This window comes from Zosterops lateralis (assembly GCF_965231275.1).
Source record: "Zosterops lateralis genome assembly, chromosome: Z".
Taxonomy (NCBI): domain Eukaryota; kingdom Metazoa; phylum Chordata; class Aves; order Passeriformes; family Zosteropidae; genus Zosterops; species Zosterops lateralis.
This window is the reverse complement of record NC_139800.1, coordinates 25,465,958-25,538,046: the sequence shown is the minus strand read 5'-3', so window position 1 is coordinate 25,538,046 and position 72,089 is coordinate 25,465,958. Positions and strand designations below refer to the sequence as shown.

The 72,089-nt window shown below is 37.1% G+C and overlaps 1 long non-coding RNA gene across 2 annotated transcripts; it reads left to right on the top strand.

The window, feature by feature from the left end:
- The first annotated feature begins 32,063 nt into the window (after positions 1-32,063).
- On the top strand, positions 32,064-39,656 carry LOC310922436. 2 transcript variants are annotated; one of them, XR_014592429.1, is made up of 5 exons: positions 32,064-32,228; positions 32,790-33,008; positions 34,844-34,924; positions 36,071-36,212; positions 37,873-39,656. It is a non-coding gene; the product is annotated as an uncharacterized lncRNA (long non-coding RNA). The 2 variants fall into 2 exon arrangements; XR_014592430.1 differs by having other exon boundaries at positions 36,071-36,227.
- Positions 39,657-72,089: the final 32,433 nt, after the last annotated feature.

Below are 72,089 nucleotides of genomic sequence, written 5' to 3'. Positions count from 1 at the left end.
ATCAGAACAAAAGAGAAAATAAAATAATAAAAAAGAAGACATAGAAGATATCATTCAGAGGAAAACTGAAGATAATAAAATAGTTCTGATTTACAAATATACCCCTTTAAAAGAAAACTAAAAAGATCTATGAAGAATTAAACCAGCAATGTTCTGAAGACTGAAATACTGGCAAGTTAGTAAGCAGTATAGAAGACTTTAATCTACCATTTCACCTATAGTGAGGATAAATTCAATAGTCAAAATTCTTTTTGTTTGTTTTAATTCCAAACACAAATGAAAGCTCTATGTTAATTTTTTCCCTTTTTCTCTCTGCTCTGGGCTGGATCTGAAGTGAGGACTTATGCCGAGCTGTCCTCCCACTGCCTGCCCCACAAGACCAGGTTCTGGGTGTCTGTTATCCTGCTTATTTGCATCCAGCAAAGTGGACTTATAGGACATCTGTGCAGGAGAAATCTACCTAGGCCCTCAGTACCCACTCTGTACATCTGACTCTGTTTTCAGATCATGTGCATAGTATGGCTTTTCACATCTGCCTACACAGCAAAACTCTTACCTCACCTCTCAACATTTTGTGTCTCAATTTCCATAATATCCCTTTTATCTGGGTGTGAATGCTGCAGACAACTTTTCTTTTGATGTACAACATGGAGTTGTCTCTCTTTTTCCTTCATGCCTTCACTCTCTCCCTGTTTTCAAGAAGTGCAAAAGACAGTCATAGCTCAGGATTGTTTCTGTACATAATTTCTCACTGCTATCAAGAGGCTAATTCTGACTGCCAGCCGGCACATGGTATTTAACCTGCATCATCAGCTTTTGAAATTTTTAATCATTCTGTGATTTCCACTGTACTTATCCCCATGGGGTTTCATTGACTTTTCCTTTAAAGGAGAGCCATAACATCTCTACAGTCTTCTTCAAATTCTTCCTTAAAGCTCTTTCTTGCTGCAACAGAAGCAGAAAGCCTGTCAATACATTTACAACAACAATAACCAGTAATGTTCTGTTGTTCCCAGTATTCCTGAGGGACTCTTCAGATTTTACCTTTGTCTTGCCCAGTATTTTGGGGGCAGGGGCCATTTTTATGTTCCATTCCTGTAAAGTACCTGGCACAATAACATGGCTCTGTACTTAAGGTGCTCAAGTCTTTCAGTAAAAGAAAAAAAATTAATATCTGAGCACTGTTGAACTTGTTCAAATGAGGCCTTTTCTTTCTATCAATATTGGATAAACTTGATATAGCTTGATACGAAGTTCACAGACATGAACACAGTGTCTGATCATGGAAATCATAAGGCTCTCCTAAAGGAATGAAGGCAAAAGTGACTGAGGTGTTGCACAACCGGAGTAATTGCTTGGACACCTTTGATTAGTGAGTAAACTAAGGGAAGCAGTGATCTTCATTAGAGTTTCAGTCCTGAGACTAGATAATCAGAGCAGATCCACCTGGGGGATACAGCTATAAATATTCAATTCACTCACCATTTTCTTTTTCTTCCTGAAAATCAGAGCATCGCAAATTACAACAGAGAAAATATTTTTTTCTGCACTGACTATAGCACTGGAAATTTTTATCATGCTAAGGAATGTGAAGATTATGCTTGTTAACTAAATTCTGCATCTAAATCAAGCTAAATTAAGCCTATATTTAAAGAAGAACAGGCTTCATTGCACTAGGTAGGAATTTCACTAACCTAGAACTACAGTTAAGCCATGAGTGGTGCAGAAAAGTGATGAAGTTATTCTTATCTGACTGACTGCTGAGTCAAACCCCAGGGCAGTGCTAGATAGCACTCTGACATGGGAATTAAAGTTTTTGGGATTAGACAAAGATTCAAGCTCTTGGTTTTAGACAGTTAATAGCCCTTTTCTCGCATGAATTGGAAGCATCAGCCCTTTTAATTTGACCACTTCAGGAAATATTCTTTCTGGGATGTGGTATAGGTGACGTTTCTGTAGACTCTGTTTTGGTCGAAGACAGGTTTTATACCGCTGCTCGCATTGCACCAGAACTGCTGGGGAAAGGAGAAATTCAGCATCATCAACTTTTAGAACTGACTGTTGGTGGTTGTCCCTTCTTGATGGAGAGGATTTACCCCATTCCCCAGCATATTCTTTTGGAAGGTAGAATAGAGTCACAGCTGGAAGTTTCAGCATAGGCAAAAAAGATCTGTCTTCAAAGGAAAGACTGGGCCAGGGATCCAGATATTCATTTTGAGTACAAGGTTTGTCCTGAGTTCCACTTCTCAAATCACAGAATTGGAAATCTCTGTATTTTCTTGAGAGTATGGAGACAATAAGAAAAAGAGATCATAATGGGTCTGTTTGTCTTCTGACCCACACCAAGAACATGTTTCTGACCCCCCAGCTGTCAGACACATAACCCAAAAGAGAGGAGATACCTCCTTTTGTTTCTTTCTTTAAAATTAGAAACATACAAAAGCCACTTGGTCACTTGGACATGGACCCTCAATGGTGACAGCCCTGTGACAGTATGTGTCCTTGTGAAACGATGCAGTGTCTGTGTTACTGCCAAAGATATTGCTGTTTTACTCTCAGAGCTATGCTGAGCTTGGCTCTTGAGTGAGCTGCAGTTGGTGTCAGATACAATATTGTGCAGGGGTTATATATACATATGTCCACCTATATATGCTAAAGTTATTGTTATTTCTGCATTACCATAATGAACAGTTACTCTCTGGGTTGTTTTTTCCCCCCTCTTCTTCCTCAACTGCAGAGATTTTTTAGCATATATGACACACAATTTGACAAAAGTCAAAGCAGGACAGCATTGCTGAGGCAAAGTGATAGCAGTATGTGCTGAGCCTAAGGCTACAGCCAGAAAGCAGCTGTCACTGGACAAGTAATAGATACCACTGGAAGACAGAAAGCCCACACAGTTACAAAAAGTAGCACATTCTTTGAATAGAGTAACAAATAAAAATGGCCAGGAACTGTGAAGCTTTGTTCCCTAATGCTCCTGGCTTTTAATTTGCAGATTTCATCTAGGTCTTTTTCAAACCCTAATTGCTTCTTATTAGTAAAATTGAATTTTTAACTCTCTTCATCAGGCTACTAACTACACTTTTAGGTTTCTATCTGAAAATAAGATGCAAGTTTGGATGGAATCTTCATATTCAAGGTCAAGTTTTGTGTCAAAATGGAACTTTTCAAAGTGACAAAAAGTTCTCACTCTTAACTATTTTTTTTAATATGTTTTGTTCATACCATTTGGTTGAGAGCTGAGGATAAACAATCTACGTAGCTAGGTAACCGTGAATTCTCATCTCTATGACAAGTTTATGGAAACGGTGAAGGGATGGCACTCTACAGCTCTGAGCTTCACCTCCTGCAAATGCTACAGTGCTTCCAATTTTGATATTGATCTAGCAGGTGGAAAGGTAGAAGCACTGTGAGAACACACAGTGTTTAATGAGCAGTCTTTGCTCCATGAGGGGGACATTAGCATTTCTAATTCTATGCAGTATCACTCCAGTTCCAAAGCTGGGTGTTCAGAGGATGGCACAAAGTCAACTTACTCAAGCCAGTTATTTAGTTCAATAAATTTCCTCCTGACCATGACTGGAGTTATGCTTGTGCTTTGAAGCATGTCCCTCTTCTTTTCAGTGTGAGAAAAGTAGGAACAGTCAGTTTCAGAGCTAGGGGCTGGGTATTCTGGAGACAGGCACAGAGAAGCCCAGAGGCTTCAGCTCAGTGTGTGCAGGAACAGCATCTGGCCCTGACTCATTGCTAAGTACCTGAAAACCCCATGACAGAGAGTGGAGCTGCTGTTGAGTGGGAGAAACCATCCTCCCTCCTCTGTGACAGTGTGGCTGGACCGTGTAAATATTTTTTCCAGGCTCTTGGAACATTCTCAAAGTATTAAACCCATAGTCCATCTGCCAGAGACCAATATTTGCCTGAAAATATGCTACAGGCCAAGATGATACAATCTTCCTGTAAGCCAGATCTATGCCCTCTATACCTTTCCCTTTTTACTGGCTAGTTTGCACTGAGTATCCTTTCAGACTGTTTAGAAAGGATGGAAAATGTCTTGAAATAGCTGCATAATTTGGAGGGCAGTAATAAATGAAGCTTGTTGTCTTCACACACAGTACCATAGTCAGCGTATTTCCTAAAAAAACTCTGCCTTCTGCAGTTGTTTTCAAGTGGAATGTGAGTTTTCTCAATTATGAGATAATTTTATTGAGATTCACGTTTCCTTTATTATGAATTCCTTTTCCCATCAGTAACCATTTATACGTACTTGCTTTTCCCCAGTGATGAAGAAGTTGTTGTTTGATTGCTTGAATTTCAACATTATGAGGTCAATGCCTTTGCTCTCCACTTATGAAAGCAGGTAGGAGAACACTTTCCTGTATATTATATCTAATGAGGTGAGCATGAAAAATATGCCTAGGGCTGCAAAAGGGCTCTCTATTAAAGCAGGTGTCATGAAATTCCTAGTAAAGAGAAAAATGAGAAGAGTTGCCTTCATCAGCAGATGCAAAAAAGATAACTTTTTCTTGTGACAGTGGAAAGGCCTCTCATTTTTTTAATCCCTCTAAACTAATGAGGAATCTCGCATAAAGTCAACAAAAAAAGTTGCATGGGTATTGCAGTGGGAAAAAATGGGTAAGTATTGCCTCATTGAACAAAGGTGATAACCTAGATGATATCAGCACAGAAGGACAGTTTCCCTTTCATCTGCAGCTCAGAAGAAGACACATGCCCTGAAATATTTAGTATGTTCAATCACTGTGGATGGAAATAAACGATACTTCTCATCTTTCTCTCTCTTCTGCCCCTAGTCATCTAGCAACTCTCATAACTGGCATATGCTATGGCTGAATGACCTGGCTTCATTCACAACTAAATCAGTACTAAAACAGTCAGAATGATAGATAGCAGCTTATCAATAATTTAGAAGAAAGGTTTAGAGATGTCCCATTATCTGAATAATTAATGCTGCACATGGGCTTTGTAATTCCTTAATAAAACTGACTGATTGATTTGCTTAATTAATTCCTTCTTTGACAGGCTTATTGCTTTTTTTGGAGGCAGGGCTGGACAAAAAAAAAAAAAAAAAAAAAAAAAAAAAAAAAAAAAAAAAAAAAATTGAAAGGAAGATTCAAAATTCAGAAAGAAAAGAAATATTTAAAATCTTTCATAAAGTTTAACCTCCACTGGAGAATAGAAGAGATGTTGGACAGTCAATTCTGTCTTACATCCCAGACTGCACCCAACCTCCTCTATCTCTTGTCAACCACAAAAATGGCTCTGCAAATGGAAATATCGACAACAGAAAAAACACCCAACAGATTTTTTCCACCTCCTTTGCATTTCTCCTCTTTTCATGTCCCTCTACAACTGATCAAACATTATGATAAACCATAAAGTGTCCCATGACCACACCAGCAGTAAACTTGGCTGAGCCTTAAACACTTTTGAATAAATCGATCTGAACGAAATGTTTAAAGCCCACTTCAGTTCAAGAGCAATAACTGCTTTGCATGTTGGCTGCTGCCACCAGTGCACTGCTCTGTCATAAATTCAATGTTTTCTCAAGTTGGAGGGTTTTTCTTGGGGGAAAAAAAGTAACTGCTGACTCAAAATCAGCAGGCTCTGTCAGCTTGTTGTCTTTACATTTTTATTTTGTTGTTTATTGTATTAAACTTGCTTAGACTGCTGTGGAACTCATGTGGTTATCTAGTGTGAGCCTCTCCAATTGCCACTGGGTTTACCCTTGCAGCATCTCCTAATCTGGGTAAAAAAAATGGTCAGCGAATATGTTGATAAGGGCAGTCACTGAATCCTGCCCATAAGGGTCATGTAAGCAATTCCTACATGGTGAACGCACACAGACCACGATTCAACACTAACCCAGACCTCAGTCAGCACCTGCTGCTAAAATGTTATTTTGCATTCAAATATCTTGCATGGAAAATCCATTTACTTAGAGTTGCATTAGGTAGACTATCCCATTATCTTCCTCTTTACTAGGCAGGAAAAAATGGCAAAGATTGGACTGAACCTGCTGAAAAGTGAGCAAAGTTAACAGGTTGTGTGTGCTGTGCAGACTTGGAAGGCCAGCATGCCATACTGCATGAAGGCAGTCTGCAGGGAAATTGTAGATTACTGTGCAGACATGGTTTCTGGTTTAATTTCTGTCATATGCTAATTCAGAGACCCTTACAGTATAGTGAAATCTGCAGTGCAGTCATTCTTGTAGGTTTTAACTGTGGAGAAGAGATCATTATCATGCTCTTGACAAGCGAGGGAAAAGGAATGTGTGGACAAGATGACTCAGATCAATATTCATCACTGTAACTGTGTTGAAAAAAAAAAAGACAAGCATTTGGCCAAAAAAAATTATCTTGAATTTTTCATATGATAACTAAATGAAAGATTTCTGGTGTCTCTAGAGGTTGGTTCCGGGCTTTGGTCAGTTGGGTTTTTTTGAGCTTTTAGTCAGAAAAAAAACTTTAGGACAACCTCAGCCTTTTCCTTGGAGCTTGTTCTCTTTTAGATGGAAGATAATAGAAGAATTAAAAACGTGAAAGTGGAGAAGGTTAATAAGATTTGTTGTTAAAAGTTAACACAAATTTTAATTACTTCAAGGTTAGTTTAGACAGACAGCTTTAGGTTAAATGTTGTACCTTTTTCTCAATCAAGCACAGATTAAGACTGAAGAAAAAAAATATTTATACGCTGTCTGAGATGGAAGGGTAGTTCTGACCAAAGCTTTCAGGTATACGGAGTTTCAGGTATGTCTCGTGTTGGCAGTGGTGAACCATTTTCTTTCATGATGATTTCACAAAAAGGCAAAAATTATTTTTTCATTAGGAGAGGTCTGTATGATCCGTGTTTACATTCAATGAGTTATTCAACTCCTGTGTATGTGTGGAGGATCTGAATCTCAAATGATACATTAAATTGGATGCACAGTTGAGGGAAATAATTAGAAAAAGAAATGGCTTTCTTGAGACTCATGATGAGGTTTCCAGGCTCATCATAGGGGAGATTTTGACACAACCAAGACAATTCATTTTCAGCAGTTCCTCAGCTACATAATCCACTATCCCTCTACTCAGCATTTCAAACCACAAAATCACCGAGACTTACAATTTCAGCATCTTTCAGAGCCGGTGTCTGACATCAGCATTACTCACTGCCTGACATGATCAAGCCAGTTATTTCCTTCTGCCTCATTTGTTCAGGATGGCAGCACCCGTAGAAAAAAGGATGGACTTTTTAAGCAAGACAGTCCTCATGCAGAAGGTGGAGTCTGAAAATTTAACACTCTGTTTAAATAAGATTACTTCTCTATCCTGTTAAGAATGCTGTGACAGGAGAATTGGTGCATTATTTAAGTCACACGGTTTGAAAACAGATACAATGTTCGTTATTTATAGTAGATTCTTTGCAAGTATCATTTTTTCCCTATGGATACAAGGGTGTGATTATAACAGGTCCAGGCAGTACCTAGATATTCTGCTTGCACTTCACTTCCTCATGTCCCTGTGTTAATCCTATATGGAAGCACAGGAAAGGTCTTTGTCTTCCCAGACTGAATTTCAAAGTCTAGACCTAACATACTGTAAAATCCAAGATAAGTATTTTCAAATAGTTTCCACTTAGTTTTCAAATGGAAAGCAGTGTTTAATACTCAGAAACAGTTTGTAAGTAGTGTAAGACAATATGCTACATTTGAAATGCCAATCTAAATGGAAAACGTAAGCTACTTGTACTGCATTCCTCCCATAGTGTTGCACCACAACAGCTTTTGTGTGTGTGCAAAATATTTTCCCTGTGGTCTAAGATATTTTCTCAGAGCATGGAGATGTTCCATATCTCTCTCCAAAAGCCTGGAGTTATTTGCTGTGGCCCCCAGCTCAGATGTGGCAATGGATTTCACATTCCCCCCTGACTTTGTCTTGTTTTTCTGGGTTATTTTTTGGCTCATGTAATTTGTTTACATGGGCACATGGAAAATTGGGCTCACTGCCAGTCTCATGGGAGGCTTTCATTGGAAATTATCTAGAACAATTGCTGTTTCCAAAAGAACTTCATGCTGGAAGCCCGACCACAGAGCAGAAAGAATTCTGAAGCCATTTCTGATGTCCATATTCAAAGACTCCCAAGGGACTGGCTTTGCTGGGTCAGGCAGATGGTCCATGACAAATGACAGAGCAAAAGCTACACTGTATTCTTCCCGTTTCAACTGAGCTGCCTAGTCTTGCTCTCTGCTTTCTCCTCTTCTGCTTGTAAGTTTGGGTCAAATGAGAATTTCTGCAGCATAACTCCTGTGCATTTTTTATTTGTTGGAGTAGACTATTATGCCCCATGGTGCTTTGCATTTTGCCTAAAAGGTACTACCTCTGCACAGGCTGAGAAAAAAAAATAAAAAAAAATTGGCAATGCTTGTCAAGGAAGCTGCTGTCTCAAAGACACAGCCCTCGGCACACTATTTTGGGAGAAACTAGTCATCCGTCTAGTCCACTAGTGTGATGCTGTTTTCACTGAGATGAATATGAATATGAAGCTGAATACCTGCCAGTGGAATAGCAATCATTAAGGGGGAGAAATAATGAACTCTAATTTTCAATTTACTGATTAGGATGTTTGTTTATATTCTGCCTCTAAGGCATCTTGTAACAGCAAACTATCATATTTTAGTTTTCACAAAGCTCTGCAGTACAAAACAAAGATGAAATGTTTACATTTTTTTCTTAATGAAAAAGAACATCATTACATTAACTTTCACTTTGATTGTATTGAAATCTCTATTTCAAATTTTAAAAAATCATTTTAGTATAGGCATGCATATGCATGTACATGTGTATATCAAAATTTCAGGATGACTTGTATATTTATATATATGTTTACTCATATTTTCATTATGAGATGTATGTATACATGTGATTACATATTTTTATACTCATTCTTCCTCATCTTTCTTTTTTCTTAGTATTTAATTTAATTTTTCTCAGTATTTAATAATATTTAATAATAACAAAAAAATAATTCATGCAATGTAGATTAGTGTTTCAAAAAATTTATCATGATAAGAGCTGAATTTTACTGTAAATGTGGCCTTTATACTTGCCAAAATAAATAAAATTAAATATTTTTAATTTTTTTAATGGTGGGAAAAAACATTGAAAATTAAACAAGTGCTGCATTTTTTCACACCCCCCATAAGGCAACTTATAGCTGTGAGTGACAAGAAATTGTTATTCATTTCTCTTTTACATAAATTAGATTTAGAGAAAAAAATTAGTTTCTGTTTTCCCATGTAACAGTATCTCCATTCTTTTTAGTACAAGGAAGTAATCCTTGATAACTTATAAATGATATAAATATATAGATTGTGGTTTTCATTTATATATATATATATATAAGAATATATATATATATAAAGAATATATATATTTATGTATATATATATTTATATTCTTCCATATAAATATAAGCTGAAAAATGCAAGGTCATAACAGCAGTAGAGAGGCTGATCCCAAGGAAATGGAACTGGGATTCTTGGGCTTTAGCTATGGGATAAGCCTTTGATCCCAAAGGAGCAGATGGCCATGTTCAAACATAGGGTAAAATTAACTTTATGCAACAGAAAGTAGTGTTGCATACAGTTACTTCAAAATTACTTGAAGAATCAAGAAATACGAGGTCTGCCTAAGTCTTCTGTGGATTTGAAGCAAGTTGGGACTTAAGGAACAAGTAGCTGTACAACAGAATAATAGACAACCCATGAGAAAGACTTTCCCTCTCATATCTAGAGACACTACCTATAAGTAGATCCAGGCATGCTTAATTTTACTTAGTTATTAAGGATATCACATAATCAAAATGTGATCTGGAAAATGGTCAAATGTAGCATTTAGGGATTTTTGATTTAATAGCTAAAGCAGGTGCCCAATAATGATGAGTCTGAATGTGTGCTTTGTGCATAGATTACATCCTCTTGCATCAATAACTTTTAATGGACACACATCAGAAGAAAACTGACATAAGCACAGTTCAAAATGCTCAGACATTTGTATATAAACAGTATTGAGAGAATGCCCATTGCTAAGGTTACAAAACCAGGGACACCAGGACCGGACTCTCTGATGGGCTTTGGACACATATGCAAACTTCTATATTTATCTGAACCCAATCTTTTTAGTTTTGACTATTGCCAAGAAGAGCATTGATCCATATCCTATTTCAAAGTGGAACCACAATAAACATTCAACTGAAAATTAATAAAGTTTGTTAAGCCATCAGTTGCTCTCCAGCAACACTGAAGAATTTCTGAACTGGCATTTATTGAAATGCAAATCACTGATCCTAAGTCCCACAGCCTTCATAACTATCATTTAAAAATTAATTGCACAGACCAAATCATTTCAGTGCTTGAATATCTGCCAGTTGAGAGTTCTTTAACTTCTCGTATTGATAAATTGTTCCAGTCCCTTCCTGTAACACGTTCCTTGCTGACTGCAGACAGTAAATAGGAATTAACCGGTTTCAAGGGAATAAGTTTCCTTGTCTTACTGCATATGTTCACTCATAATATAAGGCATGGAGCAACAGCAAACCAATAGGTTGCACTGACCATGCCTTTTCCAATACTGAACTGTTTATGTTACTGCAGCCTGAGGCAGTTACGGGTTTCCCTTGTGGTTTACTATGGAAAAAAAGAAGGTTCAGGACACCTCAAATAAATTTCTCACTCCCTGTGTCACTGCGGAGGGCAGAAAACAGCCATAACCCATTGTTGTGGCCAGCCCTCTTCTCGACTTCCAGTCATCTCCTCTTGTACAAACTCCTCTCATAAACTGAGACTGAGTTTAATCTCTTCATCTAGGTTTTCACTGATTGGAAAGGCCCCCAAAAGAAATGGGCCGATCCCTAGACTTTTTACCCTTTTTTTTTTTCCCTCTGTGAGTAGAACAAAGGCAGTTTTATATGAGTTAAATATGAACCAGGTTTATATGTATATTTTCCTACCTTAATCTGGCTGCTGACTGTATATTCTCCAAAATCTCAGTTTGCTGTATTGTTGGAATCCTCTCCTTGCACCTCTGAGTAATGCTTTTCATCTTAAATCCTCTAGTTTTATTCCATTTAATGTTTCTCCTCTTGATGGCAAACATCCTGGTGGCATATGACAGAAGGAACTATCTTGTTAAGCTAAACTATACTACTGCATCACTGAAAACAACACCAGCCATTCCAGGAGGGGCCAAAAGGCCCAAAGGGAATCCTGAGACTAGGAGTCCGTAGTGCCTGTGTATTGACTGCTTTCTCATAAACTATTGAACAAAGAATATATTGTATTATGACTCTGGCAAATAGAATGTCCAATAATGTTCAGGGACTCTGCATGGATTATGTTTTAAGGTCTCTTTAAAGACTGGAAATCTCTGAAAACATCACACATTTGTATTTGATTTGGAGTTGTAATTGTTTTTGTTTAGATTTGTTTGTTTTAGTTTTTTGCTTTCTTTTCAATAGTTTTCCACAAGAAGTAAAAGTTCTAATAAGACACATCATGCAGTGACTAATTATTTTGAGTAAACATATCATCAGAGTCTAATTATGATCCAAGTTGGTTAGGCTTCCATTTTATGTTTTCTTTTAGTTCATATATAAGTTGCTAGATAAAAGCAAATAAAATGTTATCACCCTTATCATTACCATCATTAGGAGTTTTGCTTATTGTTTACATCTATGGGCTCTATTCTCACATTGCAGTTCCACTACAGCAAAGGTATAATAGGGAAAAAAATAGGCAGTCCTGCCTTAAATAGTTTAGATAATTAATTTAATGGGTAGCAGCCTGACAGGCAAATGCAAGAAAATTACAAGATAACATTTATGGAACAAGAATGTCGTTATAGCCTCCAAGTAAAGATTCAATTCAGTTTTCAGTAAAAGCTGTAATGAAATGTATTCATTTCTTTCATTAAAGCATAATCAAACTTAAATCTAAATTTTCAAATGAGCGGCTAATTTTGACTGTTTTTATTTCCAGGTAAAGCCCATTTAAATAAGCTTGCTTTTTAGCACATGGGAATACAGGCTATGTATAAAATTGGATATTTTGAATTATTAATAATTTTTCAAATTTCAGGCCATACTTGCTAATGAAAATCAAATCACTTAATTTAAAAAGGAAGATTTAACTATCTGGAAAGTTTAAAGTGAGTCCACTTACAAGTTTGAATGAGTTCAAAATTATTCCTTTGGGAGATTTTATGGATAACTCAGTCTCTTTCCTGACTGAGTTTACCTTAACATTGGTCATTATGAGTATATATCAAATGCTTGACTTGTGGTATCTTGCAGCTTAATAAAACAATAGCAACAATAAAAATTAGACTTTAATCCAAGGTAGTTTAATATAATTTTCTTTATTGGTGATCTCATTTATACTAGAAATGTTAATGAAAACATGCTTATCTTTTGCAGCATGCAGACAGTTCTGTTTAAACTTTGATCCCTTAAATGGAGAATTTTCATTCCTGGTTTAAATGTGAAGTAAAGGGCTTGCCACTTCTCCACAGTAATAAATCACTCAAAATCCAGGTATAAGTCAGATCCCCTCCCCAGTTCACTCTTCATTTTGAGAATCTGATAGATTTCATCCAAATACGGAGCTCTTCTTTTTCCCCCCAACCTGCCCTGTGCTAATCTCAGTCTCCACATTCTCCTCTGAACCTTCAACTGCTCTGCACAGAACTGCTGTGCTGTTCTCTTGGTCTCTCCACTGAGTGCAGCCATTCCCCAAAATTTTATTTCCTAGTGATGCAAGATAGACATTTAAGCAGACATCTTACAACATGGAACCACAGAACCATTAAGGGATCATCAAGTGTAATTGTTAACCTTACACTGCCAGCTCCATCACAAAACCTTGCCCCTAACCATGAAGAAGGTCTTTGCCTTTATGTGTTCTTCTTTTTTTCTTTTTTTCTTCCTCAGAGAAACATAAAAAAACCCTAAAATAAAACAAAAGAAAGCAAAACTGTACAGACGTATGTTACTGAACAGGCAGTCTTTTAACACAAAACTAAAGAGTCAGCCACACATGTCTTGGAGAACTATGCTTGTCTTCTTCTAAAGTGGGTGAAGATTTTTTATTGAGAGTAGTTAGTGGTCTTGGTTCCTTGCTTCTTATGATAGATAAAGACTTCTCCTTGTGAAACACCCCATAAAGCCTTCAGTTGTATCCAAACAACATTGCACCTGGTTTCAGTTCAGCAAGGTGTTTCTGTCATTGGTTTTTCTTGCTTTGCAGTGTCATTGTGCTTGGCCTCAGCTCATGTGCAGAAAAGATGTAACAAAATGATGGCGGCTTTTTTATTTTTCTTTCCTGGTGTGTTGGTCAGTGGAGTACTAATGGACACTGGTGCAAGGAAAAGGATGACAAATCTTAGGATTGGTTGGCCACGCAGAATTGTGTCACTCATACAGGCAACTTGTGGCTTGATATAAGACATTTAATCTCTGTAGTTAAACTCTGTCTGTAAAATGGACGTTAGGACACTGCTGTGGCAGGTGCTGTTGTGAGAGGGAGAGGATGTAAAATTAATAGACGACTAAAGGCTGGATGGCAAAATTCATCTGATGATAGGGAGGTTCATAATGAATTTGTGACCTGAGGGACAAACATCAGTGGTACTTCATTACTTCAGTACTGGGATGAAGACAAGATCCTGTATCATTAAGCAGCTGGGAAAGAAGTGTAAATTGGGAGAAAAGAGAGAGGTAGAGAATAATCTTTTTAGCGCACTGAAGGGAAGAAGCCATACTTTGCATGTAAGGAGCCTCAAGCATTTAAAGACAAATTAAAACCACAGTTTAATCTATTTTCTTTACCTTTCAGGATTCTTAATACTACATATAGTAAAATCTGTTTTATCCATCTGCTTTTTTACCCTCTCTTTCTGGTCATCATTTGCATTAAAAACTTCACATGACTGCTCTTCAGAAAGCTCACTTAGGTGTCCCTAAACTCTGAGTTCAAAGAGACTCACCTGTCCAGTCTTATCCAATTCTCCTTTTGTAACTGTCTCTAGTTTAGAGGGACCTTAATAATGAATTTATTTATTTTCCTTTGCAAAGGTTGCTATCACCATTGTGTAACTGAATCTTTTTTAATCTGGGGACATACAGGTTAAGGCAGCTTTCTTAGCTCTCAGATTCTTATTCAGAACTAAAAAGATGTTGTTTCTAAGCATACCTAATGCTCTCTATTGTCCTGTAAACAATAAACTTTGAAAAATAAAATGGCAACTAGTGTAAAATTAATTTGGTAGCTACCATTTGATTATTAAAAAAATGTTAAAAAAATTCTTCTTTACTTTGAAAAAAAATTTAAAAAATAACAAACCCAAGAAAATTGCCCACCGCTATTTAATATGCAAGAATAAGTCAGTTGCAAGTAGCACTGACTTTTAGCACACATTTATTTGAAGTAGGCAATGTTTAATATACCTTATATTTACAACTCACATAGATGGTCTCTGTATTCTACCTCTTCAGTTTCCCTTTGGAAAATATGGAGGGTGCTTGTTTAAAACATAGAAATTCTGAAGTGGGTGTCAGATGAATTATGCACATTTTCAGCAAAGTTTCTGCATTTTCCAAATAGGGCTATCTACTAGATACCAGAAAATCCCATGAGGAAAAAAAAAAAAAAAAAAACACCAAAAAAAAAACCACCAAAAAAACCCCAAACCAAAACAAAACAAAAAAAAGCATTAGCAGGCTATCAGGTTAGAAGAACACAATATTTACCTCAGAGAAAACAAAGATTTTCAACCCCCACTCTTGCATAATTTCCTAAGTTCAATTTTTTTTTATAAAATGGGTCGTTTTTAGAGTGATATAATCCCGAGGGCTTGAGGAGGATGTACACCTAGGCCAGACACATGGGTGCAGCACTGGAACTATTTTTAAATAGTGAAAATGTCATCCCCCAGCATTTTTTTTCTTTAATCAACTTTTTAAAATCTTTTGTATATTTTTTAGTCACTCTCACAAACTGGATTGCACACAGAAGTGTATAGATATTTCTTCCTTGGAGTCATGGAAGAGACAGAATGGTGGATTTTCATCTGCAGGTCTCAAGTATATGAAGTTCTGGTTCATCCCCTGGCAGAACACAAACATTATAGAGGGGTTATATTAAGTAAAATCAATGGTTCTAACTAAATCAGCATTAGTTCTCAGAATGCAATAACACTCCAGCAATGCTTTTTTGGCTATTTTTCATGTTAACCTCTGTAGGAAGTAATTACCCACATCATTACTGGAACTAGGTTTAGGGCATCACTTCAGGAGGATAAAGCAACTTTTTCAAGTTATTCCTCTAATGAAATGAGAAAATGGAGTAGTTCCAGGCAAAAAAAAAAAAAAAAGTATTATAAGGTGAATGGGGAAGGATATCATCAAGATAATTTGGTAGATGGTATAATTGTAGTAATATTATTTCTTTTCCTTTTTGTAACTTTTTGTTTTAATTGAAAGATTGGACTAACTCCTGTCACTAATCCCAGCCTTCTCCTATCCAATTTACCACGTGATACACTTTCACAGTAAGAATTGTTGAGCATCTTTTATCAGCCCTGTTTTATATGTTTGTTCCTGTTATATTTGGGTTATTTTGGAACCTCCACAAATTTCCACAGTATTCTTTTATCCTTTTGAAAATACTACCTTGTTGATTCAAAATGTGAAAAAAAAAAAAAACAAACCCAAAAACCAAAAACAAACAAAGAGACAAACAAACAAACAAAAAAACACACCAAAAAATCAAACAAAAAACCCCCCTGCAAATGGTTGTGGTATAAGTTAAAACTGCTAAATAAATTATATAGAAAAATTAAAAGCTGCAAGTATGCAGTATAATGCATATTTTATTATTTCCTCCTTACAGTGTTGTTTAAAAATACATAACATCTTGATGTATGTATATTTCCTTGAGGAAGGTGCTCTGTAGCTCTGAGGCAGGATAAGTAGCATGTGATGTGGCAGCTGTAACGTACCAGCATATTTTCCCATAAAAAGCAGAGTAAACGGGCACATAAATTCCACATAAACTATCAGCATGTCAGCTATGCTAACACCGGGTAAACTACTGCCCTTGAGCCTCACAAACTTATGCACAGTAATTTTTCAAACAATTCACTTCAAGAAGTCATACAGCTCCTATGGAAACACTTGGCCACTTCAGTTGACTTTTGTTCCTATGCAAGACACAAAAAGGGATGAAACCCAGCTTTTATCTGATATAGGTGATGTTTTCTCTGGTGTCTGAAACTCTGTGAGGAGTTTAACTATATTTTCTGATAGATTATCCCAGTCCAGGTTCCATCTCGTCTGGCTTCACGTATCATCAGAGCTCTGCATTTAAGCAAGTCACTCTAGGCTCTGCAGTCACTCATTGAAGTCAGCTGGGGTGCTGAGCTCTTTTAGGGAGCAATTCATCTGATCTACTTTAGCTGTGTACTTTAGCTGACATGCATCACACCTTGAAAGAGCCTGGGGAATTCAACAGACACCAGCACCTGCATTATGAGTGTCTAAGTTAGAAAGCATAAATCAACTCCTGAACATCCCCAGACCTCTAAAAATAACTGTTATGCTATCTTTTTTTTTTTGCTATTTGCTTGGGCTGAAGTCTATTTGATTACCCTACATCTTTGGATGGTCATATGTAAGTTGAAGTACCTTATACACTTGGCCCACTTCAATAGCTCCAACTAAGGTACCCACTTCAGCTTTCTTGTATATGAATAGGAAATCTGCAGACTGCTTTTGTCTCCCCACATAGAGTGAGATGTGGAATATGGAAAAGAAGAAGAAAATAAGGAACTATGGAGAAAGAAGGAATTATGATACAATTTTGATGAACTTCATGTAACATACAAATGCAATTATATTCTAAATACCACGCACATGTCAGGAAAAAGACACAACGGTGCATAAGTTGGAAACTTTCTAGGCCAAAAAGTTTGTATAAAGTTCATTATTTGTACTACTTATTTAAAAAACGATTCCAAAGGTAAGGAGAAAAATCATGTTGATAATTTTACAATGAAAATTTCTGCATATTAAAATTTTTTACTTGAATGAAACAAAAATTCAGGGCTAAAAAAAGAAGACAGGAAGAATCCCTTTGACAAATATGATAAAACCTTTTTTTTCCTTCATACTTTTCAAATGTATTTTAGGACAGGAAAGCCCTTACCCAGAAAACTTACATAGAAGTATTTACTGACCACCTTAGATTACTTCACATGTTCTGGACTGTGACACAATGGTCATGGAAGACAAGCATTGTCAGCTTTCAGCAGTTAAAAATTGTTGCATCAACAAAGAAAATTAAAGTCTCTCCCAGTCACCCTTCCTCTTCAAGGTCAAGCGTTCTCTGTCGACCTCTTGAAACATGCACACAACTAAATTATACAGGCATATCATTGTTATCATAAATACATTATGTACACTTATTTTCATAGTTAATGTAAGAGGGTCAGAGAAAATTTTTACTTGATAAGGCGGGTCAATAACCTGAAAATGTTGAAGAACACTGCTTTAGATAGATGGACAAGGAAAGTCCTTATGACCTGATTTCCATGAACTTTAGCTGAGTTTCAAGTGCTGAGGAGGTATTTTAGTCTACAGCAGAAAGCAATCCATTCTGAAGATGTTACCTAGGTTGCTATCAATGAGCTACTCAGCATTTCTCCATGTCATGTTTTCCATGTGACTCAGGTGTCCAAAAGTATTACACTTTTAATTTAAATCCTTCAAGTAAGCATTGTGAATTGCTATTATCAACTAATGAAATAACATAATCTGAAGGTTTAATAAAGTCAAGAAAATTCATCTGATGCCTTGGCTAAAAAGGACCTTTCTGAATTTATTTAGCCAAAATAGAGAGCAAATGAGATGTTTTGTCTCTGAGCTAGGTGCATTCTGCTGGCTCATTTTATGTGGTTTATCCTGCAACAGATCTGCTCTTTGATAAAGGATTTTAGGCAGTCTTGCAATGAAATAAAGTAATGCAATGAGGAAGAGGAAGCCAAAATCAATAGAGTGAATGTCTACAATCTTAATACATCCACTCTACTCATCAGTCATTATTTGAGTGTCTTTATTACAATTGTGTCTCACATTTAAAAGTACCTTAACTTGTACTTGGTTATATTAAGAGATTTGCCTTCTTAGTTTTTTTGTTAGTTTTTGATTTTTGTTTTGCTTGTTAATTTCTATTTTTTTTTAAAGATTTTTTTCCAATTGAAACTTCCTAGATTCTTAGCGAAACACTTAAATATTCAGATCTCTTGTCAACTTGTTTTCTAATGTCAGAAACATAAAAGGGGAAAAGCTGTGTTTATTGCCTCTAAAATATCAATTTGGAGTTTCATGATATTCACATTCAAAAACTCATCTTTCAGACCCTCACAATCATGTTCTGAGAAGCAAACCAAAGTTATGACCACAAAGTTGGCATATGGAAGGCAAAAGAAAGAAAGGTAAATATGTTGGTTATATTTCATTGCTCTTTCTTGGCATCCAATAAAACATTATGCACATACAATTATACCAATTAAAAACCAGAGAGAATCACTGTTATGACGAAAAAAGTTGTAGTCACTTTTGATACTCTTACCAGGATTAAGCAGAGGTGAAATTTATATTTTGTTCTGGCAAAGGGATGGTTTGATCTCACACCCAACAAATGGATCTACTAAAAGACAAAGAAATTCTGACAGCTGGATAGACTGCTAGCAAACTTCAAGCATCTTCATGCCATTAAGTTTGGTGGCTTGGGTAGTATTCCTCATGAGAATTCTTTAATCTGTTTGCAGGTTGATTTTTATGTCTTATGAAGTGCATACTGAGACTAAAAAAGCAAATAAAAGGAAAGAATAATATATTGTTATAAAAGTTTATATTTGGTATTGTTTGCTTTTCTTAGCTGAGAAGAAGACTTCATTTTAGGATGTGTTTTAAGATTTATGCAAGCTTTGGATCAATGTATATATGCTGTTTCTATGGCTAAGGCTCAAGCTGTGATCCCATCAGATCTCCTGGGGGACTTCCAGCTGTGATCCTGTCAGATCTCATAAGCTAAATAGGTTGGGCCAACTCAAGCTGTGATGTTGTCAGATTTAATCAGCTAAGCAGGTTTGGGATAAGTCAGTGCTTGAACAGGAGACTTGCAATGAACAGGTTGGTTTCAAAGGACGTTGTGGCTGTGATAACTCCACAAAGGTGGGAGATGTTCCCTTTTCCTTCATTGATCTGAGGCAGAAACTCTGCACTCCCAAAACGTCACACTGCTGAAAGACAATGCTTAGGAAAAGAGGGTCTGAAACTTAGGCGCTTCCCAAGATCTCAGCATAAATAATCAGACTGGAAAAGATATTTGCTTTTTTTTTTTTTTTTTTATTCCTATTAGATGTGTTTCCCAGAAAGAAATCAGGAGACAAACATATGACACTGGAATGGGTGAGTATGGTCCAAATCTTTTCTTGACAACTAAGTGTGTGTTTTCACTTTGGAAAATGTGCCAACAAGACTTTGCAAGACTTTTTCAGACGCAAAAAGAAGAAACAAGTACTTTCATTATGTTTCTCAGGTAATTTACACTGCAATGTGTTAGGATAAGTCTTCTGAAGGACCGGCTTTTCTTTTTCCCCAACAAAGAAAACTGCATATCCTGCTGGTGATATTATTCTCTTCAGAAGCCTTCAGAAGATACTTTAAAGTTCATTTTTGTATAAACTAATGTAGTGAAGAAAACTATATAGGTGAGGCTTATGAGGTTTCATGTGTAAAACACCTCTCTTAATTTATTTTGTAATTCCTTCTTCCTCATTTCATTGTGAAACTAAAACAAAAAGACAAAGAAGGTTGTGGAAAAAAATCATCTCTGGAAAAAAAGGTAACTATGTTTTGAAGTCGTATCCATTTTTCGAGGATGGTATTGGATTTTTGTGTGTGTGTGTGTTTATATTTGCAGCCATTTCAATAGATATTTGTGGCAAAATATTTTCTGTATGAGATAATTTTCATCACAAGAAGTCATATTTTCTTGTTATATGGTTAACTTCATTAGTTAAATAAGGCAAAAGCTGTGTTGTAAAAAATTAACTTGATAAAAAGAAGTGCTCAATTTCAAAGAAAACATTAGGTAAAATAAAACATTACAACAATAACGACGTAAAATTTTCACTACACGTTTATTTTGTGAAGTTAAATAAAAGGTGTATTCTTAATGTAGAAAATTGCTGTTGTGGAGTATTTTCTGAGCAGCTTTTAGAAAAAAGACCTTGTGCTGAAATAACCCATCTAGAGATTCTCTAAAAGACAGGAATTCCCTTTCTGCAGAACAAATCTTGAGATTTATCCTGTTGTCTTAATATAATAAAAGGCAAAGATCTCTAAAGAGGTACTAAGTGTGCATTCAGTCAGCTTCTTCCTTTGCTTGTAATGGATTGTGGGAAAGAATATAGAGGGTTTTTTCAGCACTTTTCAGGAAATCTTGTCCTGATTTAAAACTCGTAACAGTTGTGTGTGATGATCACTTGATAATATACTCCAGAGTAATTTAAGAAATAACCTTCAGAAGCATGGGGATGAGACTCACCCCACCATACTAGGCTGGCAAGGTCTAGCAAAGTGGAAATCTGCAGTCAGCTGGGACTCCTCTCAGAGTCAGAGGACAGGAAGAAGAAATCTGGAAATCTCTTTTCTGGGCAGCTTTTGACAGAGTGTCACAAAAACTGTTGCTTTCTTTCTGTTGACTCTAAAGGGAGAACTGGGGACTGATAGGGATATCCATGCAGATATCTATATTAGTCAGACAAATATGGATCATATTTTCCCACAGAAATTACACCACATTATTGGACTGACTTTTCCCTTTAATTTGACTAAACCCAAGTGGTGTTATTTCTCCTCAACACAAGCAGTTGGGTTGATCCCTTGCCACTGATAAGTCAACAGAGGGAAAGCACACCATATTTGCAGTAAAATATCTGGAATGTGGTTTTAAAGTGTTAGATCCTGATCACTTTGCTTCTCCTCCCAAGTCCTGTAAGCTAAAAGCCAACCACCTTTACAGTTCTAAGGAACAGTCACCGTCCAGGTTAGAATGAAAAGATATGGACTACATCCTGGCTGCATGCTCAGACTGCTCCTACCACCCCAGTGAGATATGTTTCATCTCAGTATTATCCTGACAGTCACACAGAGTTGAACCTGCTGGGTCTTTTATCAGTGTCTGAGGTTCTTTTACTTTGACATGATTCCTAGGTTGTGGTGTGGCTACCCAGGAACATGCAAACTCAGCATGGCAGTCTGTTCTACAGTCCGTCTTTCACAGGGGACTGATGCTTGGAAGAAGCTGGATTCTCTTCCCTGGGCCTCAGGGCTGACAAAATTTTCTGTTTGCTTGTCTCTGCTTAGAGGAACGAGGATGTTTTTCCATCCTCCCTCAACATCCTCACCCAAATTTTTTATTTTTTTTCTTCCCTCAGCTGGATGCTTAGAAATTCCCATTTGAAATGTTGAACTGTAGATGAAGGTTTTTATGAAGGTTTTTATGTTTTGTGTCAAGGTTAGCATGGTGGGTGGGAGGGAGAAGGAGAGGTTTTCCTCTGGAGCAAAGCCCTCAGTGTAAGAAAGTATGTCAATAGAGATGAGGGGAATCTAAAGCATAAAGGTTGGCTTTTTAAATGGCTGGAGTTAGAAAGAGTGCTCTTTGTGAAACTGGTCACAAAGGGAGCAAAGTGTTTGCACCAGAAAGACTAAGTGACCTTTTCAAAGCATCAGGCATTGTTTATTTTCATTGAATTAAGTGTGTATGCACATGTGAGTGTGTTGTGTGCTGGAGCAACTGACAGTTGCTGCAATTTTTTTTCTTAAACTCACCGAGTCTCTACTAATTACAACTGGGATGGAGCTGCATTTTGTAATTCACAGTTAAATTCTTAATTTTGAAATACTTCCCAAGCCAAAACAGATACAAGTAAGTAATGTTTTCCCTTCAAATCTGTTACCAAGAAGATTCTGGAGGCAGTTTTCTTGGTTTAATTTAGCACTTCATTCACATTTCAATATAATTTTTAATATAGTGTTAACATCAACCACCTCGATGTCGATTGGAGGGACAAAACAGCAGAGCAGGGCCAACCCAGGAGGTTTCTGTAATGTGCTGATGACAACTTCCTTCTCAAAGTGATAGAGCAATGACAATGAGGAGGGTTGCTGTGCTGGACCTTGTGCTCGACACCAAGCAGGGGATGGTGGGGAATGTGAAGCAACAGGAACACTTTTCCTGCCCCTGGGCTTATGGAAAGGAGACTTTGGTCTCTTCAAGGAGAGAGGGTAGAGTGCTGTGGGAAATAGTCCTGGAGGCAAAAGTGACCCAAGAAAGCTGGTTAAATATTAAGGACAGCCTCCTTGAAGCATAACAGTGACATATCCCAATGAAGAGAAAGTCAGGCAAAACCACCAGAAATCTTCCATGGATAATGGGGTGATTGAATAAAATTTCAAAGTGAAAAAGTATAGGTTTAGAGTAAGATATATGGGAAAAATATACTTGGAGAATAGAGAAACATTTGAGCAGGTTTTCAAAAAAAAAGTTGTGGCTGCCCTACGCCCATAAATGTTCAGGACAGGCTGAGTAACCTGGTCTAGGAAAGCTATCTCTGGCCATGGTGGGATGGTGGAAGAAGATGAAATTTAAGATCTCTTCCAACTCAAACCATTCTAGGGTTCTACAACTCAGTGTTGTGTTCTATGATGTTATATAATAGAAAATGTGAAAACAAAACCACATCTCTACTAGTAAATTATACATGCCCAGAACTGGGTTTGGATGCAGAAGCCGGCTGGCATGGATCAGTCCAGCTCCTTACTGGGAAGTTGTTCTGGGTGGCCACATCCAAAATGCCTACTGAGAGTCATCCTTGGCCCACATTTTCTCCTGAATTCTTCCCAGAAAATGTCTGGGGGAATACTGGCTACCAGATGCCAAAACTCTGGTAGGGACAAGTTTAACAATTTAACTTTATGGGCAATTGTATTCCAGAGCACAGAAATATTTTCTGGCACTGATTGGCTTAGACATACAAGTACATCATTAAATCCTTTGGACTGTTCTGTTCTTAATTTGGTCAAAAACCAAAAGAAGAAGCAGGTCTTATTGTGTTACACTCCAAGGAGTATCTCTCTGGCTTTATCCTCAGATTAGCCTGAAGACTGTACTCACTCTCTTGACTGACAGCTCCAGGTGATAGGAAAATTATCCTTCATGTGTCTCTTACATGCTTCTCTGTAAACAAAGCTTTAGGTTTATACAGCTAAAAAAACCAAGTCAAAGGCAGCTGAGCATTCATGACTCTTTATATATAGCTAAAATAGGTATTAAGATTCCCTTGACCTGATTTTACACACAGGCAAAGCTACTTTACCTTTGCTTTCATATATCAAAGACAAAATTTTGGATTAACTAGATTATTCTTTACATTAGAGTGTATTTTAATTTTGGACTTGCTATACGAGCAGACAAAATACCATATTATAGGTAGTTCAATCCAGATGTAGATGAATAAATAGATAGATGAATGGGGAGAAAGAAATTGCAAATTTTGGGGTTTTGTTCTTTTGAATAATTTTAATTTAGTCGTAAGTTCTTAATTTTATTTTCTTTTTGATTAATTTTTTCAAATATTTTTGTCGCTCTAGAGGCCTTTTTCTTCAGCTAGTGAGTACTGTTTCAACTGAAGATGTTTTGAAGTACATTACAAAAAAATTATTTATGTTGTCTCATGGTATTATAGGTAATATAGGATAACTGGTGTACAAAATAACAAAATGCTTAGAGTAACTGCAGAAAAAATGAGAAAGATTTCAACATGATCTAGTTGAAGGTATCCCTTCTAATTGAAGGAGGCTTGGAGTTGATGGCTTTTAGAGGCCCCTTCATTTTCAAATTGTTTTATGATTCTATGATTCCATCAGTGACCTGAGTGGCTGGACAATTCCACTCGTGATTCTTAGACACAGTCCCAAAAACTCACTCTGCAATGGGCTTTAGATATAGACACTCATAGATCAGTTTATATGATGAACATGTTCAAAAGTCTCAGCATCTATTTAAATATTAACTATCTATTTAAACAACAGTTGTATTTCTAAAAACATTAATGTGTGAAAGAAATGCTTTTAAAGAGGCACATTTTTTTCTTTTATTTTTTTTTCTCTGTGTGTAGGACATGAGTTGCTTTGAAGTCCAGCAATAAATCTGCTGGAAAAGAATCAGAATCACACTGACAATGATATTTGGAGCTAAACTTTCAGAACAAATGAATAATTTCTATTGATCACCCCGGAAAACAAAATCCATAGATGCCGGGCATTCCCACATATCTTGGAAATCTAGGCAGCTAGCTGTCTTTTATGGTGAGGCACAAATTTTTAGTGCTGTTGCTGGTGAAATGCCAAGTTTGGAAGAAAGTTTGTATCCTTCTTATCCCCCTCCCCATAAAGATACAGAAAAGCCACAGTGAGTCCATTTTAACTCATAATTGAAATCTTCCTCTCTCTAAACAGAAGCACCCCTTAAAATAAAATAAAATGCCACATAAAATGCAATTCCTACTACAATTTAAAATGTGCTTTCAGGCTCTCTATAACATTATCTCTAACTGCAGTGTAACTAAAAACTAATAACCTCATTTTTAATTAGCTGGGTTTGCAGCATTTTGCACCCATCTCACAGTTGTTCTTTGTGCAGTGTATATCATTATTAACTCTGGATGTCTTCAAGGAGATCTTAAATATATTTTGCATCCTTTCTTCTTTTCTTCTTTCTGAAAATTGTTCTTTAAACTCTCATTCATTAAAAAGAGAAAAAAACCAACATTTTAACAGTGATCTTAAGCACAATATGAGTGATTCTGGTTTTATGTAGCGATTCTCTTTGTTCTTCCATTATCTGAATTCCTTCCTCTTCTTTTATTTTTTTTTAAAAATATTATGGTGTTTCAGTCTGACTGCCCTAAAAATCATTAAGGTGTGAATTTAGAAAGGAAGATCACAAATACAGTGCATTGGTTCCTTTGATGTCAAAATAGTACTGAGTAATTACAGAGGGTACATAATATGTTGTGGCTTTCAGTTCTTTTAGGGACATTACTTTACTGAGGGCTGATATAAAGGGACACTTTTATATAAGTGTTCACTGCACAGCAGTGGTGCAAACAGGAAGTTCTTTCAGTTTGCGGCCCTACATCACAGCTGTCAGAGAAGACAAGACTCCCTCTACACATTTAGAAAAACTTGTAAATCTTTGAAAATGTGACCCAAAGCATACCTTAAACTCAGATGGGTCACATCACTGACCTGTGTCTTATCAGCAAGTGATGCAGATTGTGGTCATTACACCTCCAGCTGTTATTATTCACCTCTAAGGGCCCTCTTGGAGCTGAGCAAGGCTGTGAAGGGAAGCCTGGGTGCATGGTCAAGACATGGAGGGCAGAATTCCCTGTCCACAGCACAGGTTTTGGAATTAGTTGATCTGTAAATATCCCTTCCAACCCAAACCATTCTATGACCCAGTGGTTCTAAGAATAAAAAGGGAAAATGGTCTGTACATACTGACTTGTGGCACAGGGACAAAATACTTTTTTTTTTTTTTTTTTTTTTTTTTTTTTTTTTTTTTTTTTTAATTACATTTAGACTATCTGAACTATTTCCAATTGATATTACTCCTTCTTCTTGGTGAAAGATGATCTTATTTTTGTATGCATATAAGAAAGGCTGTTCACACTCGTGCTTCTTTAGAAGGCCTTTGTTAGTGATCAAATAAATTTCTTTGCATCTTTAGAATGCAGATATTTAGATTAAAATCACTGAATTGTTTAGAAAAGATCTCTGGGATCAAGTCCAACTGTTAATCCAGCACTGTTAAGCTTACCACTAAACCATGTCCCCAAGTGCCACGTCCACATGACTTTCAAATTCCTCCAGTGATGGGAGCACACAACACTGCCCCTGGCAGACTGTTATGCTTTGTCAGCCCTTACAGTGGATAAATTTCTCCTATTATCTAATCTAGATCCTCTGGTGCAATTTGAGGCCATTTCCTCTCCTCCTGTCCCTGTTCCTTGGGAGCAGAGCCTGACCCCCCCAGCTGTCCCCTCCTATCAGGGAGTTGTGCAGATCCAGAAGATTCCCCCTGAGCCTCCCTTTCTCCAGGCTGAGCCCCTTTCCCAGCTCCCTCAGGTCTTCCTGATGCTCCAGATTCTTCCTCAGCTCCTTTTCCTTTTCTGGACAAGCTCCAGCTCCTCTATTACCCATGATTCAAGTTACAGTCTCACCCAATGCCCAACACAAAGAGGTGATCATTGCCCAGGTCCTGCTGGTTACAGTATTGCTGATAACCTGTGCTCTGCTGTGAAGCCACATCCCTCGCAAACATACACATTGATATTTTAGAAGTTTAGAAGTGGGCAAAGGTCACAATGCAGAAAACACAAAGACAAGAACTGCTTCTTTCATTGTGACATGCTTATGCCTAGTGCTGGAGTTGATGCAGGCTGAACACATGGAATTTTTCCTTCCTCATAGTTATATAGAAAATATGCAAAATAAAACAGAAACTTAAGAAGGAAGTGGGAGTTATTCATGTGACTGGTTTAAAGTATCTATCTCTGATGTCTCAGTTTGGATGCTGATCTCTTGAAGATACTTATACAATTTAATCTACAGGCTGACTCATTATACAAATATTCAGTTTCTCACCTGAACTGCTCTCTCAGGGATTTTATCTCATGCCAGATTAGGAATTTATTTTGATTGTCTATCATTCAGCCAAATCTGCACTCTCTTCATGACTTGCTAGAGAAAATCTCCTAAAAGGTTAGCAGATTATTGAAAGGTTAGCATAGGTTATTGAATTTGAACCCTAAATGCAGGGAACACATAATTTTCTTCCTACATGTTTTTCTTTGCAGTTTACGCTTCCAGTCATCAACTGTACAGTTGCACCTAGATCCACTTGGTCAACAAACTTCTACATAAATATGAGATCACTGCTACAAAGATAATGAAACACTAAGGACAATGGGAATCTATTTGAGGAATACTTTATTTTGTAAAAAGCTCAAGAAAATACATCACTTTGTATTCTTTCTTTTTCTTTCTTAGTTTTCACTGACTGTCTCCTTTTTCTGTCTCTGTGTTCTTATATTTTTTGGAGTTTTCATTAGATGGATATATAATCCTGTTTTTAGAGTGTCCTTGAATAGATTTTTATAATTAGCAATTATAAATAAAGATACAGTCTTGGGTTATGAAGTTTACTTTTATTGACCACAACAGAAGGTTTAAGTTCAACTTCCCCTTATCTGATTATATTTACCAGAACTGTGGGAATTCACTGTGCTATAAAAATGGACCTTGCTTCTAGCTGGCATACCCAAGAACATTTAAATAAAAATAGCAATGAAAACCCAAGCAAATATTATTTATGTCAGTTAGATACCAATGAAATCTAAGGCTTTCAGGACTAGACAGGATCGATTTTTGAATTTTTTTTCTCTCTCTCTCTCTCTTTTTTTTTATATGACAGAATGACACACTCTTCACTCAGCCACTCAAGCTGAAGAATGACTCAAGAACCCTGTGAAGGTCAAATGCATTTTCACCCAACTGATGCTCTTGTAAAACTGACTTAACCCTCCTTGTGCATTTCTGCACAGCACGGAAGTTAGCTTTGTAGCCCCAAATCAGACAAAAGTGCAGTGAGACCTTCCTTTTGTAGAGCTCTTTTGTTTTAAACAGAGCAAATTCCCTATAAGCAGTACTGTAATTTGCACATTGGAATGCCTTCTGCTGATAATGATCTCATTGAGAGAAAGCACTGTCATTTCACAAATGGCCCCACAGTGCTCCCCAAAGCTGTGCAAAAGTGTACAGATACAAACTGAGAAAGAAACTAATTCAGGCCCTGATCCTGCAATGGACATCTAGGGTACAATGTGGACAGCACTATCAAATTGGAGAGATAACACTTTGCTCACAGTGTGCCACAGCAAACACGGCAATGTGAGAGAGAAGGGAAAGGAGGCTTGCATGCATTATGAGTCGGCAGAGAAATGTGTTAGATGAATATCTAAATGTGTTTTAGTAAGTGAATTTAATCCACAGAATATCATTTGAGTTGAGGGAAAAATAAATTTTTAAAAAAAGGCGATACCACCTAGACATAGTATATTGAGACCTGAGAAGTCCAAACATCACAGAATCACAGAATATGCTGGACTGGAACGGCCTCCTCAGGATCATTGAGTCCAATTCCTAGTACTTCACAGGACACTCCAAGAATAAAAACATGTCCCTGGCAGAATTGTCCAAATGCTCCTGGAACTCTGCCAGGCTTGGTACTGTGACCATTGCTCTGGGGAGCTGTTCTACTGCCCAGCCACCATCTGGGGGAAGACCCTTTTACAAATATTCAACCTAAACCTCCCCTGACACTACTTTGGGCCACTCTCTCAGGTCCTGTCTGTCTCTGGTCACCACAGAGAAGAGATCAGTGCCTGCTCCTACTCTTCCCAACTGGCTTTCTTATGCTTTTGGAGAAGAGCAGAGATGGCATAACCCACTGACAGATCTTTGGAGTGCTGACCACCAATTCCCTGATCAGGGAAATCAAAATGTCAAGGGGACCAGCAGCCTTAATGAGCCTCACACTGAAAGAAAACTCACTAAAAGAGGGATGCTGCTTTTCCAGGATCTCCTGCACATCTCAACGTATTCCATAACTTTTGGGTTGCAGATTTTTCCTCATAATATCAACCAGCACTTTGAAGGATAACTGTGTTATATAGCTCTATTCTCAAACAGCAGGTGACTGTGAACACTGTAGCACTAAGAAGACTGGTGGCAGAACACAGCCCTGTAATTCATACTTCTGTACAACACAAGTCTTTCTTGGCTATTAAGATAGTACTTCGTTCTGAGCACACATTGAAGAAACTTTCCTTCAAGTTAGGACAGCGAAAAGGGAGAATAAAAATGACTTATGCTGAACTTCCTGGTTGGTTCTGGACATTTATACTGTAGTTCTGATGATCCCCCTTGAAACTGTCAAAGATATCTGTGAAGAGGATGTAGAAGGAGAAAGAGATGAGGAATAAGACTAAAAAATAGAGAAAAAAAAAAGTCAAAAGGGATTAAACTTGGTTTGCAGAAAGAGGAATCATGAGAGGAAGGTAAAAGAAAGGTCAGTGCTAAAATACTGTACTTTACAAGATGTCCATTCTTATAAGGGTATTCTGTGATTCATACTGAATTCAATCCTATGAAAAAGTCTTCTTTTTAACTTATAAGTATATGAGTAACAATAAAGAAAAGAATATTGCTTTCCATATGTGTTTTGGGTTTAAATTATCAATGGTAAGGAGAATATATGCCAAAGGAAAATTTTGAAAAATGGGGAAAAATCAGATAAGAGTTTTGTAAAAGATTTGCCTTAACTACAGAGTCCTTCTCTAGAATCCACCAAACAAATGAAAGGGTCTGTAGAGGAGGTGGAAGTTCTGTTCTGCATATTTTTCATACATTAAATATGAGAGGTTTTAGCTCACATCTCCTGGTCTAACAGGCTAGAGTGTGATTTTCTTGTGCATAAGCCCTTTATTTCCATGCAGGTTCTGTTTCAAAATGCCTGGAACTACCCCAAATAAATTTGAACATTTAATTTCAGTGTCAAATTTAGAAGTTTAGTTACTATTGTTATAATGAGTAGAGACAGAGAAATAATTCAATCCTTTTGAAACCGTACGTATTGCACGCTCTTCAATAACCTATTGAAATTTTGTGGATGATGTCTGCTTCCACTAAACTTACTGAGTTCAGAAAGAGTGGCCTTAATATCTATAATATTAAATATTCCCTTCTCTTTTATATCTTTTCCTTTAGGAAAATGAAGGACACTTATACCTTTCACACTGCCCAGCATCTAAATCATGCCATGGTCACTGCCTCATTTCGCTCAGAGCCCTCATCCTTCTCATATTTGTGTCTCTCCACACTACCTCTTGGCATGAGAAAATATTCTGGACCTTCCTCCTGTACCCATTTTTCACTCGCTATGCAGTAGCCTTTTATCAAACTACCCAAGGCTTCTGCCTTGTTGCCATAACTGTGGTACCCCATGTGTTCTTTTGTGCCTTCCACTGTGAGATTCTGAACAGAATCCAATGCCAAGTTTCTGTTCAAAACCTTCTTTTTGTGATGTTTAAATAGGTTTGTTCTTCCTCCCTCTCTTCACATTTCATCTTTGCCTGTGTATAGATACATCCACTCGTCACCCTGTGGGTTTTAGTTTGCCATTTCACATTAGAACAAACACAGCTTAGGAGAAAATGAATGATACTAATTTTAAAATCCAGAAAATGTTATCAAGAATATACACACCAAAACTTAATGGCCAATTAGTGAGCAACACCTGCACCTAATCAGGCATGCTCCAACCAGCACCGGCACTGACATAAACAGTAACTACCAATGGGAAGATCTGAGCAAGTCCTAATGAGAAGTATAATTGTATGTTTTTTTTCTAAGAAGATAACAGCAAGAAAACTTTTTTTTGGTCAGGTCATTTTCAACTCGATCATTGTCACCACCTGCTGCCATGCAAAGGATGCCCTGAAGAGAAAGCTTGAAGGCTTGTTAAGGTAGCTCAACATTTTACTTTCCACCTGCACTTGGGAGAGAGGGTTAATTTTTTCTCTCTTTTGTTCTCCTTGTTTCATTTTCCAGCCTAAGGTACCTCTGAGGGGTGTCTATACTTTCAACTGAGGCCCCTAATAATAAGCTATATACATGTAAACCTATTTGAATTTTCACTGTGCAGCAAAGGAGGACATAAAAAGCAGGGTGAAGTAGATAACAGGTAGCAGAGAGGGCAGGACTGGATTTCTCTGCAGACTAGTTCATGTCCTTGGCTTGACTTGGATCATTAAACTTGTGCCAGAGTCAGATATCTACCAGGGGAATATCAGTCATAAACCAAACAGTTTATCCAAAAATTAGAAACTTCCCTTCTCCCTTCTCACCCTCAGTCTGAATCAGTAATATGAATACCAGGAGGCCCTCATATATCTGATCAAATTGTTTTGCTTATGACACTTTCCCAGCCTTTAATGTTCTTAAACTCTTAGTCACCTCTTGGAAGAAGCATTTTAGAGGCATTAAGGTGGAAGTCCAGGTGTAATTGTATCTCTAGAAGGTATAAAGGGTGCCACTGACAAGTATTTAAAAAATACACCAGGGACATATGCAAAGGCAGAGCATCTTTAATGTGGAACTTGTTTAGATGCAGGACAGGTGAAGACAAGCCATTTCAAGACTCATTTCAAATATTACAAAAGGGCATGTTTTTCCACTATGGAACATTGATATCTGGAATTCATTTCCATGAGAATGTGTTAAGTATGATAAAAATTCATTTTGTTGAAAAAAACACAAGATAGAAAGTGTAATCAAATGGAAACTCTTTCTAGCTCATAGAGTTTTGCTTGTTTGTTTGATTTAAGAAATTATTAATTTAGAAATATATTTGTTATATTTAGTCATAATATTTAAAGATAGAAAGATATTATAAATAAATATTTATGGGTGCTGGCCATCCTTCAAGGGTCTAACTGGGATGAAAATTGATAAATGGAAAAAGCAGAGTGATTTGCACAGCGGCAGCAGATCTGGCATTCACATCACAGTGCCATGCATAGGTGAAAACTAAAGAGTTCCTCATATTCACTGTATGATCCCATAGTTGTAAATAATAAATAAAAAAACAAACTCTTTTCAGGCATTTAAAAATGTTCTGCATCTCAGCCAGCTGCTGCCTCTCTTCAGACGTAACATGATAAACACTAACAGGATCTCTTCTGAACTAATAGAGTGCAAAGTTAACAACTAACTTAAAAATTACCATTCTTGGTAATCTTAAACCTCTCAGCAAAGCAGTACTTTGATAGCACTTCTTCAACTATATCTCATATTGACTCTGAAAACAGTGGCTGAAATGAGGACAGCCACATGACAAGACCAGAGTTTATATTTTCTCCTTTTCTCTCAGGGACATTGTGGAGAATGAGGAAATGATGGATGCAAATAATATTCAGGTAAGCATATTTTATATTTACAGTTCTAAAAAGGCCTCTGAAAGGGAAGGGAATGTGTGCTTTACAGGAACTAAATCTTACACGATAGAATTTACTTGGAGGAAAAGGATTCAGCTGAAAAATATATATATATAAATTTGTAGAGCAAAACTCATATCTATGTATTAAAACTCTTAAAACTCTTTACAAATATGTACAAGACTGGTTTTGCTTACCATTGTGCAGAAGAAACTGAAGTTTGACAAGTATAATTTCAGATTAAATTTTAGCTCCATGTCTAGAAGGAATGACAAACAAAAGAGAGGATCCTTGGAGAAGGATTCTTGGGTTTCCTATGGATCAGAGGAGTGATCAGATTATCAAGTTACTGGACAAAAAACTTGACTTTCATCTGTTTTACTCTTTTTCCTTAAGAAAAGACAAAGCTAGCTCAGTGTCTCAACTGCTGAAGAGGATCCCTAGGTGTACCAGAAACATCCAGTATGGCCCTTTCCTCTCTACGGTCAGGCAGAATGTTTTCTTACAGAGTGTTGCCTAAAACTCATGTCTGTCATGTTCTAGGTTATGTGCTGAGCATTACACGTGCTTGTGTGCTTCCAAGAGGGGACTGGTGAGCAAAAAATACTTGAGGGGAGGAGGAAGCTGTGCAAGCAAGCAGGATAACCTGCCCTGGCTGCTGCTCAACTCACTAGTAACGGAAGTAGAGGTGTACAGAAGACAGATTTTGCTGAAACCTCACATGTGGGGCTTCCTGCTGGCCCAGGACAAAGTTTTAAGAAGGTTTTTTTTTTCTGTTCTTTCGTTTTATTCTGTTTGGAGTTTTTGTCAGATCCGTGGATTTGTGCTGAAGCTTTCCAATAAGAGGTGCAATGAACCATGAATACGTGTGCATGTCTCTATAGCATGATATTTAAATGTGTAATATTTATGGGTTTAGATGTAGCTCTTGAGGAGTTCAAGAGCTCTCTGCAAGGCAGGATTATGTATGAGTAGTTGTGGTGTTATGGTGGTAAGATTTACTGGTCAGCTTGACTCCACAGCTAGAAGTGAGCCCAAATTTCCTGGTTTCTGAGCTGAAATCTTACTGCAATCCCAGCAGCTAAGGTAAAAAGAAACCTATTACTTTATACAATACTATGAAAGAAGATAAACCTGTGAATTAATTTTATCAATTAATTCTCTTAAGAATACGCTGTCTCAGGAGATCTCTGGTAAGTTTTGTTTTAAATTGTGTCTAAAATGCTATAAGAAAACATCATCTTTCCACACAGCTGTTTTTATATTTATTCTTCAAATCCCAGCCAATGCTGAGGATTGCAGATGAGAGTGAAAATGAGAATGTGTGTCAGAAGTACATTACAGAACAGTAGAGGTTTTATCATCATGAATTTGGAGAAGCTGGAGTGCTTAGGATGCAGCAGAGCTGTGGGGATAGGACATGTATTTCTGTTCCAGTGACATTAAAGCCAGGATCTCTGAACAAAAACCCATGTGGTGAATTGAACTCTGTATATAAATTATTTTCATTACACCAAAAAATCACTGAAGTCACTACTTTGGCCTTTACGAAATCTGGGTTTAAAGACTTCTCGTTTCAGGTTAGATCATGATGGGGGCACCCAAATTACTTAGTTTAAGAACACCAGAAATATTTTCTTAACAATGAAATTCAATTAATCACATCATTAAATTAACAGAAAGTTCTCTGGCCTGGTTAAGACACAGAGTTAAATGTCACCCTACGTATACTGAGCAGCCAAAAGCTAGAAAAGGAATGCCAGTGCCAGATTTCTGGGATTGTGTTCAATTACTCAAGTGCCTATTTTCTTTATTTCTTTGCTAGCTTTTCACATAGTTTATGATCTTGCCTCTGAGAGTTCTGATTTTACTTTCTCTCATGATGCATCTTACTGAACCCTTTCTAGTCTTGTTCCAAGAGTATTATGGACTCTATCTTCTTCCATGACTTTTCTGTCTTCTCTGCTTTTAACTTGCGTTCTGTCTTGTTCCTGATGCATTTACACTGGCTCCCTCTGTGACCTCTATCCATGCCGTTGTGTACTTGCTGAGAATAAAATTTCCCTTCTTTCTCTTGTCCTCTCTGATTTTAGGAGGAAAAAAGTCCAGGCTTGACAGTTCTAGATTTACCTGCACTTTTACCCATACCCTTCTAGTGATTAATTAATGAACATACCTAACTATCTCTTTTTTTTTTTTTTTTTTTTTTTTTTTTTTTTTTTTTTTTTTCTCTTTCACTGTAGTATTTGCAGCACTTTCTTGCAGGCCTCTAGTTCTAAATAACTTTGGTACTTAATGCATGTATTTACCTAATCAGGACCTAAAGCACTCAGGATATTTATGTCACTTGAAGAGTGTCATCTGGTTGGCAGACACATGCTGACCATATTAGCCCAAAAACTGTGGTGTCAGGAGGCTCCCTTTCATCATCACTGCTGCCAGGACAGAGATAGATGTACATGACGGACCGCCTCTTGAAAACTCATCTAATGATGAGACACTTCCTCTAGGACAGAGAAAACATCTTCTGGGTCTGTGTAATGCATAAGTTTCTCACTCTCTAGTCCCTGTTGTCCTGAATATGTCCTAACCCTCAGGTTTATGACACATGAAGGAGGGATGTAATCCCTTTGACTGGAGATGGGCCGCTGCAAGGAAGGGCATGGAAGATTCAGGAGGTAAGAAAAAAGTAGCCCTGAATGTAACTCAGCAATTAAAAGCAGCCTGTGGATAAGAGAAGCTCTTAATCTGGATCTCTAGCTCCTGTTCCTCAGCTAGCCTCATTTTAAAAGGGAGAAGTGAGCCCTTCTAAATACATAAAAGTGGCTTTCCTCATGGCAGCTTTCTGGGATGAGGATTTTGAGAAGACAGAGGGAGTGACCCCTCCTACAAGGTCTTCAAGTCTCCTGAGCCCAGATACTCCACAGACAAAAATGACTGAAATGTCAACCCTGCCTGTGAGAGCACACACCCAACATGAGCACATAGTCCAAGGGAGCAGGATGAGACTGTGAGCTGACAGGAGGGAGGGATGCACACTGCAACAGCAAGACAATTATGATTAGTGTGGACAATTATGATTATGATTTAGCTGTAGGATCCCCAATAGCCATTAACATGATACCACATTTTCCTGACAAAAAATATTAAAAAGGAAAATTCAGTGGCTGAGCAGCAGCACTGAAACCCAGGGGTAAATGTTTGCCTTGAACAGGGCTGTAAGCTACACAAGAGAGACTAATTAAATGAGTCTCTGGCCCTTAGTTATGACAGAAATGAGAGAAAGGGGAGATTTGTTTTGAGGTTTTTAATTCCCCAGCTGAGGAAGAGTGATGTGGGGAGAGGCATGGGGAAAAGAGGGGAAGGAAAAAATTATATTCCAGGGCAAAACAAGATTTCAAAGATTTCTTTTGTTTGAAAAGCAAGCTAAAGGAAAAGAACGCTTCCCCTCCTCTCTCCCAAAGATGGAGCTGTTGGAACAGGAGAGGAGAGGCTGTTCAAGCTCACAGGCAGGCACTCAAAGTTCTGTATTTCGCAGCAGGACTTTCAGGCTTCTCCGAAAACACAACCGCTTCCTTTCTGGAAGGAGAAATAAAAATCCGTATTATTATAGCAGCTGCATTATTGCAAAATTCTACCCAAACACAACGACTGATATTAAGTATCTAACCCCTCTTAATTGTCTATTTCATGGGCTTTAGATTTCTGGATTGCTAAAATAACCGTCTGAAGACAAGACTTCGATTCATTTTGTTTTATTAGTATTATTATTTCCTTACAATAATAATAACACTTTACACTTATAAAGCACTCTTCATCTGCAGATACAGACATAAGGACTGGATTGCTGTTATTATCCTATCACACCCCACGGATGAAAGGGGATGGGAAATTCTCTGGAGAAAGATGAGGCTGGGGGAGAAATTTCCTAAAACCCTGAGGCCCAGTAGTGATTCAGAGGGAAGGGTGAGTGACTGAAAGGTCAGCTTCTTTGGTGAATTTCTTTGTTGATAAATATTTTCAAAAGATTTCAGCATTACAATTTTTACTGAAATATTAATTAATAATAGAAATGGTTCAGTAGTATCATCTGAGCAGTCTTGAAGTCAAGAATTTGGGGGTCTGCTTTTTCATTTCTCCAGAAATATACGCTCCAGTTGAAGGAGAGTTGGACAAATGTGAAGGAAGGCAAATCATTTTATATAGAACACCAGGTATGACATACAAAATGTCCCATTTACTCTTAAAGTCTGTGAAGAAATGAATGATCTGGTGCTATTAAAGCATTCACCTATGAATTTGTTGGGACTGTATGGAAGTTAATGACTTTTGAAACAAAATATTTTCAATTCTTTTTCTGTTCAGAAATACCCACCTTTTCTTGTGAGCAATGCCAGGGAGTGCAGCAAGTTCATTCCCATTTCCTTTTGCCTTGCAGCCTAAACAGAGACAAGAAGTTTAAAGAAAAATGAAAGGGGCAGTAGAAAATATGGGGTTAATGTTTTCCTTTGACTGTGTATTGATGTGGGTTCTCTTCTCCGGGCAGGTTAAACACTCTCATATAAAAAAGAAGGTGACCAAAAGATGATTAGGTATGTTATAATTAATTGTTGTCCCATTGTCTCACTTATACATGGGGAAGCTATGGCCTGGTTTAACGCCCCGTAACACCAGATTTCTATAATGTGGATGGACATCTGAGCTCTTCACCTCTGATTTTTTGTAATATAAGGATTAAAACATCAGGCTCTATTAGCTAGTTTATTTGCAGTGTTAGCCAAAATGTTCCTGCTCTTCTCCCCTGAGAAGTGGAGAAAACAAGATGAACCAGAAAGTACCCCAAAAGTGTAGCACATTTGGGTTGTGAGACACAGAGTGACCATGGCTGCAAACTGTCATGTGAGGCACAAACAGCTGTGAGTGCCACCATTTTCAGGCTGTCCTTCACAAAGTGACAACATGAAAGCCAAAGTCAGTTTGTGAAGGCAAGAATAGTCAAAAGAAACTTCTCTCTGGAGGACAAAATTGTTGTTGTGTAGGGCATAAGGCATGCACCTTCTTGGCTCCAAGGAAATGGAGCATCATCACACAGCTCACAGTGATGATTAAACAGATCCATGGTGAAGGCAGGAGGGAAGACAAGACTCGACTCTCAAGCCACTCATCTCACCCTCAGCCACATTCCCCTTCTTCAGGGTCTTGACTCAGTAGCTCCATACGCTCTCTGCTGCCCCTGACACAAAGGGAGCAAAACTTATGGCAGAGATGGAGTCACATAATGCAAACCACTCTGCTTATTTTTAAAAATAAACATAAAAGAAAAAGCATGCTCATTTGACCTGGGACATGGCTCTCCCCTTTGGTGCTGCTGTTATTCCCATCTTAGAGTTTTCCACTTTCTCTCTTGCCAGCAGGAAAGAAGTAACACGGAGATATTTTATGCCACTGAGACAAAGAGGTATTGATCCTTTTTGCCTCTGGAAAAGGTTTCTAATAATTTCCAGATATATCGTAGATTGTGGTGCTGCTATCTTTAATTAAAACATGACACAGAATAGAAAGCAATTATTGGGGTATTCTTTCTTCTCTATTTTTTTTAAGAGTATGTTCATTTCTTTTTTTTTAGTGGGCTGTGGTACCAGACCAAACGACTTGCAAGTTGAGCACACAGAAAGTGGAAATTGAGAGGAAGAATACATGTTCTTGTGTTTCTTATTCCTGACATTTAAATATGGTGTTTTGTCCTTTATATTCAAAGAATTTCATAATCTGTGGCTTGCTAAGCCCCCTGGGCAGGGAAGCTGCAGAGAAAAAATATCCGCTGTCCAAAGGAAATCTGTGCTTGGATCAACAAAACATTCCTCTGTCAGCATTGGCCCTTTGCAATGATGGCAGCAACACTTCCGTGCACAGGCCTTGGCCTTGTGGATTTGGGAGATAGCTGTTGGCACAATAAAAAGGATAAAATGAACTCAGAGTGACCTTCTTTCTAAACAAACTTCTTCAGACAGAAGCAGAAGTGAAGAATTGGCTTCCCTGTTGGCTGCACTCAGATCAGAGCTCCATTCCAGTCAAAATGGTGGGTAAGATACTCAGGTTATGTAATACTGGTATTAATATATTATAGTTATTGGTAATAGCTACATGCTGGGGAAATTTTTCCAAGGATATTAACTTCTTAATTGTTTTATTTTCTTACAATTGTGGTAATTATTAGTTCATCAGTGAATTGCTAAGGCTTCACCAAGTCCATCATGGAGAAATAGTTAAAGCAAAGATCTGTTAACATCTTTGATTAAATTAATTTTTCTAGAAACTCACACAGATATTATGCTGGTTTTTCATATGCTGTATTCAGATGGTTTAAGGATTTTAGCCTGGAAAAAGACACAGCAAGGGTTCAAGGAATCTAGGGCACATGTAGAGTTTATTATTGTTCCCTGTTTACAGAATAAACACTTCCTGTTAAATGCATCAGGTTTGAGATTTCACTTTGTCCGGAACATCAATTACACTCCTTTCCCTAACTCCAGGCTCACAGGCATTTAAATTTATGATTAATCTTTTCAGGAACACATAGAAATTGAATCAAAGAAGCACTTTGCAAAACAAGCCTGCACAAAACACATGGTTCTCTCATTAGCAGTACAAATGAAATACACTGAGTGTATAGGAGGGAGCAGATATGCCCGTGCTGTCCTGCTTCTTTAGAAGTCCATGGGGACCCTGTGAGTAGTCATAACATGCCACAGATTTCTCAACACCCACAGGGACTCTTTCCCCCTGATATCCACACAAGTTTGGTGTTGACCTAGTAGAAGAGGGAAATACCCTGCTGGCTTTTGGCATGGAGCACTCACCCCTCATTCCAGATTCTCTTTCACAGGGCATCTTTGTTCTCTGCTAAATGACTTTCTACAAGGCTGTAAATGCAGATGGAGGATTCAGGGATTTTTTTGGTTGAAGCTCCCCTGTTAACATAAAGATGAAGGAATTTATTGCCACAGTCTCATTGTAGCCACTACAGAAATGTTGTGCAGAAATCAAAATGGAGATAAATAGTCTCCAAACTATTTTTGTCCTGAACTGTCCCAAAGCATAAAGGCAAAGCAGCTAAGTAATTTTGCCAGTATTGCTGGGGAGCTGGTGACTTTGAAAGCTGATGTTTGAGTGTGGGAGTTGCTATTTATTAGCCTAAATCACTTCATTGTAGCAAGCTGGTTTTCTGTTTTCAAAACAGCAGCTCTGTTGGGACCCGAATAGGATTTTCTTTTTTATTATGGTGGTGATAAGAAAAAAAAATCAAATGATTGGTTCCTATACTTACTTATACATATAATATCTATTTGAATATTCTTCTGGAAATATCACTGTATACATTTTCTTCTCGCATAAACATGTCTTTTCTATCATGCCCTATTAATCTGTTTATTTTATTCAATAATAAAATTAAATACAGCAAGGGGTTTTGAGTGATGTCTTTCTCTGGCTTGTGAAAAGGATGCTGATTTCATATGCCATAAAGGTTAGCTAAGTGATGAGGGAACTTTCATATGCTTCTGGTTCAGATAAATATTGATAAACATACAAAGGATATTTATTCAGCATTTGCCTCAGCTAATAGAATCTTTTGAGTCTGAAATTTTATTCTGAAAATGTCTCAGGAGCACAGCAGTTTCTTGAGAATTCCACTATTACTTCCTGTTTCATTAAATCAAGAGGAAATACGGAACAAGGTAATAAAGAGTAATAAAGGTAATAAAGAATGGAATTTTTGTGAACCCCTATGAATGATCAGTTTGGGTCAATATCATGTCTTGCATACATGTTATAATGGAATAAACTCTTATTTTACTTGAATTCTTTCACCATTTGTGTCAAATGAAACAGTGATAGACAGGCAAAAAAACCCCTACCACTATCCCAAAGAAGTGGTAGCAATATATAAGCAAATAAATAAAGCATTTGCAAACTGCCAAAAAAACCAAACCAAACAAACAAAACACAAAACAAACAAACAAAAAAACCAGACCAAATCAAATCAACAACAAAAAAATGAAAAAAACAACAAAGAGCAATAACAACAACAAAAAGGAAAAAAAACACCCCAAAATCCCCAAACAAAATAAAACTCAAAAAACCCCCTAAACAAACAAAAAACCCCAACAAAACAAAACAAACCCCAAACAAAAAAACAAACAAACAAAAAAACCCCACAAAGACAAAAGGAAAAAAAACCCCACCCAAAAACTATAAAACAAAACCAAGGCGAAGGAATTTCTTGAGCTGTGGCAAAGCAGAAAGGAAAGCAAAGTTGAATGACAAGCAATGGGTTTTAAACTAATGTGCAAGGGGATGAGCTACAGGAATGGGAGCAAATCAAGCCATTAAACTCCTGTGAAAGAGAAATGTATTGCAGACAGTAATGCCTCATTTGTGTGTGCTAGAAGGAATTTCAAGAATGCCCCTGTACCCCATGTGCCACAGAAGAGTAGACCTGAACATGTTGTCTGAAGAGAAAAAAAAATAAAAAAATCAGCAATTCCAGATGACAAAATGTGTGGGAACATAGATACGGCTGAACCTGTGTGGTATAGATACCAAATCCTCCCTGACGATGTTAATTTGAAAATCACCAGTGTGCAAACCCTATGAGCTTCTGTGGGCCTGTGGATCCAGCCCAGGTGACCTTCTCAGGACACTTGAATCTTTCTGCTGCTGGTAACACAAAACCCTCTGACTTCTCCCTAACAGGGAAAGCTTTGCTTTAAATCTTAATACTTTAGGGAAGGAAGGGAATATCAGACCTTATACAATTATCAACTGAGTTTAAACTCCTGTTTCTTATCATTATACTCAAAACAAAACAAAACAACAACAACAACAACAAAAAAAACCAAAACAAAAACAAAAACAAAAACAAACCAACAAACCAAAAAACCCCAAAACAAACGAACCCAAAAAACCCCCCAAACAATCTCAGTGTTAAGTAGATATGAAATACAATCTTCTTCCTAGAATACTTTTTTCTAGTCTATTCAGTAAAAAATAGCCCATATTACTAAAGCCCCCTCTGCCATAACCTAGTAGTCTTTCAAAATGCAGCTAGAAATGAAGTGAATTTACTAGAAGAAAGCAATTCTCTCTACATTTTCAAAATCTTATTTACAAATCATCCAGAGCAATAATTCTCCCTTACCTTTGCACATTGGTACTGGTTGGGACGCTCAGCACTGTCCTGTAAGATCATATTTGGCTTGAGTGATGTTGGAGTCATTCATTGTCATATCCAGCAGGATTTGAGGTGAATGTTCAGAGAGTAAAGGGATTTTGGGGGATTCGAGGGTGAAACAGCAATACCTAGGAAGAGAATGAAAAGAGAGAAAGAAAAAAAAAAAAAAAAAAAAAAGTAATCTGGTCATTATATGCTCTGAAACTTCTGACTTTAAAATAATTGTTAAGAAACCTCTCAAGTGGGTAGCCAGGAGCCTAATGACTCCTAAAAAAAAAAAATCATAAAAAGACTCTGAAAAGAATGGAAAGTATTACCTGTAAAATGAATTCGTAACACATGTTACTGAGGCTGCATCAGATGTGAATGCAATTTATGGGTAGAAGACAAAATGGAGGAGTTTGGTAAAGGCTAAAGATACTTTTTCAAGTTTTATATAGAAACATCCCTAATTATGAAATTTTAGTGAATTGATTACTTGAACTGAATCTACATTTCTTTAAAAGAAAGCCAAGTACTGATACTGCAGATAAGACAATAATGGGGGGAAGAAAGTTAAATTCATTATTTGTTATAAAAGATTCTTTTATAGATATTTATGTATGTGTATATATATATATATGCATATTTATTTGTTTTAATTACTATCTGGTGTTTTTCTCCTTGTGATCCTGAGATTATGAATGCATAACATGTAACAGTGCTTATGTTTACACAGACACACAGAGAAAATGCAAAGGATAGCTTCTGCCTGGGATATGGTATTCCATGTTGGTAGCCGAGGTATTCACCACACTAAAAGCTGCGGAAAGAATTGCCGCAAGGAGATATTCCCTGTTCCTAACACGTCTACAGGTTAAATGCCCTCTAAATCCTCTAAGAAGATGCAGATGTGCCTCTGAGGAAATCCACAAGTCAGTGCAGAGTTTTAAAAGGTCATTTCACCTGCTTTAATCTCTCCTTGTAACTATTTTAGCTGCTTTAGATATTCCACATTGGAAAGAAGCAAACATGAGGCTGAGGGAACATCTGCTTAATGCAAGTAAAATATTTTTTACCAACTCTGACGATCCCTTTTGTACAAAATAAAAAGTTTCCCAAAACTTCTGGCCACAGACTGGGTCCGAGTTCTGTGTTGTCTTACCTGAATCTTGCTTCATAAACATCTTCAAGAGTATTTGCATGTATTTATGATAAAATGCACTTAAGCGTGTAGGGTAAGTTTAGGATCAGGATATTAGTCGGTAGTATTGCCATGATTGTTAGTAACATAAAATCAATAGATTATATTGAAGGGTGGAGAAAAGAAGGGGAAAAAAGACCCAGAAAATGAACAAATCTTGGTCAGAAAAAAGAAGGGTTAAACATGCTGTAGCCAAAAAAACCACAATATAGCTCCAAATACTGAAGCAAAATGCACCATGAGGTGGGAAACAACTTTGTTGTGTTTAAGGAACTGTAGCATTTTACTGATGGGCAAGATCATATGTAAGCATGAGCTTTTGACTTCTTTATATGTATGTCTTTCTGGAGATGAAATGGTTAAGCCAGTGGAGCCAAAAAGAATAGATGAGGTCAAAGTGCTGGGGAGAGGAAATAAAGCATTCTCAATTTCTGATGATAAGCTGTACAGAAAATTCGTAGACTATTTATCTTGCACCTCAAAACTTCAAAAAATACTTTGAGCTATAAAGAGCTTTAAGTCAACAGACAAGGCTTAACTTGGTCCATGAGTCTAGAGGGTAATTCTCCACCTCCCATTGATCAGGAAACACAAATGTCACCACCTGGTTTATTAGTGACCTGTGTTCTTTTGCTGCCAAGATCTGCTGAGCAGAGACAGAAGAATCAAGGTTGTTCCTCTCACAATAGATGAAATCTGGAGTTGATATCATTATTCTTACATATGAGCTCAATTTTCTATGGCTGATAATACAGTTGTCCTCCAGCACTCACCTAAATTGATCAACAACGATCAGAAAACCTTTATTTTCAGAGGGAATTATTTGACTTTGGAGATCTGCCTGAAAATTATCTGCTTCTAATTAATCTCTGAGGGTTCAAAATTACTGATAGACTGTAAATGAAACAAGAGTCCATTGACTAAAATACATAATTATGGAAAAGTTTCCATCACACTAATTGAACCACACACATTATTGATAAAACTGAGATTTTTCCTGGTTTGGACATCGTGGACTTTGGCCCTAAGGAGCACTCCTTTTGTCTGCCCCACACCTGTGCCTTGTGCAGGAAAGTGGTGTGACCACACAGGAGCAAGCAGACCAGGCGTGACACATCAGGAAGTCACACCACATAGGAAGACACCCTGTGTACTTCTTGGACCAACCACATTGAAAAGGAAGAAGATTTCTATCTATTTTAATATCTCTGGAACAAAGCAAGTGAAGCATCTACAGTGTATAACAGATGCACAAATTTACTTTGGGTGATTAATGTATTTTGAGCAGAGAACTGTCATCTCAGGTCCTATATATTTTTATCTGCTTTAGTACTGCACACCTGTGGTTTGTTGATAAAGCATTTACTTTTCAATGGAGACAACTGCCAGGTTTAGTGCTTTTGCCCTTTAATTACCACCTGACCACTTCATACATGTGTGCACATGTGTACACTTCATAATGGTTTCAGGTAAAATTACAAAAATTAACAAATGATGGCAAGAAAAAAAAAAAAAATAATATACAGGTGAGACAAATGCACCATTTGTGCACAGAGTGAAGTCTTTAAACTTGTGTATCTATGAGAAACCCAAAGGACCCACAGAGGACCCACAGATTTACAATATCATTATACACCTTTCTTTAGTCACACCTTGGATTTGGATACATATTAAGCTTCAGAAAACAACCCTTAATAATAGCCTGTCATCTCAGTACAGGAGCGCAACTGCTCCTGTTGGTAAGCACAAAAAGACATATAACAACATAGTCAAAAACCAGATGTAGGACCAAAACAGTAAGTTGTAATAATAATACAAAAATTTCAAGTATCAATCTGTCTTTTTATCACCCAGAAAGTGATATGCTTTTAAAGCCAGAAATTGTCCCATCTAACTTAAGAAATCAATTTTTACTTTAAGTATGAGACTTCCATTGATTTTCACTTCAGAGGAGTACATATTTCTGGTATAACTATTACCACTGCATTGCAATTAAAAAGATAAAATAGCACCTTTTTGTGAAGGTATTAAAATTGAAGAGCAGGACATTTAAGCTTGAAATTTAGTTTGCACTGGCTAGAAAACAACATTGCTCACTGACAAATGACTATGCAGTTCTTGTGAGTTTATCTCCGTGGAACAATAATTCTGCTATAGATCATAGTCATAAGGTCCAAAATATTGGCCACTGCATTTATGCGACATGATGCTTCATGACCTATCAAACCAGATCACTGTCATAACCAGCCACAGATAAAAGCACAGGTCTGCAATTTCTGGAAATTATTTCAATAGAAGATTTATCTACCTTATGGCTTGCTGGTAAAATACTCATATTGCCATTGATGTTTATTAAAAATATAAGTACGACTGTACATTTCCTGTATATTTACATACCTGAATGTTGTCATCACAGAATGGGAGAAACACAAGCTTATTTTCATCACTATATGATCATTATATAGACTCTTTCTCTTTTTCAGAATGGCTTGAATTAACCCTCATTACAATCTTAAATCACTCTCTGAGGTCTCAGTTGCCATGTCTGTATTTTTTAAGGTGCATATGAAGATAGATAGCAACAGAAAAGAGAAAAAATTAAGAAAAAAAATCTGCTTAAAACAAGATAAAATGTACCAGGGAAAATTTACTCACCTCTCTTAGAAAACTTAGCTCTCTTATGTATGTATGCAAGTGCATGTTCATTCTCCAATTTCCATCAAACTACACTTTCCTGCCTAGGTTGTTGGAAAGGCAAGAGATGGCAGTATTGACACATCTATGAAAGGCAGCAATTCATTGAGCAAACTAGAACATTAGCATTCTTCTTCTTCACATTTCATTTTTATAGTTTCTTTTTGTGCTCTTTCCCCCCACTTTCAATACATACTTTCTAAAAAAAAGAACAACCAACCCAAAAATCACAAATCAATATCACCCCAATACTCTCCTCACCACCCCTCCCTGACAAATTCTCTCCTTCAGGTCCTGCTAAACCAAGGGAAATATACAGAGAGGACAATCTGGAAGATTTTCTTCTATAAAATAAAGAATCAAAACTAAACAAAAACACAGGGAGAGGGAAAAAGGGGTGGGAGGAAGCAAGCAAGATAAATTACTGATTACTAAATTGAATTGTTTCAATCAGGAGCTTAAAAAAAATAAAGGAAAAGAGAGGAAAGAATGAACTTGTTTCTGTACTTGATTCTAGCTTTTTGCAAGGAGATCAAAGAGATTTATGACCTGTGTCTCTTTGAGACTGATACCAGAAAAGAACATGTTCTCATTAATAGTCATTTTCTCATCAAAATAGAGCTTTTAGGCAGACAATGGGCAAAGCTTTTATGAAGCTGATTGTTGACAAAATTTTCAATAAGTTTCAGTGTAATGAGTGGCACAGAGAGAGGAAAACTATGAGAGTGACTGATAACTGTTGCACTGTCTACAGGAAAAATCAAATCTTTTCTAAAAACCAAACCCCACCAGTGAATCTTGTGAGAATCACAACTGTTCGAGCTTACAAGGAGAGAACCTCACTGGTTTTGGATGGTTTGTGAAGCAAAAGTAAAAGCAGTCAATTTTTTGTTCTGTTTATTTGAATGTCAGTGAAACTTCTTAAAACTGGAAATCTGGAGAGAATTGTTTCCTCTTGAGATTTCCTGTTCATCCAGGTTTCAGATGAGTTAGTAATATAGGCAGCTGGGGACAATCTCCCATGGTATATTACTGAATAATTAGTTACAATATGGGGATTTTATGCCTCCCACTTCAGACTCCAGAGACCAGATATTGGGTAGAATGGGCCATTTGTTTGTTCTGCTGTACTGGTCCTTGTTGCCGAAGAGTCAGTCTCACTCCGCTTAGATAGAATTTTCTGATGTTAAATAGTAACAAAGTAATCTGCAATTATAAAGCAAGTATACAAGAATATTTTCACATTTAGAATAATGTAAGATGTAATGCATTTGGGTTTGAGATTGGCTTGAGGACCTGGTCTGTGTCTTAGCTCCTTATTGCAGCAGTAAATCCAGCTGAGAAGATTCCTACTCCTGTCTTCCTCCAGAAATATATTCCTTCATTCTGTTGACTGACCTGTGCTTGGGTGTTTTCTTACTCTCTAATCTGGTGTTGTGATGAGGTCTGGTTTAAGAAAACGTATGAATCTTCCCTCAAAATTAAGCTTTTGCTATTCCTGTTTTTAAAACCAGCATATTTTACCAAAGTAGTTTAAAGAGATGTAACAAAATGACTTCTTCTGAAAACATAGAAACATGCTGAAACAGAGACATGAGCAGAAACATAATGAAGCCTCATTTATACTTTGGTACTGAAGTTTTGATTTTTTTTTTTTTTTTTTTTTTTTAATTTTTTTGATACAGAGAAACTACTCTCTGTGTTGTTTAAGTCCCATCAAATTTGTATAATGTCTGAGGACTGGAGGAACTGCTTAGTAGAAGACCCAAAATGGATGCAGCACAGCATAAGGTCTACACTATAAGTTTTACAGAACTGCAAGCGCAAAGTATTTCATTAAACAAAAACAAAAACAAAAACAAACAAACAAAAAAACAAACAAACAAACAAACAAAAAATTAAGACATTTCTGCATGGTGCAGTTGCTCTTGTGTGAATTGGAAGCAAGCCCTCCCTAAGGTTAAGGAAACAATAGACGCATTTTCAGTTTCTGAACAATTTTTCCTGACAGAAAAGTATCTTTGAAAAGTCTACTCTCTCTGCAGTGCACAAGGAAGGCCTTGCTATATACACATAAATATGTACATACATTTATTAATATAAAAATATCACAGATCACAGAAATCCCAGGATATTCTGAGTTGGAAGGGACACAAAAGGGCCACTGAGTTCATCTCTTAAGTGAATGGAAGGTACAGGAATCAAACACCCTTGGTGCTATTAGCACTGTGCTCCAGCCAACTGAGCTAATATATATCCATATTCAGATTTGTGAGGCAATACACAGATTGTAGGTTTATGTTAGGGGTTTACAGCTTTGCTGTACACCAGACCAGTGAAAAGGAAAATTATTGTTGAAGGCCGTATTTTTTTTAAATTCTCTCTCTCTCTCTCTTTTGCTTTACAGTTTCTTCTACTGTCACGTCTCAACCTTTTGTGCAAAGGCAGGAGCAAATAACCAATCATGAAAAGAATAAGAAAGCTGTCTATTAACTTTCTGTGTCACATGAAGAAATGTAACATCAGATTACACTCTTAGGAAGCATCACTGGTGCAGTATTCCCACAGCACTCAGCAGTACTCACATATGCCTTTCTCCCACTGCACTTATTACATGAGGCCATAATCTTAAGTCTGCATGTATCATGTCTCTGCTACTCCTTTTTTTGGTTCTCTGCCTTCCATTCTCCTCCTCCTGTCTCCCACCCCAGTGGTCTTCAGGGACTTATTTGCTACTCTGCTTTTGAGTACAAGTAATCGTTCCCTCCTGGAGGAGGCACTTGCCTACATCACCAGCTGCTCTAGGTTAGGGGATGGAAACAGTGAAATTTAAAATTTCTGCTGTACACAGCACACAACCATAGAACCCTTTAACCTGGATAGAGAAGCTGTTTAATGGCAGTTTAGGTGGTAGGAGAACATTTGTCAGCCTACAGACTGGGCTGCCAGACTAGTTTGGATGGAAGCACACTGAAGGAAACAATTGCAATATCTACTCCAAAGCTTGCTTTCTTTTTCTGCAAGCAGTAAGTGTTAAGATGCAGCAGAACATTCAGTAATGAACTGAGGAAAAACATTGTTATCATTCTCGGCCCTTAAGGAAATTTCTAGGACAAGGAAGTACTTGTCTGCAGATTTGAAGAAAGTGAGTGTGACATATGTTTAAGCAAAGTGCCTTTTCTTCAGACTGTTTTTTGTCAGTGATTGAGAGACAGAGGCCTCCGATTTTGGATCAGAAGATGATTTTATTCAGCATACAAGGTGTTTATATAAGGTTTTACCTGTATGGCACTTATATAGGGTTCTATTTTTGGCAACCGATTTTCCATTGGTTACACATTCTTCATGACATCACGTGACCCAGTAACATTATCTTATCACAAAGTTTCACAACATGTTTCCTGGTCACTTCTTGCCCAAGGAGCATTTGTCTGTGTTTGTCTCTCTCACAGTTTCTGCTCAATCAGGCCTAAGATATCAGGTTCATTTATCAGTTCCATTGTACTCTTTGTTTTATTCCTATAGTTGTGCAGTGTATCTACAATACCAGCAAAAACACTTGCCTGACGAGAACTTGAGGGACAGTAAAAAATTTGGCCTTCACCAGTTTCTTAATTTAGAAATTGTTGCAAGTCTAATAGGTTTATCATAATAATTCCTAGTGTTCAACATTTTTTCTACACCATCAGAAACTCCTGACTTCATCACATTTTAATGTCATTGACTGATACAAGTGACATCAGTAAATAGCAGCCAGGAAGGATGTAGAATAACACGCAAAGATGGTTCTTGGGATCAAGTTAATGGCTGAAGCAATCAACCAAGGCTTGTGCAGCTGTGGAAAGAGCCAGTGGAAAGTTTTGTGACTGCTGATGAATACATAGTACCTATGAGTTCTGTGGGAAATAGTAAAGGTAAGAAGACTTTGAGAAACCTTGAAAGCAGGCCTCAGAAAGAGAAAGAGCAGAGAACTTTGAGCTGGCTGCAGCTGCGAAGCCTGAAAGAATAAGAGATAAAATGATACAGCAAGCAAGGACATGAAACAATAGTTTGAGTTTTTAGGCTCGGCTAAGATAGACCTCAAGACTGCAGAAAAATATGCTTAGCAAGATAGTAGAAGGTTTTAAGCTTAATGATGGAGTATTGTGTATTGTTAATAGAAAGCATACAAGCAAGCATTGTTTGTAACATGTGTGCGTGGGCTTTTAGTGATTGGTTAGAACAATTGTCTGTGAGCTTTAGCAATATGCTATTGGCTGGAAAACTTTTAATACGCCCTGTAACAAAGAAATCTTTGGCTGCTGCTGGGAAGAAGTGAGCCGTTGCCATCTTTCAATTGTCTCAACCTGTAATGAGGCTGATGCTGCAATAAAGCTCAAGGAATGTACCCCAGAGTCCCGTCCCATTTGCAGAAACCTCCAGCACAGAGTTCTTTTTCTTTCCCCTCAATGCACAGCAGCAGAATTCTGTCTTCACAAACTTAATGCACCAGGATCCATCAAGAGATGAGTTTTCTGTAAGAATGATGCATTTCAGCTCACTGAGTGGTGACTGAGTATAAAGATGCTAGGATTTAAGAAATGCTGTGAGCACTTTCAAATATAGGGCCTGGATGTAGCTTGTGGAAATTAATTTTATGCCTCATTGTATGTAAAATCAGAAAAACACTCTTGTACCTTCCCCATGTTATAGCAGCACATCTGCAAGCATGTTGTCACTAGATAAAAATCCAGATATTTTGACTTCATAATGCAAAGTCTCTGTCACAAATAAACTGAAATAAATATTAGTTTAATTTTTGTTTTGCTTTGTTTCTTACAACTGTGTGCTGAATTTCATTTTCAAATACCAGTGTTTGTTATGACTCTTCATTAGAGTTTCCACTAACATTTCAAAACAAGACTACATTTCTTCACCCTTAGCAGTACTTTTTAGAAGGTAGAGATATATTACTTAGGTAATTAAATGTCACTAAAAGTTGCTAGCTTCAGGAGTAAAAAAACTGCATGTGAAGTCTAATGATAGACAAACCCTTATTGAAGTATATGCTGATGCATAAATTGAAAAAATATGCTTTCAAAATGGGATATGTAGCTTGCAGTGCCTCCAACTGTAGTCAGGGGTATAGAGCTGAGTGCACTTTTTTCAAACAGAAGCTGGAATACAAGAATTAATGCTATGCTCCTTTATTTCAGAGCTCACATAATAGAAGCAAGTAGCTGGCTTATATCTGTTGTGATTTAGGAGCAGAAGACGCTGAAGAGATTGCACATATATTAATTTACAAGATGAAATAGGGAGATGCAGAATCCTCTCTAACATTTCTGATATAGAAGTGATATCAGTCCAACAGCTCAGACATTTATTTTATAAGAGGAATGAATAGATGAGTGTTCTTATAATATTCAAAAGGCTTCATATAGTACTTTTTATGCATGGAGTTAAAGTGTTTTAAAGTAAAAATATAGGCCATCATCTCAATATTATAGCTGGGCACACCAAGGCTCAGGGATTGAGCACGTGTATGAAAAGTGATTTAGCCCGGACTGTACAGGAGAGCCTTGTTTGAGTCAAAGCTGGGACTCAACTATCCTATCTGATTTTTATCAGATTTATATTCAGTCACCCACATGCAGGGAAAGAACTAAGTCCTTTTCTTGTTTGTTTCTACTTTTCATTTGTGTCACAGTTTCTGGGATTTATTCCATAATAGATCAATTTATTTTGCAATGAACTCTTTTTATTTTTGTCTTAAAAGAGTGACTTCTTTTTACAAAGGTAGCATAAAACTACACAGATATTGTTTTGTCCATCCATCTGTCTAAGCCTCAGGGCCTGATTATCATTTTCACTGAGACTACTTTATACTGCTCTAACCATGTCAATGAACCTTACAGTCATGGCCATAAATGTAATTTACACCTACTTGAGTACTCCTATGCTTGCCAGAAAGATGTATCTTAGGAAGACAGGGCTCTAGTAAACTTTGAAATCTAAATGTTGATCTCTTTTGTAGAAGCATTTCTTGTATATTCAAGTACACAGCCCAGAATATAAAAGCAACCTGCTCTATTTGTGATAATCCTGACTGGAATACCATATAGACTCCTCTACTCCTAATCTTAAAAGTTGTTATGGTCCTTTGTGTTGTTTTTTTAAGGCAGTGTCAACAAGTAGAGAGCTATGGAGAAAGAATAAAAATGAATGTCTGGACTGCCTGGAAAACACTTTACCCACATTGACATTTGTGACTGTGATAATAAAAGTACAAATAGATCCAAATCATTAAAATCAGCTTAAAAAAAAGATACCATGATAAGCTCTAATGAGTAAATTGATATGAAGTTATAAGTCTACATCTACCTCTACTCTGAGGGTGGTGAGATACTGGCACAGAGAAGTTGTGGACGTCCCATCTTTGAAAATGTTTGAGTCCACACTGGATAGAATTGTGAAAGTCCTGATCTAGGGAAAGATGTCCCTGCCCACAGCAAGGGCTGGAACACAATGATGTTTTAAGTCTCTCCCAGCCCAGGCCATTCTATGATTCTACGATTCTATGATTCTATGATTCTATGATTCTATGATGATTCTATGATTCTATGATTCTATGATCATGTTACTTGGTTCCAAAGGGAAGCCTCCCATGGAGCAGACAAGAGGTATCTCTGAGGACCCATCACTCTGAGAAGGCTGTTGGATCAAGACAGATTGTTGATCTAAAGCTCATCATGGTGGCTGCTTTCACTGATCCCCTGGAGTCATTCAGTTTCCTTATTAGACACAGTGTGACCAACTTGGCTTCATTTCTATTTGCTGGCTGAATCTATTATCAGAATCAATAACAGTGGCACTCATCAACAACATGCTTGGTCCTTTCAAACTGAGAAACAAAAATGTAAAAAAATATTTTGAAAAACAAAGGTTAGACTTTTCTGGGCTACACGTACAAAGAAGAAAGAAAGCTGCAGAAAAATATTGTACCATCAGCTTGTAGCATATGTGTTTGTCTCATGTTGTAACATATCTCTAGATGTGGTTGATGAAAACAGGTGCAGAATATCCTCTCCTAGTTTCAAGATATTTCGCTGATCTTCTATTCATGTCCATAGACCTTTTAATTCGTCTTGATATTTATGGTCTCTTTTGGTTTAGTGATACGCTGTGCCAATAAGTACCATAATCCATTTATGAATAATGTTTTTGTGTTGATTAGTTAATAATGAGCTGGCTTTCAGGTTCAATGAATATCTACTTCATCTTCTAGGCAGTCTATTATCTCTGGCAGACAGAATGAGAGATATTTTTGGTTTGTCTTTTTTTATATATCCTGTGATTCTTTCAAATCACAAAGACAGAAACAAACAGGCCACTGAAATATTAATCAATCCCTTTTAAAATAATTTCTGATATTGCTGATATTCTGATTTTCTGATAGTTTAAAATTTTCTGATATTCTGGTTAGCCTATCTCAAGAAAGCTCAGTAGAAAGCTCTCTCAATTTTTTTCGAAGCTGGTGAGACCTAGGACCAATAACTGAAGCTGCTCAGGTACTTCATTATATCATTACCCTGGAAATTCCCACATGAAACGGAAAGATTAAATTTTTTAATTTTAAAGCTGACAGCTTAAAGATCTTCTTCAAAGATCCTAGAGATTACTTGTTCATGGTCAAGAGTAATTATCTCAGACCCAGGTCTGACATTCAAATAATTTTACTCTGGGCTGAAGCTAGGATTCCCCTTTGCTATCAAATTTTCCTACAGGAAATGATTTATCATTTTCTTACATACATCAAAAGAAGGATTTTGGGAAGGAACTTGAATTATTTTTCCCAAACACCAAGCCCTCAGTTTAATCCATGAATTTAGGTAAGCATATGTAATGGGCGTCCAAGTTAGGTGCGCGTCTCATTTTTTCACCTCCTCATTTTAGACTCACAAAGCAGAAATAAACAGAAATCTGAGAATCTAGTCTTTTTATCCTCTATAATATGCCTATAGTTTTATATTCTGCTCTGTTGATTTTAACTGGTCCAGCTTGAAGGCCTCTTCAGAAATGCTAGTCATGGATGAGAATTCCTTGTCTGTCACCCACACAGGGATATCATTAGATCTCCATAGAAATCTTCCCAGTGGAGACAGTGTTGCAATGCAAAATGCAGCTTGGACTCTTGAAGTCAAGCTGAAATTCCCAGCTTTTTCATTATTAGTGTTATGTACTGTGCAACCCTGGGCAAGGCACTTAATTTTTCCATCTGAACCTTTAAAATGTGAAAATAATGTTTCCTTCTTCACACCCTTCTTCTCTCTCATCTGTTTGAAACCTCAGTCATGTCAAGGGCTACGTGTTGGAAATGACCTACTGTAAGTTAATTGCTAGATCATAGCTATGGATTGTAAAATCCTGGTGGGAAGGGCTTGTAATCTTTTTTAATAGCATCTACCAGACTGAGGCCTCTAGACCCTAACCTGCTTAACGTAGTGAAAATCATAATACTACACCTAGTATTCATGTCATGGGAGCAGATATTTTACCTTAATTTTTACTTCTCCTAGCCAAGCTTATGTCAGATTACAGTGAAGTTTTCAGTCAAGGGTTTTTTGTTTGTTGGATTGTTGGTTTGTTTTCTTGGTTTAAATTAGTTGTTTGTTCTACAAGACAGAGCAGACTATGTTTTAATTATAATTTATATCGCCTATATGTGTATGTATATGTAAGTATTTATTAGTTATTTTTATTATGGGCTATTATTATCTCTTTGATAATTCCATTCAGAACAAAGGTGCAGTGAAAAGACATTAAGATCAGAGCTGGCTTTGGACTTCATATATTTCTAATTTTCCTCTTTCTTCCTAGTCTCTTTCACTTCCCTCCAAAGCCACCTCTTGTGCCAAGAAACCTCTCTTGCATCAGCAAAACTATCCAATATTTTGCAGCAATTTTCCTATAATAATTTTCAGCAACTATGGTTGTGAATAAGTGAAGAAAAACCTCATTCTTGCTGCAGCATTCTGTCTCATTTTGATATAAAAGAGAGAGAGAAGTCAATGAAGAAAGAAGGGAGAGAAATAACTTCTTAAATCATAACCCCTCCATGCATGTAAACCCAGTACTTAGTACACAGCCTTGTCACCTTGACATTTATTCAGCTTGCTGGAGACTCGTGTGCCCTCAGTCAAAGCTAATTAACACTTAATTGACTTCATGAGAATTTTGTTCAGCAGTTATGATTTGCCACTCATTGTGAAACATGTAGCTATAACTTCTGAGAGCTCAGCAGTTGTGGGAGGTTTGGCAGGTGTCAGGGGAGTCAGAGAGCGAATGGGGAAAAGGGAGTGGAGGAGTTTGTGTCTCCATCTTTTTTCTTCCTCTGACTCTTATTGAAACTGATACAAGGGCACAAGAGTAGCAAAATAAGGCATTCAATAAATTGTCATTGGGGATATATTTTATTTAGCTAAAAGCACAATTTACAGTAGTTGAAGTTTGATTGATCTGTTGATAAACACTAATGTTTTTCAGTTGACAATTTTTCCATGTTAATTTCCTTAACTTTGGCAGTCCTAGCTGGCAGGACCCTATAAATAGTATCAGTGTCATCATCCTTTTTAAGTTATTAATGAGCCATCGTGTTTATAGAGGTTGGGATTTGGGGACAGGCTGTGCTTGACTGCAGTTTCTGACATTGATGCGTTAGCAGTTGGAGCTGGGGCTAGATTAGAACAAGGAGGGGAAAAACGTAAAAGAGTGAAAAGAAGCTGGTGCTAGCCAAATGCATTTGGAGTGGACGAGAACTGTTAATAATCAAAATATAATTAAAAGTATCAAGGAAATTACAGGATATCATACACAATCTGCTCTGATTCTGGTACCACTTGAAATACACATCTGACTAACTATCATTTCACCTGTAATGGAAGATTGGGTTTTTTTCCAGCCCTCCTTCCCACTGTGCAGGGCCTTAGCCTATGTCCAGACTTTTATGATTGCCAAGGACTGACAAGACACTAGAGAAGACATGACTAATTAATTAGGCCAAGGCATCCACTGGCTGGATTCACAGAAACTTCAGTCAAAGCTGCCAAACACGTGAGTACATGTTTGGATAAGGATGTCCTTCTCCAAGTGTGATGTTCTAATGAGATGTTAAATATTTGCTGAGTATTAAGTGTAAGGTGATTTGTTCTAGGAAGTAGCATGGTATCATTATATTTTATCCCTTGAAAAGTCAGTGCATCTTTCTGTTTTGTAAATGGGCACATCACCACCTCCTTCCACCCGTGAGTAAATGACAAGCTGATGACATTGTGATTGCCTCCAGGCTCTGTAAGAAATTCTGAGGGCGCCCTTAATGCTACAGTAGAATGACACATGCCAGGACAGAGACCTCTTTTCTTTTCACAGGGCCATCAACAATCTTGGATGCAAATCCCTCAACTAGACAAATGTCAGCTATGATTCTTCTGCTGGCAAAATACACAAAACGTGGTCTTCCAGAAAAATTTTTCACTCTCTGCAGCTTCCCTTTTCTTTAATTTTCATTATACTTACAAAGAATTCTATTTTCTTTTAATTTAATAGTGGTTTTTTCTTTATATAGAGATTTATATATATATGTGTAGGCACATGCACATATGTATGTTCTGCACATGTATGTGCCCACACAGAAACACACATGCATATACCGAAGTTATTAAAAAAATCAAAATGTATATGAAAATCTAGATGTGATAGTACTGACATTTTAAGGCATTATCAAAACATTTCTACACTGAGTTGCCTTTGTAGGGAAAGGTCTAGATGAGGCCACTAATATCACAAAATAGAGTGCTTTGCAATAAAAATTAGCCATGGACTATTTTTGTGGACAGGATAGGATTAATTTAATTCGTATTTAAATATGTATTTACTTTAGGGGACAAGAGAGTTTGTTTATTTACTTGTTTGAATTTGGATCAGGGGTGGTTTTCTCAAACAAATTTCCTTTTCTCCTCACTGGCTATGCTTTGTTTCAAATTGTGGAATATACAAACTAGATTGTCCACAAATAAAACCACACTGTAAAATGTGCTTCTTAGAGCACACCCAGTGTAATCCAATCGCAAATTCACATTTAGCCCACAGGACCAAAGCAGAGCTGATTTGAGGTGGAAAACCCATGGAGATAACGGACCAGCTCTTCACCAGCACCAAGACTCCACTCCTGTTGATCTTCCCTGCTTGCTAAGGCAAACATATCTCAGCAGATCACTGATTTAATGGTTTCTCTTTAGAGCACAATCAGAGATCAATGCCTACAAGGCTGCTTCGCCTCACTCACTTCACATATTTACCAAAATAAATGAAGTTTCTGTAAAGAAATCATGCTTTAGAAAAGGTGTGGGGTCTGAGAACTATTTACTGGTGAATTTAAGATACATATCTCTTAAACATCTTGATCTCTCTCTGAGATACCTAATTATCTCAGTGCATGTAACAAAACACAGCTTAGCATGAATTTCTTTTTGAGGATCAAGGGAGTGAAGTGTAGGTATTCAATCACACTATTTTGAAATAACTGATTTTTTTATTTGATTTAGCTATAAATTATATAAGAACGACACTCTGGTTTTTGTATATGTGTTTGCACAGCACACGCTGCAATAGCTTCTTCATTACAGAGCTAGCTTAACGATTTGTACTAATATGAATATTATTATTCCAGGGGTGAATAATCTTTTTAAAGCTAGCAGAAGGAAAACCTATGTCTTAAAGATGAGAGTACAAAAAACAGCTACCATATTTTCCATGGTACAAAATGGGTAATTTGGTTGTGTAACATATGGAAGAAGACACAACGAAAATGTCTGTGACAAATAAAAAAAAAATACTATCTATAGTTCAATGTGGATTCAACTCAAATACTTAAAGCTCTAAGAAACACACCAAAGAATAGTTGTGAACTATTACACATCTCTTTTATCAGTTTCATTTATTTTGTGTGCAACAAAGTACTAAAACATACATCCAGTACCTGAGGCAACTTACTTCACCTTACTGCAGTAAAAGATTCATAGGGAGTTCAATTATAGAATGATTGGCTAATTTCAATAGCTTGTTTTAGCTATTAAGCCATCCACAAAGACTTTATGAATGTTTTAATGAATACCTTGTAAGACTTTCAATGTAATGAAATTTGTACTAAAACACTAAAAGGAGTGTCCCGCAATGTAAGGTCACTTCCATTTGTTCTCATTACAGTCATTACAGCCCTAGAAGGACAAAATAAGAATATCTAGTTTCCTTCTTTTTTTCTTCCACCCTTTCCTTTTTTTCAGGTAGTAGTACAAATGCTATTCCAAAACTTGAGATGGAGTTACAACAGTTGGGGGATGTTGTAGGATCCTTAACAGCCCATACAAAACAAAGATAAGTGAGGGAGATCATGATTAGAATTAAATTATATATGAGCACATATCTGTTAACCAATACAAAGAGGGACATGAGAATTTCAAGACCATTTATACCATTTGAGAAATAACGTATGAGGCATACTGACTCACCAAAAATGTGAGGAGTCGTTCAGAGATAATAAGCCCACCAGCCTAGTGTCAATATGTGGACTTATAAGAAGAAGAAACTTTCAAAGATGTGCAACATTAGTTATTAAAAAAAAAATCTGCACTTTCAGGACATTGATTCATATATTTTAAGTAAGGGGGAAGTATCTTGCAGGGGGAAGTATCATGACATTCCCATGTAGGCCTGAAGGTTTTTGTCCCTTCTGATGGGGCATAACTGGGTCAAGTGTACCAACATAAGAGGCAGCTGTCATGTGTTAGAAGATGTCAAAAAGCATCAGAAATCCCTAAAGCACTGCAGACTCATCTCTGGGACCTTCTACCACAGAACTGTGCATGATCCACAAAGGTACATCAGACAGTGTACAACTGCCCCTCAAGGAGAAGTATATTCCTATCTTAACCTGAAATATACTAACTCACTGGACCTCATATTGTGGGGGTTTCTCCCATCCTTGATGGTCAAGACTGCAACCATCGTTTCTCACGGAAGTTGCAACAATCAAGTTTAACTGCTCAGTCCGTGGATGGTATTATCTTTCCTCCCTACCATTTACTCCTATACTTTCTTTATCTTTCTCTCTTTTCCTTATATATGTTTTTAAGTGATAGATATGTGATCAGACACAGATAGCGACTGAGTTAATTTCTGTACCTTTTGGTATAGACTGAACTTGCGGCCTTACTTTTTCTGAGTTGTAGCATTGTGGAACTGTGAGGCATTTGTCTTTGCAGAGGTGAGACACACGCAGAATTATCCTGAATTAATTATTAAAGTGGATTATTTCAATCTCATTAAACTGTCATGTGGATCTCCGACTGAGAATGAAAGTGGTCTTACTTCGATTTTTTTATTCACTTCCAAAGCTACACTGAATTAGGGCCATTTGAATTTTGAGTAAATATCCAAAGGTCTTACGTCATTCCAGAATAAATTCACTGATAGATGCAGGCTAAATTACAAAATGGATCCAGGGGTATGAAACAAAGTATGGATCAGCCTCAAGCTGATATATTTAGATAAATTTTAATCAATTTATTTAGATAAAATTTAATCAATTATTGGAATTATTTGTTAAATGCTGTCCTTATTTGAACATGAAGCAAGGACAATAGGATTACATGCATGGGGCCATTTATACTAGTTCAACTGATAAAAATAGACTAGCACATTTTTGTGATGGATGGCATTGTCTCATGGTCCAGTAAATTTTAAAGTCATTCAGAGATGTACTAGAATAGTTTTCTAAAGCCTTGGAACCAAACTAACCTTCCTTCCTTCCTTCCTTCCTTCCTTCCTTCCTTCCTTCCTTCCTTCCTTCCTTCCTTCCTTCCTTCCTTCCTTCCTTCCTTCCTTCCTTCCTTCCTTCCTTCCTTCCTTCCTTCCTTCCTTCCTTCCTTCCTTCCTTCCTTCCTTCCTTCCTTCCTTCCTTCCTTCCTTCCTTCCTTCCTTCCTTCCTTCCTTCCTTCCTTCCTTCCTTCTCCTATTTGCAGAACTCCGTGTTTCCTCCTCCTGCTCATTCACATAATTCAGCCACACATAGGCTGCTGTACATGTGCCTCTTCCTCATGAATAATCCTCAAAATCTTCACCGCACTCCATGTACAAAAGTCTGAAGCTTTGCAAGTGATAAGTACTGAAGGTGATTAAAAGACTCATTTGATTTTGCTCAGAAATGGACAAAGAGAGCCCAAATGGCTCCATGTTATATCTTTACTCTGGAGCACCCGTAAGTGCCTGAAGGCAGTAAGAGGAAGTTGGAGCGCAATGGCTTCATGCACCTCAGAGCACAGAGCAAGCACTTGCCAAAAATCTGCATTGGAAGTTATGTAAGTAAATGTAAATATTGCAGCACTAACATCTGCTTCCAAGCTGCCTTTATATTTAGAGCATTTTTGTATGAGAATTACACCATCATAAAATAGATCTCTAAAATAGTGTCCCCAAAATCCTTGTTTCTGGCTGCTGATTATACACAAATGCAAGATTCTTATCTACACAGAACTAGTGCAGATGAAATGAATCTTACCCTTTTAGTTTGATTGTCTGGCTGCTGTGCTGCATTATTAGATTATTTTTTCACTTATGATATATTACAGCCTTGTTTGCCATGAGTGAGAAATGATTGACGCATGACAGTCTCTTCTAAAGTTAATTTTAAAGATGAAAAAAACCTTGCAGTTCAATTTCCTCATAGTAAGAGCTGCTATTTGCTAGGCTGTTGCTTCTTGTCCATTTACATATGTAACAATATACCTTGTCAATAATACCTTTCCAGAAAGGTATTTCCAGAAAGAATGAGTAAGCCACAAAGTGGTAGAGGAAATGACTTTAGAGAGCTTATAATTACTGGAATAAAAATAGTGTTTATTCTCACAGTTGATATTAGGATAAGGTGGTCATGAGACTTATTCTAACATCCAATCCATCATGGATAGGTTTTGTTCAGCACATAGTCAAAAAATAAATATCTGACTGAAATCTGCTCCATTCACATCTGAACTCTTGATTGCTTAGAGGAGGAAAAAGTACTTGTAGCTTCAGATCAAATGTTACAGCTCCTAGAAGGTAACATATTCTGAAATATATATTTTCCTCTTAAATTGCATTTTTCTATTCAAATTCAGGAAAACATCGTATTTTCCGTTCTGGAACACATTACCATAACCAAGTCCTATTCCTTTTCCAGTACTTTTTGCTAATTTCTGGGGTTGAATACCAATCAAATTTTGCAGTTTTCTGTCTTCATAGAATCTTGCAATTTAATTTTGTGAAAAAAATCTTTTGAAGAGGTTAAAATACAACCAAAGACTTTTTTACAGAAAATAAAAAGAGAGTTTGGTTTCTAAGGTTGCTGCTTGCAGTTTGGAGCATCCATAATTTTGGAAATTAGTGTACTGTTAGTAAGTGATCCATCTGCAATAATTTCTACCTTTTCATTCAAATTCTAGAAGAATGACCAAAAAATTTCCTTTTGATTTTGTAGAAAAAAAAAAAATCCGGTATGTTCCAAATCTTCTGACATGCCTTCTGACTCAGAAAGAGTTGGCTTACATCTCCTATAGTTAAACTATCTTTAACATTTCTCAGAGGAGTAGAGGAGAAACGACAAGTTAAAGATCCTACTAAGGGCATTTAGACTGAGCAGCAGTCCAGGTGGATGTGAAAAGATGGACACAGTGTATTGTGTTTCGACTATCAGAGTTACTCTGAGACAGTGGAAAAATTAGATCCTGCTCATTCTGCCTCCTCTGGACTCACTTCAACAGGCCACATCCTATTTATGTTGGGACACACAGAGCTGGATGCAGCACTGTAGGTGGAGTCTCACCAGAGCAGAGCAGAGAGGAAAGGAAAAATCCCCTCCGTTGACCTGCTGTCCATGGCGCTTTTGATGCAGCCCAGGACACAGCTGGGGCTTTCTGTGCTGCCAGTGCATGTGGCTGGGTCAGGCTGAGCTTCTCACCAGCCAACCAAGCCCTTCTCCCCACAGCTGCTCTCAAATCATCCTCTGCTCAGCCTTTATTTGTGCTTGGGGTTGCTCCAACCCAAGTGCAGGACCTTTCACTTGGTCTTGCTGAACTCTGTGAAGTTCAGACAGTTCCACCTCTCCAGCCTGTCCAGGTTCCTCTGCATGGCATTCCTTCCCTCCAGTGTTTGACCTCACCACACAGCTAAGTGTTGTTGGCAAAAGTGCTGACAGTGCCCTCAGATCCTGCTGTCCATTTTGACAACAAAATCCATAAACAATGTCAGTCCCAATGCCCACTTGTGAGGCGTCCCCACTAAGACATCAAACCATTGACCACACACAAGTCTTTGAGCTTGACCATCCAGTCAATTCCTTATCCACTTACTAGTCCATCCATCAAATCCATGCCTCTCCTTTTGAGAGACAAGTATGTCATGTAGGATATACACTCACCAACTTTCCAGCTTATAAAGAAGCTTTATGCTGAAACATGACATAAATCCCACCCCTGTGGTCTCAAGAGGGCCTGAAAATACAGACATGGGATGTCCAGAATGACATAATCATGCTGAACCCCTAAACATAGGGGTAAACAAGCAAGATTGGATTTTTTCTTGTTTTTTTTTTGCCATGCAAAGGCTACCTCAATCTGAATAGCCTGTTCTTTAATACTTCTTGCATGTGGAGTTCAAAAGTATGAGGGAGAAATAGACAACAAAGGAGGGAAATGAAGAGTTCAATGAGGAAATTTTAGTGCTGCTTGATGCTTAAGTTTTGGTGAAAAAAAGTGCAGCAGGAATGTGACACTAAAGACTTTATTTCTTCACAAAAGACGGTTGGAATTAAATTAGATATGCACATTTCACTGGGAATAACTCACAAATACTTCTCCATGGCCATAATGCACTTCATTCAGTCCAGAGTTAATTTTGCATTTTGCTATTCTCAGAAGACAGTTTAATTTCTAAGGATGTAATGAATATCTAAGAGAGTGGTTGTGTGTATATGCATATGTGAAAGAAAATACTTTTTTCTTTTAAAAAGGGTGCGGGGGTAAGAAAAGGAGAGGGTTTTTCTTCTTCTTGTAAAATCTGTATTAAACATATTTGTGTGCCAAAACAGCAATTACATATACTCAACATGCAAATATTCAACATACAAAAATCACAATTTTTCTTTAACAACTATTTTCTTTTTCACTAGCTGAAGTGCTTCCACTGTTCCGTGCTACTAAAGATATCCCAGTAAAATCTGATTTTGCCACAAATAGGAAAATGACAGAAAGTTTTGTAAACCAAGGCTTTACATTTGAAATTAAATATTCTAGTTTAACTTATTATGGTAGGTTCTATCACTATAGAGAAAGATGAATATATCATAGAGGAATAACTGCATGGTCTTGAGAACAAGAGGAATTGAAACCAAATTTATTTAACAGACTCAATTGCCATATTATTTTTTACAAGAAAGATAATAAGAATCTTGCTTTTAGAACAAAGATAGAGATGATCACTGATAGGGATAAGGACAATAATCTTGGGTGCAGCTATTTTTCACCAATTATTATTATCATCAGTTTAATTTGGATAGTTGTAGGATTTTGGGGATACAGGGAGGAAGAAATGTCATTCGTACAATGTACTCCTGTGGCTTGATAAGAAATACCAGGAATAATTATGGGAACAAAATCAAATGGGAGAAAGCACAAAGAGGGACTATTACAGAGACCCAAGAATGGAGAATCTATTGAACTGCTGTAGATGAAAGCAGCTGGGTGCTTTTAGACTGGCAAAAGGAAAGATGACAGAATATGACTGCAGCAAATAAACATTTTGAGAGGGTAAACATTAGAAAGCTAGACAGGCTACTTAGAGAGAGAGAGAGATTGCAGTAGAAGAGGAAATATATATATAATAGCTGTAAAGTAAATAAGTAAAGGTTTTAAAAAATGTTTTCTAAGAACAGAAGAAGGAAGCTCAGGAACTGACTTGGTAATGTGGTCACAGAGGCAAAACAAAGGTAAAATAGTTGAGTTTTCAGTGCTGCCTGCATGTCACTTTTGCCTGCAAAAATAAGTCTGGACTCTGTGTCAGAAGGTACCTTACTGCCAATGTCCTGGAGCCTGTGCTAGCTTTTGAAATTTTGAGGTTTTGATATTTTTTGGTAATTTTAGAAGAGAATATATGGGCCATATACAATCCAACCACAGACGACTGCCTAGAAATGACAAGGAACATGAGGTATGCCACCTACTTGAGTGGGTAAAATTGTCAGTAAGTGTGTGGTCCTGGAATAATCCAGCTGACTGAAACTTGCTGAGACAATGCATCAGAAATGAGATGATATTTCCAGAATAAGACAACACAACATATATTTGAAAGCTGTAAAGAAAGAAGTGCTGCATATTACATATATAAAATTGAGAACTGAAAATAACTTTGAATTTAATTTACAAAAAATAATGAGTAAAATTATTTTTATCTTCACTACTTTTTCCTTTTTCATACTGAAGGAAAGATGTAAGAACATAAGGAAAACAAATCACTCTGTGTGAATGAAATCAATTTAATTTCATTCTAATCACTATTACAGTTATGAAAAATCCAGGACCACTTTTTAGATATGAATGCAATTTTTATGGATTACTTTTAAAATGAATGAAAATAATCCCTAAACTGAATGAGAAAATAATTTCCTGAAAGTCTATATAGAGTTTTAAAAAAGAAAAAGAAGAAAAAGCAAAACAAACCCACGCTGAATGAGTAAGTAGGTCTCAATTCAGTTCTGTCAGCTTTTGTGAAAACTGTTCTTTGGTTTCTGTGTAATATTTGATGCTGTACAGAAGTTTCACATTTAGCACCTTGTTGCTTCTCTGCTTTTATCCTGTTAGCACAAACAGGTTTTTTTTTACATATGGTAACTACTCATGGGACATTGGGCTAAAAAATAAAAATGAAACTATTTGAAATTCTGATGCATATGCTGAGAAACACTTGATTGAGAAAAAGATGCAGACGAAATTTGGTTTCCAAATTTTCAGCTTTAAAAAAAAACCAACATCAAGCAGTCCTGGTCCCTAAAGGTTTTAATTTTTCATGCATGAAAATTCAGTTTATGAGCAAAACATTTTGTAGGGTTCCAGTCACAGCTCATTGGGTGTTTGTTCTTCATTTGTCTTCACCACTGAAAGCAACTGTTGAAAAAGCTCTGCACTCTATTGACTTCATAAACATGTGAGCTTGAACACCAATAGTGTCTCAGCTTGCCACCTGTGATGTTTTCCTCTGGAGAGGACCTTTTGGTTCCAAGGCTGTTTGGCATATATGGAAAGCAACACTAAACAAACTGCTTCACAAAGGGGAGTGGGAGGTTTTCTCCCATGTGAAAACCTCTTACCCGTTCCTAACCTCTGTGGGGTTAATGTGCTATGCTTGGGAGATATTTCTGGTGTGGTATGGAAGGCGAATTGTGTATGTGTGTGTGCTTGTGTGTGTGTGTCTGTTTATCTTTTTTAAATATATTTTCAGGAAGACTAAGTGAAATAGAATCATGGGATGGTTTGGGTTGGCTAGAAGGGACTTTGAAAATTATTTAGTTCTAGCCACCCTGCCATGGTCAGGGACACCTCTCCTCTCACCTTCCACCCTCCCCATCCAGCCTGGTCTTGAACACTTCCAGGATGGGCAATAGACTCCAAGTCTCAGACACAATCCTCATCCAGATTATTCTGATTGAAGTTAGGTTTCTGTCTGGCTGTGATGCTTACTTTAAATAATCAACCTGTCTCTGCTTAATGCAGCATATTTCACTTCCTCCTGTCTGGCCCATAAGATGGGAATTGTATCTAGGTGATCTTTAAGGTTTCTTCCAACCGCAACCATTTTAGGATTCTGTGATTCAAAGTGAATGAATAAGTAATGGGCATCATTCTTTACAGGGCAACAGCTACTAAGAAAGGGTCCTTGCTAAATTTTATCTCCCAAAAAGATATGGTATATTGGATGAAGTTTCTTTTAATCATGAAAAATCTTTACACAGAGATTTTGAAGGCATATCCACCTTGGGAACAGAATGTGGGGAACCCCTGACAAGTGGTTGTGTTGAATGTGAATCTCCTCCCAGCCCTTTCTGGTTGACATGTCAAAACCTGCTTACGCATAAAAGCAAAAGGCACAGATATCAGGAAAGTCTTTTTTTATCTCTTTGTTAAGAGATATCACAATTAAGAACCAAGCAGGTAAAGGAGAGGATTGTTCTGCTCTGCTCTGACCTCATGCAACTTCACCTCAAGTCCTGAGAGCGGTTTTGGGTGCCACAATATACAAGAGATACAAACCCATTAGTGTCCAAAGGAGGGGACATAAGGGTAGTGAAGTACTTGGAGGGGAAGCCGTGTGAGGAGTGGCTGAGGGCAGTGGGCCTGTTCAGCTGGAGAAGAGGAGACTGAGGGGAGACCTCAGTGCAGCCACAGCTTCCTTGTGAGGGAAGAGCAGGGGCAGGCACTGATCTCTGCTCTGCGGTGACAGTGACAGGACCCCAGGGAAAGAGCTGAAGTTGTGTCAGGGGACACAACACAGTTGTTTAAGTTTGATATTTGTAAAAGATTCTTCCCCCAGGGGGTGGTTGGGCACTGGAACAGTCTCCCCAGGGCACTGGTCACAGCACCAAGCCGATGGAGTTCCAGGAGTATTTGGACAAGGTTCTCAGGAATGTGGTGGGATTGTTGGAGTATACTGTGCAGGAAGTTAATGTTGTTGCAGTATTCTGTGTTGGAGTCAATGATCCTGATGAGTCCATTCCAACTCAACATATTTTATGGTTCTATTAAAGGACTTACCACCATCTATACTTTTGAGGACTGCTTCAGTTAAAGACAAAAAAAAAAAAAAAAAAAAAAAAAAAAAAAAAAAAAAAAAAAAAAAGAAGAGGAAAACAGGTAGTGGTGTGGAGAATGCTTTCCTGGCCTGGGCTCAGTGGTTGATGCAAGCATGCAGAGGGAAAACAGGGTTTTGAGAGATAAGCATGGGAATAACTGAGAATGATTTCCTATTTGTGGTGTGTTCAGGTACAGAAAAATGAAAAAAAACCCCAAAACAATGATAAGAGCTGTTGGCATTCCTCCAAACATCGTTAGCCAGTCTGGCTGCATAAAAAAGAGTTTAGAGAAATTAGGACCTGAACAAAAAGCCTGGCCCATATGTTTGTCTTTATCTTGTTTCTCCAAAGGGCAAGTATCCCCTGTTCAGAGCACAGCATAAATAGTGACAGAAAATGGCACACAGCATGCAAGCTTGTTTACCAAGTAGTACAGCTTCTTTCCAGTTTTGTTATCATGGGAAAATATTGTTGTGTAATTGGGAAAAGAAATTAACAAACTTCCATCACACTTTACCTTTGTTTAGAGACAGAGATCCTCCAAGAACAATGCCTTTTATTTCACATTAAGGGAAACATTCTTTTCTGGCTGTTTGAACCAGATCCGAATATTAATAGCATAATTTTGGCTTGATAGTTTCTCGGCATCTACTATTTGATGCTCTGCTAAAAGACTATAAAACTATAATAACAGAAGACAAATCTCCCTCATGTACTAATGTCTGAAATCAAAGGGTCATCTGTGTGGCTGTGCTCTTTGAACTGCTGCTTCTGTTTACAAGGGGTTTCCAAGGCTAAGATTCTTTTCTTTCCCTCTAGAAATTAATGCTGGTAAAGATGTGCTGGTACAGTTTTGTACAGAGACAGAAAGTGACTTAATGAGTACTATAAGTGGACCATGCAAAAAGAGAGAATTCCAGCTGTGGCAAGTTCAGCAAGATTCCTACTGGTTTCCTGGCAGGAGACCCCAGTTCAGCGGAGGGCCTATTATGTCCTTACCAGGTACATCAGCCTCCTAAGGACTGGGAAGTTCTGGTCTGAGAGTTGGCCTTGGCTACGTTTCTTTCACATGGACTTTGTAGCAAATGGATTACAACATTGATATCGGAAATTTCAGTCAGTAAAATGTCTTATCCTTCATTGTCCTGCTTCATTGATGAAATAAATAAATTATTTCAGTTTTCTGAAGGATAGGTGTGGACAATACTGGACAAACATCTTTTTCTCTCTCTTTAAAACCACCTAGGCTTGTAAGTTTTCTCTTCCATCTTAATGCTTTGGCAAGCAGCAAAACCTTCAATTGAACGTGTAATGAGTCCAAAACAGAGTGAAACTTAAGGATTCCAAATAAATGGCCTGATAGTCAAAAGGACTGATGGCCTAGAAAAACATAACTCTAGCATCTTAACATGTGTTAAAAAACTGCATGTTAGGCTCTAGTTTCAGAAAATCTTAGTTAAGAGGATTAACTAGAAAACCAAAGGTTAAATCTGCTTCATTTTGGGCAACAAGTGTGATGAATTCAATAGTAAAGAAAATGCAGTAAGTGAGGTCTGCAGAAAAGCTATTTTTCCGGAGCTGTTATTAAGGGGGATAAAAGATTCTGTTGAAAACTTTATTTATGTTTTTTAGCTGATATCAAGCATTTTTCTTTTTCAGTTTTGTTTACATATGGTAAGTAGTGTTTTACAAAAATATGTGCATGCTTTTGTTTCAGGCAAGCTCTTAAAAGAATAGTAACAAAACCAAAACCAAAACCAAATATATTATTTGTAATTCTTGTGGCTTTTCTTATGGAAACTCTGGTTCTGATATCTGTGATATCAAATGTCTTGGGCTTTCTGGAGGAATTTATTCAAAATAAATATTCTTTCTGTGGTGCATATTTTCATATTTACATCTCACTCCTGTCTAGAACCAAAAAAACTAACAAACAAAAAAAACCCACCCAAAAAACAAAAACCGAAAACCAAATCAAACCAAAACAAAATAGAAGAAAAACAAAACAAACAAACAAACAAAAAAAACCCCAAAAAAGTTCTGTACAAATATTTGAAGATCTGAATGGAGTTAATGAGTCATTTTCTGCAGAAAAGAATTTTACTCTTTTAATACACTAGTAAAATATCAATTTTGTTTTATTTCCCCCCTAAGTATCATAACATAAATTATAAACAATTAAAACAATTAATATAGTCTCTCATTGGACTGTTTTGCTGTGTGGATGAGATGATGGTGGAGAACAGTAACTCAAGTAATGGCATCTAAATGTAAAAGGGACAAGTTTAGACGAGTTTCAGAAATCTCAGAAATCTTCACATTGAAATTTATTGATCTGTGCCACAGCTCTCTAAAGCAGAATGTTTTTGTCTTCAGAGAGTTTGGACTGTGACCTGCACAGGCAGTGCTGCCCTTTGTTCAGTTCTAGGACTGTCTTTGCTCACTATTAGTGTACAGATCTATCATGGAAGAGAGATAATATTTATGAACTGAAAAGATAGAGCCAAATATTCCTGTTCCTATGCTAGATGGCCAGTGCACTATAAAACTCAAGCTGATTGAAAGCCTCTGTAAAAGTTTTCAGTCAAAATTAAAGTAAGTATTTCCAGGTATATTAGGTGTTTTAGAGAAATACATTTTTGTTGGAAAAAAGGCCCATATATTGGATTTCCTTCCTATGTTTGTAATTTCTTTCTTTAAATATGAAGTAAGAGAAAACAAGAAATAAAAATACAATAGGAGAAAAAATTGCTATTCAAATTTTAGAAAAATTATAAAATTGATCACAATATAAAAAATACTCCAAAAAATCCATGAAAAAATTGCAACACTGCAACTAGAAGATGTTTTCCTACATCAATTCCATCTGTGCATGGTAATATTATGTTCCGTGTTTTCTCCTGGACAGACAGTTTGTGTGTATAACTTCTGGAATAATCACCAATTCTTCAGTTCTTACAGTTCTTAAGCAAATCATTAACTTAAATTCCTGTTTCAACATTCTACATATTTTGTCTTAAACTCAGCTGAACACTATCTGTTCCAGATCCAGAAGACAAAAACTTCATTTGCTTAAACATCCAGAAGGAAACTGTTACTCCAATAAATATTTTATTGTAAACCATTGCAGCAACATGTTTTTCTGTTAGACATGCTGTCTTGAACGTCTTTAATTTTCAGTCTTCAATTTTCAATTCCCTGAGGTTACAGGACCGTTTTCAGGCTTGCCCAATAATTTCTTGGGACTGGACCAGCTGTAGTGCAGAGTTTTGTGGTCTGGGCTGAAGTAAGGTATGAAATATAATTAGCATAATTTATGGCAAATATCTACTTAGTTCTTTCCAGGATAACTCACAATACGTGGGACTTTATATTATGTTTTAATTTGTCTGTCTCGGGCTATTCTGGTTTAGTACAATATTTGTCAGCAAGAGAGACTGTCTGCTCTGTGAAACACAGCCCTTTGTGATCTTAAAGGTTTGCACAAAGTTTCTCACAGTAATATGAATATTTCAAATGCCTTGGTGTACTTCGGGGCAGTTTTTGATTCTTGAAATATTGCAGAATTCTCTTGTTAGGAGGGATGGCATCTTGCACAAGGACAAGGCAGCCTGGGTATGACTGATGAAACTTTGTTAACAGATACTCACTTATCTTTAAGAAAAGAAATGAGCAACAAACACAGTCCTTCCTAGGCTTTTACATTTGTGCTTTGTGTCGTAGCAGAGTCCCTCTAGAACCCAAAGTCTCAGACTGTCTTCTTGGGAGAAATAATTCCCAGATATCCCTAAAAGATCATAATTGCAGTAAGTGAATATATCATGTAGATGTTCACCATCCAGAAATCTGCAATAATAATGCATATTTTCAACTCTGAGGACAATTGTTGACAGATTTTCTCAGTGAAAACATTAAATATAATTCATTTCTCTTGCTGTTATCCTCTCAGGCCGTTTTAGATGTCCTTAAATTTAATTTCAATTATAAACAGACACACATATATACGTATTGTGCCTTTCTCTCTTTACACCCATAGAACTTTTTACATTTTTTTCCTTTCTTTTTTTAAATGAATACTTTTTTTTTTCCCCTGAATCCCAACTACTCATTAATTTATGTTTAATAGACTAGCAAGTTTTCTTCTTAGTGGCATAAGTAGTTCTTTTCCAGGAGGAAAAGAATGAAGAATATTGCATTAATTAAGAAAGCAAATATATAAGAGCACCAGATAGGTAGGAATAAATGAAATATATGTTCATAATTTATGAGAATTGTTAAAGTGATAATGATACAATATTGCATGTTCTATGTCATTATTTTCCATAAAGGCATAGAAGAATAAAGCCAATTAATTTTAATTTTAATTCTTTTTTACTAAATCGAGTCTGTTACTCATTCCATGAAGCAGAAAAAATACTATAGTAGAGAGTAGGAATTAGACAATATTTCAAAGGCATCTGTAAGTGAATAAACAGCCACAGGCAGGAGAATGGATGGTAGCATCAAAGGCAGAGCAAAAGCTGTTCTTGAACCTTTTTCAGGCTGAGAGCAACAAAATAATGTCCTAGGATTCCTTTTTAATAAAACCCAGACTTTTTCTAAGAATACCAAAAATAAGTAAGTATATAAATAAGTGTATGAATTCATGAATACAAGTTGTGAGTGGATATAAGAAAACATCAGAGGCAGTATAGAAGAAAATGAGAGGGAGAAGGAAGTGGAAATTCTAAATGTACATAGAATAGCCTTTATGTTCTCAGGACACCTTGCTAAGTATATCAAACAAATGAATTACAGACTGGTGTAAATATTGACATTTCAGTAGAGATCTGCTTTGTACCAGAATTGGGCTGGTTTTGATTCTGGAGACTGAGCTTAAATGTCTCTCTACCACACAGGGGAAAAGATCTTTCTACTCTGCAGCTTCGTACAGAAAGGAGCACATGACCTCTGGGGCAATGCACTGAGGCAGCTGGGCAGAATAATCTGGAAGTACAGATAGGGAGGAATGGTCCATTTCTTGATTGTTCTGTTTTGTACAGGTAAGGCCAGAATGTTAATAAGATCAGCCACAGACTTCTGCCTATATTCGTGAAGTGATCTGGAAATCCCTGATGTCTCTATCACCTACTGAGCCTTTGCATCACTACAGAATACTTCAACTCACCTTAGATAATTTAGTTTTTCCTGGAAAAACGAGTCAAAATGAATTGCATCTTAAAGAGACTGTTCTCAGCTTCACGTGAGATTATATTCTCAGATGTTTTAGAAAAACGAAACTAAAAACAAAAATAAAAGCTAAGATGACATTACCAACATCATGTTTCCAAAAGTATTATTCACCTTGCTGCGCAAATGACGTTTCCAACAGATTCCTACACATGCTCTTGAATATGTGCATGGGGAAGTCGTGAGTGACAAACAAGAGAAACAAGGGCTGGATCTACTCACAGAACAACAAAAAATAGAAAATAACAGAGGGAAACAATTCCACAGGAATCAAGAAATTAATATCTTGCCACTGATGGCAGAAGACTGAACGTAGTGACAGAAAGCAGTCCATGCCATCACATTGTTATAATTAATAGCTACATTTCTGCAGTTTTTTTCTGAAAAAAAAAAAAAAAAAAAAAAGAAGAAAGTGGGTGATTAAGTTTTTTTATGTTTTCCTACTTTTGTCAAACTTTTTAAAATATATATTTGTTGGTTAAATAATCAAAATAAATCATGACAACTTATTAAACACTTTTAACACTTTCCCCCAGTATGTTCTCAATTTTGAAAATGTCAGATTCCTGTTGCATTAAAACATTGAAATATGAA